We start from the raw sequence: 72089 nt of genomic DNA on the forward strand, positions 1-72089 counted from the left end.
AAACTATGATGTGGGGAACCGGGAGCTGTTAGCTGTCGTAGAAGCTTTGAAGGTGTGGAGGCATTGGCTTGAGGGGGCTAAAAACCCTTTTCTCATCTGGACTGACCACCGCAATCTGGAGTATATCCGGCAGGCAAAGAGATTGAATCCTCGCCAGGCAAGGTGGGCCATGTTTTTCACTCGTTTTGTGTTTACTCTTTCTTACAGACCAGGCTCCCAGAACGTTAAGGCAGACGCATTGTCTCGGCTGTATGACACAGAGGAGCGGTCCATGGATCCCACTCCCATACTCCCAGCTTCGTGTTTGGTGGCGCCAGTAGTGTGGGAGCTGGACGCGGACATTGAGCGGGCGTCACGTGCAGAGCCTTCTCCCCCTGAGTGTCCAGCTGGTCGTCTGTACGTTCCGTCTGCTGTACGCGACCGATTGATATATTGGGCTCACACGTCACCCTCCTCTGGTCATCCTGGGATAGGTCGGACGATGCGCTGTCTTGACGGGAGATACTGGTGGCCCACTTTAGCTAAGGACGTGAGGATTTATGTTTCTTCCTGCTCGGTGTGCGCCCAGTGCAAGGCTCCTAGACACCTGCCCAGAGGTAAGCTACAACCTCTACCCGTTCCTCAACGGCCGTGGTCACACCTGTCGGTGGATTTTTTGACCGATCTTCCACCTTCACAGGGTTACACCACGATCCTGGTCGTTGTGGATCGGTTTTCTAAGTCCTGTCGTCTCCTCCCTTTGCCCGGTCTCCCTACGGCCTTACAAACTGCAGAGGCCCTGTTTACACACGTTTTCCGGCACTATGGGGTGCCTGAGGATATAGTGTCTGATCGGGGTCCCCAGTTCACATCAAGGGTCTGGAAGGCGTTCATGGAGCGTCTGGGGATCTCGGTTAGTCTTACCTCAGGTTTTCACCCCGAGAGTAATGGGCAGGTGGAGAGAGTTAACCAGGATGTGGGTAGGTTTCTGCGGTCTTATTGCCAGGATCGGCCGGGGGAGTGGGCGAAGTTCGTGCCCTGGGCAGAGATGGCTCAGAACTCGCTACGTCACTCCTCCACTAACCTTACTCCCTTTCAATGTGTATTAGGGTATCAGCCGGTTCTGGCTCCTTGGCATCAGAGCCAGACCGAGGCCCCTGCGGTGGACAATTGGTTTCGGCACGCTGAGGAGACCTGGGAGGCAGCCCACGTCCACCTTCAGCGTGCCAAAAGGCGCCAGAAAATTGGCGCAGACCGTCGCCGCAGTGAGGCCCCAGTGTTCGCACCAGGGGACAGGGTCTGGCTCTCGACCCGAAACCTGCCCCTTCGCCTTCTCTGCCGGAAGCTGGGTCCGCGGTTTGTGGGGCCGTTTAAAGTCCTGAGGAGAGTGAACGAGGTATGTTATAGGTTACAACTACCCACTCATTACCGTATTAACCCCTCGTTCCATGTGTCTCTCCTCAGGCCGATGGTGGCTGGCCCGCTCCAGGAGGCTGAAGTGCGTAATGTTCCTCCGCCTCCTCTAGACATCGAGGGGGTTCCGGCGTACTCTGTTCGATCCATTTTGGATTCGAGACGTCGGGCGAGGGGCCTTCAGTACCTCGTGGACTGGGAGGGGTACGGGCCGGAGGAGAGATGCTGGGTTCCGGTGGAGGACGTGTTAGATCCTTCCATGTTATCAGAATTCCACCGTCTCCATCCGGATCGCCCTGCACCTCGCCTTCCGGGTCGTCCCCGAGGCCGGTGTCGACGCGCAGCTGGAGCCGCGCGTCCGGGGGGGGGTACTGTCACGACTGCTGCCGAAGTCGTTGCCTCTCCTTGTTCGGGCGGTGCTCGGCGTTCGACGTCACCGGTCTTCTAGCCATCATTGATCCTTTTTTCATTTTCCATTGGTTTTGTCTTGTCTTCCCATACACCTGTTTTCAATCCCATTCATTACCTGTTGTGTATTTAACCCTCTGTTTCCCCTCATGTCTTTGTCAGAGATTGTTTTATTGTCAGTGTAGTGTGATTGTTGTATAGGTGTGCGTCGGGTCCTTGTACCCATGTTTATGTACATTTAGTGTTATGGAGCATACTCCGTGGACTTTATTAAAAGACTCCATTTTACACTCCATTTGACTCTCCTGCGCCTGACTTCCCTGCCACCTATTACATCTACGCATGACACCTACAGTATCATAACAACTAGTGAGGGTCTACTCTGCCCTACAGTATCATAACTAGGGATGGTCTAGTATACCCTACAGTATCATAACAACTGGTGATTGTCTATCTACCCTACAGTATCATAACAACTCGTGATGGTTTACTCTACCCTACAGTATCATAACAACTAGTGATGGTCTTCTCTACCCTACAGTAGCATAACAACTAGTGATGTTCTAATCTACCCTACAGTATCATAACAACTAGTGATGTTCTAATCTACCCTACAGTACCATAACAACTAGTGATGGTCTTCTCTACCCTACAGTAGCATAACAACTAGTGATGTTCTAATCTACCCTACAGTATCATAACAACTAGTGATGGACTACTCTACCCTACAGTACCACAACAACCAGTGATGGTCTACTCTACCTTACAGTATCATAACAACTAGTGATGGTCTACTCTAACCTACAGTATCATAACTAGGGATGGTCTACTCTACCCTACAGTACCATAACAACCAGTGATGGTCTACTCTACCTTACAGTATCATAACAACCAGTGATGGTCTACTCTACCTTACAGTATCATAACAACTAGTGATGGTCTACTCTACCCTGCAGTATTAAAACAATTAGTTATGGTCTACTCTACCCTACAGTATCATAACAACTATTGATGGTCTACTCTACCCTACAGTATCATAACAACTAGTGATAATCTACTCTGCCCTACATTATCATAACAACTAGTGATGGTCTACTCTACCCTACAGTATCATAACAACTAGTGATAGTCTAGTCTTCCCTACATTGTCATAACAACTAGTCATGGTCTAGTCTACCCTACAGTTTCATAAAAACTAATGATGGTCTACTCTACCCTCCAGTATCATAACAACTAATGATGGTCTAATCTACCCTACAGTATCATAACAACTAGTGAGGGTCTACTCTGCCCTACAGTATCATAACTAGGGATGATCTAGTATACCCTACAGTATCATAACAACTGGTGATTGTCTATCTACCCTACAGTATCATAACAACTCGTGATGGTTTACTCTACCCTACAGTATCATAACAACTAGTGATGGTCTTTTCTACCCTACAGTATCATAACATATAGTGATGGTCTTCTCTACCCGACAGTATCATAACAACTAGTGATGGTCTTCTCTACCCTACAGTATCATAACAACTGGTGATAGTCTACTCTACCCTACAGTATCATAACAACTAGTAATGGTCTTTTCTACACTACAGTATCATAACAACTAGTGATGGTCTTCTCTACCCTACAGTATCATAACAACTAGTGATGGTCTGCTCTACCCTACAGTATCATAAAAACTGGTGATGGTCTACTCTACCCTACAGTATCTTAACAACTACTGATGGTCTTCTCTACCCTACAGTATCATAACAACTAGTGATGATCTACTCTGCCCTACATTATCATAACAACTAGTGATGGTCTACTCTACCCTACAGTAGCATAACAACTAGTGATGTTCTAATCTACCCTACAGTATCATAACAACTAGTGATGGACTACTCTACCATACAGTACCATAACAACCAGTGATGGTCTACTCTACCTTACAGTATCATAACAACTACTGATGGTCTACTCTACCCTACAGTATCATAACAACTAGTGATGATCTACTCTGCCCTACAGTATCATAACAACTAGTGATGGTCTACTCTACTCTACAGTATCATAACAACTAGTGATGGTCTACTCTACCCTACAGTATCATAACCACTAGTGATGGTCTACTCTACCCTACAGTATCATAACAACTAGTGATGGTCTACTCTACCCTACAGTATCATAACAACTAGTGATGGTCTACTTTACCCTATAGTATCATAAGAACTAGTGATGATCTACTCTGCCCTACATTATCATAACAACTATTGATGGTCTACTCTAACCTACAGTATCATAACAACTAGTCATGGACAACTCTACCCTACAGTATTATAACAATTAGTGATGGACTACTCTACCCTACAGTATCATAACAACTAGTGATGATCTACTCTGCCCTACATTATCATAACAACTAGTGGTGGTCTACTCTACCCTACAGAATCATAACAACTAGTGATAGTCTAGTCTTCCCTACATTGTCATAACAACTAGTCATGGTCTAGTCTACCCTACAGTTTCATAACAACTAATGATGGTCTACTCTACCCTCCAGTATCATAACAACTAGTGAGGGTCTACTCTGCCCTACAGTATCATAACAACTAGTGATTGTCTTTTCTACCCTACAGTAGCATAACAACTAGTGATGGTCTTCTCTACCCGACAGTATCATAACAACTGGTGATGGTCTTCTCTACCCTACAGTGTCATAACAACTGGTGATAGTCTACTCTACCCTACAGTATCATAACAACTAGTGATGGTGTTCTCTACCCTACAGTATCATAACAACTACTGATGGTCTGCTCTACCCTACAGTATCATAAAAACTGGTGATGGACTACTCTACCCTACAGTATCTTAACAACTAGTGATGGTCTTCTCTACCCTACAGTATCATAACAACTAGTGATGATCTACTCTACCTACATTATCATAACAACTAGTGATGGTCTACTCGACCCTACAGTATCATAACAACAAGTGATGGTCTTCTCTACCCTACAGTAGCATAACAACTAGTGATGTTCTAATATACCCTACAGTATCATAACAACTAGTGATGGACTACTCTACCCTACAGTATCATAACAACTAGTGATGGTCTTCTCTACCCTACAGTAGCATAACAACTAGTGATGTTCTAATCTACCCTACAGTATCATAACAACTAGTGATGTTCTAATCTACCCTACAGTACCATAACAACTAGTGATGGTCTTCTCTACCCTACAGTAGCATAACAACTAGTGATGTTCTAATCTACCCTACAGTATCATAACAACTAGTGATGGACTACTCTACCCTACAGTACCATAACAACCAGTGATGGTCTACTCTACCTTACAGTATCATAACAACTAGTGATGGTCTACTCTAACCTACAGTATCATAACTAGGGATGGTCTACTCTACCCTACAGTACCATAACAACCAGTGATGGTCTACTCTACCTTAGAGTATCATAACAACCAGTGATGGTCTACTCTACCTTACAGTATCATAACAACTAGTGATGGTCTACTCTACCTTACAGTATCATAACAACCAGTGATGGACTACTCTACCCTGCAGTATTAAAACAATTAGTTATGGTCTACTCTACCCTACAGTATCATAACAACTATTGATGGTCTACTCTACCCTACAGTATCATAACAACTAGTGATAATCTACTCTGCCCTACATTATCATAACAACTAGTGATGGTCTACTCTACCCTACAGTATCATAACAACTAGTGATAGTCTAGTCTTCCCTACATTGTCATAACAACTAGTCATGGTCTAGTCTACCCTACAGTTTCATAACAACTAATGATGGTCTACTCTACCCTCCAGTTTCATAACAACTAATGATGGTCTAATCTACCCTACAGTATCATAACAACTAGTGAGTGTCTACTCTGCCCTACAGTATCATAACTAGGGATGGTCTAGTATACCCTACAGTATCATAACAACTGGTGATTGTCTATCTACCCTACAGTATCATAACAACTCGTGATGGTTTACTCTACCCTACAGTATCATAACAACTAGTGATGGTCTTTTCTACCCTACAGTATCATAACATCTAGTGATGGTCTTCTCTACCCGACAGTATCATAACAACTGGTGATGGTCTTCTCTACCCTACAGTATCATAACAACTGGTGATAGTCTACTCTACCCTACAGTATCATAACAACTAGTGATGGTCTTTTCTACACTACAGTATCATAACAACTAGTGATGGTCTTCTCTACCCTACAGTATCTTAACAACTAGTGATGGTCTTCTCTACCCTACAGTATCATAACAACTAGTGATGATAAACTCTGCCCTACATTATCATAACAACTAGTGATGGTCTACTCTACCCTACAGTATCATAACAACTAGTGATGGTCTTCTCTACCCTACAGTAGCATAACAACTACTGATGGTCTACTCTACCCTACAGTATCATAACAACTAGTGATGATCTACTCTGCCCTACAGTATCATAACAACTAGTGATGGTCTACTCTACTCTACAGTATCATAACAACTAGTGATGGTCTACTCTACCCTACAGTATCATAACAACTAGTGATGGTCTACTCTACCCTACAGTATCATAACAACTAGTGATGGTCTACTTTACCCTATAGTATCATAAGAACTATTGATGATCTACTCTGCCCTACATTATCATAATAACTATTGATGGTCTACTCTACCCTACAGTATCATAACAACTAATCATGGACTACTCTACCCTACAGTATTATAACAATTAGTGATGGACTACTCTACCCTACAGTATCATAACAACTAGTGATGATCTACTCTGCCCTACATTATCATAACAACTAGTGATGGTCTTCTCTACCCTACAGTAGCATAACAACTAGTGATGTTCTAATCTACCCTACATTATCATAACAACTAGTGATGGTCTTCTCTACCCTACAGTATCATAACAACTAGTGATGGTCTTCTCTACCCTACAGTATCATAACAACTAGTGATGGTCGGCTCTACCCTACAGTATCATAACAACTGCTGATTGTCTACTCTACCCTACAATATCATAACCACTAGTGATGGTCTACTCTACCCTACAGTATCATAACAACTAGTGATGGTCTTCTCTACCCTACAGTATCATAACAACTAGTGATGGTCTATTCTACCTTACAGTATCATAACAACTAGTGATGGTCTTATCCTACCCTACAGTATCCTAACAACTAGTGATGGTCTTCTCTACCCTACAGTATCATAACAACTAGTGATGGTCGACTCTACCCTACAGTGTCATAAAAACTAGTGATGGTCTACTCTGTCCTACATTATCATAACAACTAGTGATGGTCTACTCTACCCTACAGTATCATAACAACTAGTCATGGTCTACTCTACCCTACAGCATCATAACAACTGGTGATGGTCTTCTCTACCCTACAGTATCATAACAACTAGGGATGGTCTTTTCTAACCTACAGTATCATAATAACTAGGGATGGTATTCTCTACCCTACAGTATCATAACAACTAGTGATGGTTTACTCTACCCTACAGTATCATAACAACTAGTGATGGTCTGCTCTACCCTACATTATCATAAGAACTAGTGATGGTCTGCTCTACCCTACAGAATCATAACAACTGGTGATGGTCTTTTCTACCCTAAAGTATCATAACAACTAGTGATGGTATTCTCTACCCTACAGTATCATAACAACTAGTGATGGTCTACTCTACCCTACAGTATCATAACAACTAGTGATGGTCTACTCTACCCTACAGTATCATAACAACTAGTGATGGTCTACTCTACCCTACATTATCATAACAACTAGTGATGGTCTGCTCTACCCTACAGTATCATAACAACTAGTGATGGTCTACTCTACCCTACAGTATCATAACAACTAGTGATGGTCTACTCTACCCTACATTATCATAACAACTAGTGATGGTCTGCTCTACCCTACAGTATCATAACAACTGGTGATGGTCTTTTCTACCCTAAAGTATCATAACAACTAGTGATGGTCTTCTCTACCATACAGTATCATAACAACTAGTGATGGTCTACTCTACCCTACAGTATCATAACAACTAGTGATGGTCTACTCTACCCTACAGTATCATAACAACTAGTGATGGTCTACTCTACCCTACATTATCATAACAACTAGTGATGGTCTGCTCTACCCTACAGTATCATAACAACTGGTGATGGTCTACTCTACCCTACAGTATCATAGCAACTAGTGATGGTCTTCTCTACCCTACAGTATCATAACAACTAGTGATGGTCGACTCTACCCTACAGTATCATAACAACTGGTGATGGTCTTCTCTACCCTACAGTATCATAACAACTAGTGATGGTCTTTTCTACCCTACAGTATCATAATAACTAGGGATGGTCTTCTCTACCCTACAGTGTAATAACAACTGGTGATGGTCTTCTCTACCCTACAGTATCATAACAACTAGTGTTGGTCTTGTCTACCATACAGTATCATAACAACTAGTGATGGTCTACTCTACGCTACAGTATCATAACAACTAGTGATGGTCTTCTCTACCCTACAGTATCATAACAACTAGTGATGGTCTTCTCCACCCGACAGTATCATAACAACTAGTGATTGTCTAACCTACCTTACAGTATCATAACAACTAGTGATGGTTTTATCCTACCCTACAGTATCCTAACAACTAGTGATGGTCGGCTCTACCCTACAGTATCATAACAACTGGTGATGGTCTACTCTACCCTACAGTATCATAACAACTAGTGATGGTCTACTCTACCCTCCAGTATCATAACAACTAGTGATGGTCTTCTCCACCCGACAGTATCATAACAACTAGTGATTGTCTAACCTACCTTACAGTATCATAACAACTAGTGATTGTCTTATCCTACCCTACAGTATCCTAACAACTAGTGATGGTCTTCTCTACCCTACAGTATCATAACAACTAGTGATGGTCTTCTCTACCTTACAGTATTATAACAACTAGTGATGGTCTACTCTACCCTACAGTGTCATAACAACTAGTGGTTGTCTTCTCTACCCTACAGTATCATAACAACTGGTGATGGTCTTCTCTACCCTACAGTATCATAACAACTAGTGATGGTCTACTCTACCCTACATTATCATAACAACTAGTGATGGTCTGCTCTACCCTACAGTATCATAACAACTGGTGATGGTCTTTTCTAGGTCTACTCTACCCTACAGAATCATAACAACTAGTCATGGTCTACTCTAACCTACAGCATCATAACAACTGGTGATGGTCTAATCTACCCTACAGTATCATAACAACTAGTGATGGTCTTCTCTACCTTACAGTATCATAACAACTAGTGATGGTCTGCTCTACCCTACAGTATCATAACAACTGGTGATGGTCTACTCTACCCTACAGTATCATAACAACTAGTGATGGTCTTTTCTACCCTACAGTATCATAACAACTAGTGATGGTCTTCTCTACCCTACAGTATCATAACAACTGGTGATGGTCTTCTCTACCCTACAGTATCATAACAACTAGTGTTGGTCTACTCTACCCTACAGTATCATAACAACTAGTGGTGGTCTTTTCTACCCTACAGTATCATAACAACTAGTGATGGTCTACTCTACCCTACAGTATCATAACAACTAGTGATGGTCTTCTCTACCCTTCTGTATCATAACAACTAGTGATTGTCTAACCTACCTTACAGTATCATAACAACTAGTGATGGTCTTATCCTACCCTACAGTATCATAACAACTGCTGATTGTCTACTCTACCCTACAGTATCATAACCACTAGTGATGGTCTACTCTACCCTACAGTATCATAACAACTAGTGATGGTCTACTCTACCCTACAGTATCATAACAACTAGTCATGGTCTACTCTACCCTACAGCATCATAACAACTGGTGATGGTCTTCTCTACCCTACAGTATCATAACAACTAGGGATGGTCTTTTCTACCCTACAGTATCATAATAACTAGGGATGGTCTTCTCTACCCTACAGTATCATAACAACTAGTGATGGACTACTCTACCCTACAGTATCACAACAACTAGTGATGGTCTACTCTACCCTACAGTATATTAACAACTAGTGATGGTCTTCTCTACCCTACAGTATCATAACAACTAGAGATGATCTACTCTACCCTACATTATCATAAGAACTAGTGATGGTCTGCTCTACACTACAGAATCATAACAAATTGGTGATGGTCTTTTCTACCCTAAAGTATCATAACAAGTAGTGATGGTATTCTCTACCCTACAGTATCATAACAACTAGTGATGGTCTTCTCTACCATACAGTATCATAACAACTAGTGATGGTCTACTCTACCCTACAGTATCATAACAACTAGTGATGGTCTACTCTACCCTACAGTATCATAACAACTAGTGACGGTCTACTCTACCCTACATTATCATAACAACTAGTGATGGTCTGCTCTACCCTACAGTATCATAACAACTGGTGATGGTCTACTCTACCCTACAGTATCATAACAACTAGTGATGGTCTACTCTAACCTACAGTATCATAACAACTAGTGATGGTTTACTCTACCCTACAGTATCATAACAACTAGTGATGGTCTGCTCTACCCTACATTATCATAAGAACTAGTGATGGTCTGCTCTACCCTACAGAATCATAACAACTGGTGATGGTCTTTTCTACCCTAAAGTATCATAACAACTAGTGATGGTATTCTCTACCCTACAGTATCATAACAACTAGTGATGGTCTTCTCTACCATACAGTATCATAACAACTAGTGATGGTCTACTCTACCCTACAGTATCATAACAACTAGTGATGGTCTACTCTACCCTACAGTATCATAACAACTAGTGATGGTCTACTCTACCCTACAGTATCATAACAACTAGTGATGGTCTACTCTACGCTACAGTATCATAACAACTAGTGATGGTCTTCTCTACCCTACAGTATCATAACAACTAGTGATGGTCGGCTCTACCCTACAGTATCATAACAACTGGTGATGGTCTACTCTACCCTACAGTATCAGAACAACTAGTGATGGTCTACTCTACCCTCCAGTATCATAACAATTAGTGATGGTCTTCTCCACCCGACAGTATCATAACAACTAGTGATTGTCTAACCTACCTTACAGTATCATAACAACTAGTGATGGTCTTATCCTACCCTACAGTATCCTAACAACTAGTGATGGTCTTCTCTACCCTACAGTATCATAACAACTAGTGATGGTCTTCTCTACCTTACAGTATTATAACAACTAGTGATGGTCTACTCTACCCTACAGTGTCATAACAACTAGTGATTGTCTTCTCTACCCTACAGTATCATAACAACTGGTGATGGTCTTCTCTACCCTACAGTATCATAACAACTAGTGATGGTCTACTCTACCCTACATTATCATAACAACTAGTGATGGTCTGCTCTACCCTACAGTATCATAACAACTGGTGATGGTCTTTTCTAGGTCTACTCTACCCTACAAAATCATAACAACTAGTCATGGTCTACTCTAACCTACAGCATCATAACAACTGGTGATGGTCTAATCTACCCTACAGTATCATAACAACTAGTGATGGTCTTCTCTACCTTACAGTATCATAACAACTAGTGATGGTCTGCTCTACCCTACAGTATCATAACAACTGGTGATGGTCTACTCTACCCTACAGTATCATAACAACTAGTGATGGTCTTTTCTACCCTACAGTATCATAACAACTAGTGATGGTCTTCTCTACCCTACAGTATCATAACAACTGGTGATGGTCTTCTCTACCCTACAGTATCATAACAACTAGTGTTGGTCTACTCTACCCTACAGTATCATAACAACTAGTGGTGGTCTTTTCTACCCTACAGTATCATAACAACTAGTGATGGTCTACTCTACCCTACAGTATCATAACAACTAGTGATGGTCTTCTCTACCCTTCTGTATCATAACAACTAGTGATTGTCTAACCTACCTTACAGTATCATAACAACTAGTGATGGTCTTATCCTACCCTACAGTATCATAACAACTGCTGATTTTCTACTCTACCCTACAGTATCATAACCACTAGTGATGGTCTACTCTACCCTACAGTATCATAACAACTAGTGATGGTCTACTCTACCCTACAGTATCATAACAACTAGTCATGGTCTACTCTACCCTACAGCATCATAACAACTGGTGATGGTCTTCTCTACCCTACAGTATCAGAACAACTAGTGATGGTCTACTCTACCCTCCAGTATCATAACAATTAGTGATGGTCTTCTCCACCCGACAGTATCATAACAACTAGTGATTGTCTAACCTACCTTACAGTATCATAACAACTAGTGATGGTCTTATCCTACCCTACAGTATCCTAACAACTAGTGATGGTCTTCTCTACCCTACAGTATCATAACAACTAGTGATGGTCTTCTCTACCTTACAGTATTATAACAACTAGTGATGGTCTACTCTACCCTACAGTGTCATAACAACTAGTGATTGTCTTCTCTACCCTACAGTATCATAACAACTGGTGATGGTCTTCTCTACCCTACAGTATCATAACAACTAGTGATGGTCTACTCTACCCTACATTATCATAACAACTAGTGATGGTCTGCTCTACCCTACAGTATCATAACAACTGGTGATGGTCTTTTCTAGGTCTACTCTACCCTACAAAATCATAACAACTAGTCATGGTCTACTCTAACCTACAGCATCATAACAACTGGTGATGGTCTAATCTACCCTACAGTATCATAACAACTAGTGATGGTCTTCTCTACCTTACAGTATCATAACAACTAGTGATGGTCTGCTCTACCCTACAGTATCATAACAACTGGTGATGGTCTACTCTACCCTACAGTATCATAACAACTAGTGATGGTCTTTTCTACCCTACAGTATCATAACAACTAGTGATGGTCTTCTCTACCCTACAGTATCATAACAACTGGTGATGGTCTTCTCTACCCTACAGTATCATAACAACTAGTGTTGGTCTACTCTACCCTACAGTATCATAACAACTAGTGGTGGTCTTTTCTACCCTACAGTATCATAACAACTAGTGATGGTCTACTCTACCCTACAGTATCATAACAACTAGTGATGGTCTTCTCTACCCTTCTGTATCATAACAACTAGTGATTGTCTAACCTACCTTACAGTATCATAACAACTAGTGATGGTCTTATCCTACCCTACAGTATCATAACAACTGCTGATTTTCTACTCTACCCTACAGTATCATAACCACTAGTGATGGTCTACTCTACCCTACAGTATCATAACAACTAGTGATGGTCTACTCTACCCTACAGTATCATAACAACTAGTCATGGTCTACTCTACCCTACAGCATCATAACAACTGGTGATGGTCTTCTCTACCCTACAGTATCATAACAACTAGGGATGGTATTTTCTACCCTACAGTATCATAGTAACTAGGGATGGTCTTCTCTACCCTACAGTATCATAACAACTAGTGATGGATTACTCTACCCTGCAGTATCATAACAACTAGTGATGGTCTACTCTACCCTACAGTATCTTAACAACTAGTGATGGTCTTCTCTACCCTACAGTATCATAACAACTAGAGATGATCTACTCTGCCCTACATTATCATAACAACTAGTGATGGTCTACTCTAACCTACAGTATCATAACAACTAGTGATGGTTTACTCTACCCTACAGTATCATAACAACTAGTGATGGTCTGCTCTACCCTACATTATCATAAGAACTAGTGATGGTCTGCTCTACCCTACAGAATCATAACAACTGGTGATGGTCTTTTCTACCCTAAAGTATCATAACAACTAGTGATGGTATTCTCTACCCTACAGTATCATAACAACTAGTGATGGTCTTCTCTACCATACAGTATCATAACAACTAGTGATGGTCTACTCTACCCTACAGTATCATAACAACTAGTGATGGTCTACTCTACCCTACAGTATCATAACAACTAGTGATGGTCTACTCTACCCTACAGTATCATAACAACTAGTGATGGTCTACTCTACGCTACAGTATCATAACAACTAGTGATGGTCTTCTCTACCCTACAGTATCATAACAACTAGTGATGGTCTTCTCTACCCTACAGTATCATAACAACTAGTGATGGTCTACTCTACCCTACAGTATCATAACAACTGGTGATGGTCTACTCTACCCTACAGTATCATAACAACTAGTGATGGTCTTCTCTACCCTACAGTATCATAACAACTAGTGATGGTCTACTCTACCCTACAGTATCATAACAACTGGTGATGGTCTTCTCTACCCTACAGTATCATAACAACTAGTGATGGTCTTTTCTACCCTACAGTATCATAATAACTAGGGATGGTCTTCTCTACCCTACAGTATCATAACAACTAGTGATGGTCTATTCTACCTTACAGTATCATAACAACTAGTGATGGTCTTATCCTACCCTACAGTATCCTAACAACTAGTGATGGTCTTCTCTACCCTACAGTATCATAACAACTAGTGATGGTCGACTCTACCCTACAGTGTCATAAAAACTAGTGATGGTCTACTCTGTCCTACATTATCATAACAACTAGTGATGGTCTACTCTACCCTACAGTATCATAACAACTAGTCATGGTCTACTCTACCCTACAGCATCATAACAACTGGTGATGGTCTTCTCTACCCTACAGTATCATAACAACTAGGGATGGTCTTTTCTAACCTACAGTATCATAATAACTAGGGATGGTCTTCTCTACCCTACAGTATCATAACAACTAGTGATGGTCTACTCTAACCTACAGTATCATAACAACTAGTGATGGTTTACTCTACCCTACAGTATCATAACAACTAGTGATGGTCTGCTCTACCCTACATTATCATAAGAACTAGTGATGGTCTGCTCTACCCTACAGAATCATAACAACTGGTGATGGTCTTTTCTACCCTAAAGTATCATAACAACTAGTGATGGTATTCTCTACCCTACAGTATCATAACAACTAGTGATGGTCTTCTCTACCATACAGTATCATAACAACTAGTGATGGTCTACTCTACCCTACAGTATCATAACAACTAGTGATGGTCTACTCTACCCTACAGTATCATAACAACTAGTGATGGTCTACTCTACCCTACATTATCATAACAACTAGTGATGGTCTGCTCTACCCTACAGTATCATAACAACTGGTGATGGTCTACTCTACCCTACAGTATCATAACAACTAGTGATGGTCTTCTCTACCCTACAGTATCATAACAACTAGTGATGGTCTACTCTACCCTACAGTAGCATAACAACTGGTGATGGTCTTCTCTACCCTACAGTATCATAACAACTAGTGATGGTCTTTTCTACCCTACAGTATCATAATAACTAGGGATGGTCTTCTCTAACCTACAGTATCATAATAACTGGTGATGGTCTTCTCTACCCTACAGTATCATAACAACTAGTGATGGTCTTGTCTACCATACAGTATCATAACAACTAGTGATGGTCTACTCTACGCTACAGTATCATAACAACTAGTGATGGTCTTCTCTACCCTACAGTATCATAACAACTAGTGATGGTCGGCTCTACCCTACAGTATCATAACAACTGGTGATGGTCTACTCTACCCTACAGTATCAGAACAACTAGTGATGGTCTACTCTACCCTCCAGTATCATAACAATTAGTGATGGTCTTCTCCACCCGACAGTATCATAACAACTAGTGATTGTCTAACCTACCTTACAGTATCATAACAACTAGTGATGGTCTTATCCTACCCTACAGTATCCTAACAACTAGTGATGGTCTTCTCTACCCTACAGTATCATAACAACTAGTGATGGTCTTCTCTACCTTACAGTATTATAACAACTAGTGATGGTCTACTCTACCCTACAGTGTCATAACAACTAGTGATTGTCTTCTCTACCCTACAGTATCATAACAACTGGTGATGGTCTTCTCTACCCTACAGTATCATAACAACTAGTGATGGTCTACTCTACCCTACATTATCATAACAACTAGTGATGGTCTGCTCTACCCTACAGTATCATAACAACTGGTGATGGTCTTTTCTAGGTCTACTCTACCCTACAAAATCATAACAACTAGTCATGGTCTACTCTAACCTACAGCATCATAACAACTGGTGATGGTCTAATCTACCCTACAGTATCATAACAACTAGTGATGGTCTTCTCTACCTTACAGTATCATAACAACTAGTGATGGTCTGCTCTACCCTACAGTATCATAACAACTGGTGATGGTCTACTCTACCCTACAGTATCATAACAACTAGTGATGGTCTTTTCTACCCTACAGTATCATAACAACTAGTGATGGTCTTCTCTACCCTACAGTATCATAACAACTGGTGATGGTCTTCTCTACCCTACAGTATCATAACAACTAGTGTTGGTCTACTCTACCCTACAGTATCATAACAACTAGTGGTGGTCTTTTCTACCCTACAGTATCATAACAACTAGTGATGGTCTACTCTACCCTACAGTATCATAACAACTAGTGATGGTCTTCTCTACCCTTCTGTATCATAACAACTAGTGATTGTCTAACCTACCTTACAGTATCATAACAACTAGTGATGGTCTTATCCTACCCTACAGTATCATAACAACTGCTGATTTTCTACTCTACCCTACAGTATCATAACCACTAGTGATGGTCTACTCTACCCTACAGTATCATAACAACTAGTGATGGTCTACTCTACCCTACAGTATCATAACAACTAGTCATGGTCTACTCTACCCTACAGCATCATAACAACTGGTGATGGTCTTCTCTACCCTACAGTATCATAACAACTAGGGATGGTATTTTCTACCCTACAGTATCATAGTAACTAGGGATGGTCTTCTCTACCCTACAGTATCATAACAACTAGTGATGGATTACTCTACCCTGCAGTATCATAACAACTAGTGATGGTCTACTCTACCCTACAGTATCTTAACAACTAGTGATGGTCTTCTCTACCCTACAGTATCATAACAACTAGAGATGATCTACTCTGCCCTACATTATCATAACGACTAGTGATGGTCTACTCTAACCTACAGTATCATAACAACTAGTGATGGTTTACTCTACCCTACAGTATCATAACAACTAGTGATGGTCTGCTCTACCCTACATTATCATAAGAACTAGTGATGGTCTGCTCTACCCTACAGAATCATAACAACTGGTGATGGTCTTTTCTACCCTAAAGTATCATAACAACTAGTGATGGTATTCTCTACCCTACAGTATCATAACAACTAGTGATGGTCTTCTCTACCATACAGTATCATAACAACTAGTGATGGTCTACTCTACCCTACAGTATCATAACAACTAGTGATGGTCTACTCTACCCTACAGTATCATAACAACTAGTGATGGTCTACTCTACCCTACATTATCATAACAACTAGTGATGGTCTGCTCTACCCTACAGTATCATAACAACTGGTGATGGTCTACTCTACCCTACAGTATCATAACAACTAGTGATGGTCTTCTCTACCCTACAGTATCATAACAACTAGTGATGGTCTACTCTACCCTACAGTATCATAACAACTGGTGATGGTCTTCTCTACCCTACAGTATCATAACAACTAGTGATGGTCTTTTCTACCCTACAGTGTCATAATAACTAGGGATGGTCTTCTCTACCCTACAGTATCATAACAACTGGTGATGGTCTTCTCTACCCTACAGTATCATAACAACTAGTGATGGTCTTGTCTACCATACAGTATCATAACAACTAGTGATGGTCTACTCTACGCTACAGTATCATAACAACTAGTGATGGTCTTCTCTACCCTACAGTATCATAACAACTAGTGATGGACGGCTCTACCCTACAGTATCATAACAACTGGTGATGGTCTACTCTACCCTACAGTATCATAACAACTAGTGATGGTCTACTCTACCCTCCAGTATCATAACAACTAGTGATGGTCTTCTCCACCCGACAGTATCATAACAACTAGTGATTGTCTAACCTACCTTACAGTATCATAACAACTAGTGATGGTCTTATCCTACCCTACAATATCCTAACAACTAGTGATGGTCTTCTCTACCCTACAGTATCATAACAACTAGTGATGGTCTTCTTCACCTTACAGTATTATAACAACAAGTGATGGTCTACTCTACCCTACAGTGTCATAACAACTAGTGATTGTCTTCTCTACCCTACAGTATCATAACAACTGGTGATGGTCTTCTCTACCCTACAGTATCATAACAACTAGTGATGGTCTACTCTACCCTACATTATCATAACAACTAGTGATGGTCTGCTCTACCCTACAGTATCATAACAACTGGTGATAGTCTTTTCTAGGTCTACTCTACCCTACAGAATCATAACAACTAGTCATGGTCTACTCTAACCTACAGCATCATAACAACTACTGATGGTCTAATCTACCCTACAGTATTATAACAACTAGTGATGGTCTTCTCTACCTTACAGTATCATAACAACTAGTGATGGTCTGCTCTACCCTACAGTATCATAACAACTGGTGATGGTCTACTCTACCCTACAGTATCATAACAACTAGTGATGGTATTTTCTACCCTACAGTATCATAACAACTAGTGATGGTCTTCTCTACCCTACAGTATCATAACAACTGGTGATGGTCTTCTCTACCCTACAGTATCATAACAACTAGTGTTGGTCTACTCTACCCTACAGTATCATAACAACTAGTGGTGGTATTTTCTACCCTACAGTATCATAACAACTAGTGATGGTCTTCTCTACTCTACAGTATCATAACAACTGGTGATGGTATTCTTTACCCTACAGTATCATAACAACTAGTGATGGTCTACTCTACCCTACAGTATCATAACAACCAGTGATGGTCTTCTCTACCCTTCTGTATCATAACAACTAGTGATTGTCTAACCTACCTTACAGTATCATAACAACTAGTGATGGTCTTATCCTACCCTACAGTATCATAACAACTACTGATGGTCTACTCTACCCTACAGTATCATAACAACTAGTGATGGTCTATTCTACCTTACAGTATCATAACAACTAGTGATGGTCTTATCCTACCCTACAGTATCCTAACAACTAGTGATGGTCTTCTCTACCCTTCTGTATCATAACAACTAGTGATTCTCTACTCTACCCTACAGTATCATAACCACTAGTGATGGTCTACTCTACCCTACAGTATCATAACAACTACTGATGGTCTACTCTACCCTACAGTATCATAACAACTAGTGATGGTCTATTCTACCTTACAGTATCATAACAACTAGTGATGGTCTTATCCTACCCTACAGTATCCTAACAACTAGTTATGGTCTTCTCTACCCTACAGTATCATAACAACTAGTGATGGTCGACTCTACCCTACAGTATCATAACAACTAGTGATGATCTACTCTGCCCTACATTATCATAACAGCTAGTGATGGTCTACTCTACCCTACAGTATCATAACAACTATTCATGGTCTACTCTACCCTACAGCATCATAACAACTATTCATGGTCTACTCTACCTTACAGCATCATAACAACTAGTGATGGTCTTCTCTACCCTACAGTATCATAACAACTAGAGATGATCTACTCTGCCCTACATTATCATAACAACTAGTGATGGTCTCCTCTAACCTACAGTATCATAACAACTAGTGATGGTCTTCTCTACCCTACAGTATCATAACAACTAGTGTTGGTCTACTCTACCCTACATTATCATAACAACTAGTGATGGTCTGCTCTACCTTACAGTATCATAACAACTGGTGATGGTCTTTTCTACCCTAAAGTATCATAACAACTAGTGATGGTATTCTCTACCCTACAGTATCATAACAACTAGTGATGGTCTTCTCTACCATACAGTATCATAACAACTAATGATGGTCTACTCTACCATACAGTATCATAACAACTAGTGATGGTCTACTCTACCCTACAGTATCATAACAACTAGTGATGGTCTACTCTATCCTACAGTATCATACCAACTAGTGATGGTCTACTCTACCCTACATTATCATAACAACTAGTGATGGTCTGCTCTACCCTACAGTATCATAACAACTGGTGATGGTCTACTCTACCCTAAAGTATCATAACAACTAGTGATTGTCTACTCTACCCTACAGTATCATAACCACTAGTGATGGTCTACTCTACCCTACAGTATCATAACAACTAGTGATGGTCTTCTCTACCCTACAGTATCATAACAACTAGTGATGGTCTATTCTACCTTACAGTATCATAACAACTAGTGATGGTCTTATCCTACCCTACAGTATCCTAACAACTAGTGATGGTCTTCTCTACCCTACAGTATCATAACAACTAGTGATGGTCGACTCTACCCTACAGTGTCATAAAAACTAGTGATGGTCTACTCTGTCCTACATTATCATAACAACTAGTGATGATCTTCTCTGCCGTACATTATCATAACAATTAGTGATGGTCTACTCTACCCTACAGTATCATAACAACTAGTCATGGTCTACTCTACCCTACAGCATCATAACAACTGGTGATGGTCTTCTCTACCCTACAGTATCATAACAACTAGTGATGGTCTAATCTACCCTACAGTATTATAACAACTAGTGATGGTCTTCTCTACCTTACAGTATCATAACAACTAGTGATGGTCTGCTCTACCCTACAGCATCATAACAACTAGTCATGGTCTACTCTAACCTACAGCATCATAACAACTAGTGATGGTATTTTCTACCCTACAGTATCATAACAACTAGTGATGGTCTTCTCTACCCTACAGTATCATAACAACTGGTGATGGTCTTCTCTACCCTACAGTATCATAACAACTAGTGTTGGTCTACTCTACCCTACAGTATCATAACAACTAGTGGTGGTATTTTCTACCCTACAGTATCATAACAACTAGTGATGGTCTTCTCTACTCTACAGTATCATAACAACTGGTGATGGTATTCTTTACCCTACAGTATCATAACAACTAGTGATGGTCTACTCTACCCTACAGTATCATAACAACCAGTGATGGTCTTCTCTACCCTTCTGTATCATAACAACTAGTGATTGTCTAACCTACCTTACAGTATCATAACAACTAGTGATGGTCTTATCCTACCCTACAGTATCATAACAACTACTGATGGTCTACTCTACCCTACAGTATCATAACAACTAGTGATGGTCTATTCTACCTTACAGTATCATAACAACTAGTGATGGTCTTATCCTACCCTACAGTATCCTAACAACTAGTGATGGTCTTCTCTACCCTTCTGTATCATAACAACTAGTGATTCTCTACTCTACCCTACAGTATCATAACCACTAGTGATGGTCTACTCTACCCTACAGTATCATAACAACTACTGATGGTCTACTCTACCCTACAGTATCATAACAACTAGTGATGGTCTATTCTACCTTACAGTATCATAACAACTAGTGATGGTCTTATCCTACCCTACAGTATCCTAACAACTAGTGATGGTCTTCTCTACCCTACAGTATCATAACAACTAGTGATGGTCGACTCTACCCTACAGTATCATAACAACTAGTGATGATCTACTCTGCCCTACATTATCATAACAGCTAGTGATGGTCTACTCTACCCTACAGTATCATAACAACTATTCATGGTCTACTCTACCCTACAGCATCATAACAACTATTCATGGTCTACTCTACCTTACAGCATCATAACAACTAGTGATGGTCTTCTCTACCCTACAGTATCATAACAACTAGTGATGGTCTACTCTACCCTACAGTATCATAACAACTAGTGATGGTCTACTCTATCCTACAGTATCATAACAACTAGAGATGATCTACTCTGCCCTACATTATCATAACAACTAGTGATGGTCTCCTCTAACCTACAGTATCATAACAACTAGTGATGGTCTTCTCTACCCTACAGTATCATAACAACTAGTGTTGGTCTACTCTACCCTACATTATCATAACAACTAGTGATGGTCTGCTCTACCTTACAGTATCATAACAACTGGTGATGGTCTTTTCTACCCTAAAGTATCATAACAACTAGTGATGGTATTCTCTACCCTACAGTATCATAACAACTAGTGATGGTCTTCTCTACCATACAGTATCATAACAACTAATGATGGTCTACTCTACCATACAGTATCATAACAACTAGTGATGGTCTACTCTACCCTACAGTATCATAACAACTAGTGATGGTCTACTCTATCCTACAGTATCATACCAACTAGTGATGGTCTACTCTACCCTACATTATCATAACAACTAGTGATGGTCTGCTCTACCCTACAGTATCATAACAACTGGTGATGGTCTACTCTACCCTAAAGTATCATAACAACTAGTGATTGTCTACTCTACCCTACAGTATCATAACCACTAGTGATGGTCTACTCTACCCTACAGTATCATAACAACTAGTGATGGTCTTCTCTACCCTACAGTATCATAACAACTAGTGATGGTCTATTCTACCTTACAGTATCATAACAACTAGTGATGGTCTTATCCTACCCTACAGTATCCTAACAACTAGTGATGGTCTTCTCTACCCTACAGTATCATAACAACTAGTGATGGTCGACTCTACCCTACAGTGTCATAAAAACTAGTGATGGTCTACTCTGTCCTACATTATCATAACAACTAGTGATGATCTTCTCTGCCGTACATTATCATAACAATTAGTGATGGTCTACTCTACCCTACAGTATCATAACAACTAGTCATGGTCTACTCTACCCTACAGCATCATAACAACTGGTGATGGTCTTCTCTACCCTACAGTATCATAACAACTAGTGATGATCTTCTCTGCCCTACATTATCATAACAACTAGTGATGGTCTACTCTACCCTACAGTATCATAACAACTAGTCATGGTCTACTCTACCCTACAGTATCATAACAACTAGTGATGGTCTTCTCTACCCTACAGTATCATAACAACTAGTGATGGTCTTCTCTACCCTACAATATCATAACAACTGGTGATGGTCTTCTCTACACTACAGTATCATAACAACTAGTGATGGTCTACTCTACCCTACAGTATCATAACAACTAGTGGTGGTCTTTTCTACCCTACAGTATCATAACAACTAGTGATGGTCTTCTCTACTCTACAGTATCATAACAACTGGTGATGGTATTCTTTACCCTACAGTATCATAACAACTAGTGATGGTCTACTCTACCCTACAGTATCATAACAACTAGTGATGGTCTTCTCTACCCTTCTGTATCATAACAACTAGTGATTGTCTAACCTACCTTACAGTATAATAACAACTAGTGATGGTCTTATCCTACCCTACAGTATCCTAACAACTTGTGATGGTCTTCTCTACTCTACAGTATCATAACAACTAGTGATGGTCTTCTCTACCCTACAGTATCATAACAACTAGTGATGGTCTAATCTACCCTACAGTATCATAACAACTAGTGATGATCTACTCTGCCCTACATTATCATAACAACTAGTGATGGTCTACTCTACCCTACAGTATCATAACAACTATTCATGGTCTACTCTACCCTACAGCATCATAACAACTATTCATGGTCTACTCTACCTTACAGCATCATAACAACTAGTGATCGTCTTCTCTACCCTACAGTATCTTAATAACAACTATTCATGGTCTACTCTACCCTACAGCATCATAACAACTATTCATGGTCTACTCTACCTTACAGCATCATAACAACTAGTGATGGTCTTCTCTACCCTACAGTATCATAACAACTAGTGATGGTGTACTCTACCCTACATTATCATAACGACTAGTGATGGTCTGCTCTACCCTACAGTATCATAACAACTGGTGATGGTCTTCTCTACCCTACAGTATCATAACAACTAGTGATGGTCTTGTCTACCATACAGTATCATAACAACTAGTGATGGTCTACTCTACGCTACAGTATCATAACAACTAGTGATGGTCTTCTCTACCCTACAGTATCATAACAACTAGTGATGGTCGGCTCTACCCTACAGTATCATAACAACTGGTGATGGTCTACTCTACCCTACAGTATCATAACAACTAGTGATGGTCTACTCTACCCTCCAGTATCATAACAACTAGTGATGGTCTTCTCCACCCGACAGTATCATAACAACTAGTGATTGTCTAACCTACCCTACAGTATCCTAACAACTAGTGATGGTCTTCTCTACCCTACAGTATCATAACAACTAGTGATGGTGTACTCTACCCTACAGTATCATAACAACTAGTGATGGTCTGCTCTACCCTACAGTATCATAACAACTGGTGATGGTCTTCTCTACCCTACAGTATCATAACAACTAGTGATGGTCTTGTCTACCATACAGTATCATAACAACTAGTGATGGTCTACTCTACGCTACAGTATCATAACAACTAGTGATGGTCTTCTCTACCCTACAGTATCATAACAACTAGTGATGGTCGGCTCTACCCTACAGTATCATAACAACTGGTGATGGTCTACTCTACCCTACAGTATCATAACAACTAGTGATGGTCTACTCTACCCTCCAGTATCATAACAACTAGTGATGGTCTTCTCCACCCGACAGTATCATAACAACTAGTGATTGTCTAACCTACCTTACAGTATCATAACAACTAGTGATGGTCTTATCCTACCCTACAGTATCCTAACAACTAGTGATGGTCTTCTCTACCCTACAGTATCATAACAACTAGTGATGGTCTTCTCTACCTTACAGTATTATAACAACTAGTGATGGTCTACTCTACCCTACAGTGTCATAACAACTAGTGATTGTCTTCTCTACCCTACAGTATCATAACAACTGGTGATGGTCTTATCCTACCCTACAGTATCCTAACAACTAGTGATGGTCTTCTCTACCCTACAGTATCATAACAACTGGTGATGGTCTTCTCTACACTACAGTATCATAACAACTAGTGATGGTCTACTCTACCCTATAGTATCATAACAACTAGTGGTGGTCTTTTCTACCCTACAGTATCATAACAACTAGTGATGGTCTTCTCTACTCTACAGTATCATAACAACTGGTGATGGTATTCTTTACCCTACAGTATCATAACAACTAGTGATGGTCTACTCTACCCTACAGTATAATAACAACTAGTGATGGTCTTCTCTACCCTTCTGTATCATAACAACTAGTGATTGTCTAACCTACCTTACAGTATAATAACAACTAGTGATGGTCTTATCCTACCCTACAGTATCCTAACAACTTGTGATGGTCTTCTCTACTCTACAGTATCATAACAACTAGTGATGGTCTTCTCTACCCTACAGTATCATAACAACTAGTGATGGTCTAATCTACCATACAGTATCATAACAACTAGTGATGGTCTACTCTACGCTACAGTATCATAACAACTAGTGATGGTCTTCTCTACCCTACAGTATCATAACAACTAGTGATGGTCGGCTCTACCCTACAGTATCATAACAACTGGTGATGGTCTACTCTACCCTACAGTATCATAACAACTAGTGATGGTCTACTCTACCCTCCAGTATCATAACAACTAGTGATGGTCTTCTCCACCCGACAGTATCATAACAACTAGTGATTGTCTAACCTACCTTACAGTATCATAACAACTAGTGATGGTCTTATCCTACCCTACAGTATCCTAACAACTAGTGATGGTCTTCTCTACCCTACAGTATCATAACAACTAGTGATGGTCTTCTCTACCTTACAGTATTATAACAACTAGTGATGGTCTACTCTACCCTACAGTGTCATAACAACTAGTGATTGTCTTCTCTACCCTACAGTATCATAACAACTGGTGATGGTCTTATCCTACCCTACAGTATCCTAACAACTAGTGATGGTCTTCTCTACCCTACAGTATCATAACAACTGGTGATGGTCTTCTCTACACTACAGTATCATAACAACTAGTGATGGTCTACTCTACCCTATAGTATCATAACAACTAGTGGTGGTCTTTTCTACCCTACAGTATCATAACAACTAGTGATGGTCTTCTCTACTCTACAGTATCATAACAACTGGTGATGGTATTCTTTACCCTACAGTATCATAACAACTAGTGATGGTCTACTCTACCCTACAGTATAATAACAACTAGTGATGGTCTTCTCTACCCTTCTGTATCATAACAACTAGTGATTGTCTAACCTACCTTACAGTATAATAACAACTAGTGATGGTCTTATCCTACCCTACAGTATCCTAACAACTTGTGATGGTCTTCTCTACTCTACAGTATCATAACAACTAGTGATGGTCTTCTCTACCCTACAGTATCATAACAACTAGTGATGGTCTAATCTACCCTACAGTATCATAACATCTAGTGATGATCTACTCTGCCCTACATTATCATAACAAATAGTGATGGTCTACTCTACCCTACAGTATCATAACAACTATTCATGGTCTACTCTACCCTACAGCATCATAACAACTATTCATGGTCTACTCTACCTTACAGCATCATAACAACTAGTGATCGTCTTCTCTACCCTACAGTATCTTAATAACAACTATTCATGGTCTACTCTACCCTACAGCATCATAACAACTATTCATGGTCTACTCTACCTTACAGCATCATAACAACTAGTGATGGTCTTCTCTACCCTACAGTATCATAACAACTAGTGATGGTGTACTCTACCCTACATTATCATAACGACTAGTGATGGTCTGCTCTACCCTACAGTATCATAACAACTGGTGATGGTCTTCTCTACCCTACAGTATCATAACAACTAGTGATGGTCTTGTCTACCATACAGTATCATAACAACTAGTGATGGTCTACTCTACGCTACAGTATCATAACAACTAGTGATGGTCTTCTCTACCCTACAGTATCATAACAACTAGTGATGGTCGGCTCTACCCTACAGTATCATAACAACTGGTGATGGTCTACTCTACCCTACAGTATCATAACAACTAGTGATGGTCTACTCTACCCTCCAGTATCATAACAACTAGTGATGGTCTTCTCCACCCGACAGTTTCAAAACAACTAGTGATTGTCTAACCTACCTTACAGTATCATAACAACTAGTGATGGTCTTATCCTACCCTACAGTATCCTAACAACTAGTGATGGTCTTCTCTACCCTACAGTATCATAACAACTAGTGATGGTGTACTCTACCTTACAGCATAATAACGACTAGTGATGGTCTGCTCTACCCTACAGTATCATAACAACTGGTGATGGTCTTCTCTACCCTACAGTATCATAACAACTAGTGATGGTCTTGTCTACCATACAGTATCATAACAACTAGTGATGGTCTACTCTACGCTACAGTATCATAACAACTAGTGATGGTCTTCTCTACCCTACAGTATCATAACAACTAGTGATGGTCGGCTCTACCCTACAGTATCATAACAACTGGTGATGGTCTACTCTACCCTACAGTATCATAACAACTAGTGATGGTCTACTCTACCCTCCAGTATCATAACAACTAGTGATGGTCTTCTCCACCCGACAGTATCATAACAACTAGTGATTGTCTAACCTACCTTACAGTATCATAACAACTAGTGATGGTCTTATCCTACCCTACAGTATCCTAACAACTAGTGATGGTCTTCTCTACCCTACAGTATCATAACAACTAGTGATGGTCTTCTCTACCTTACAGTATTATAACAACTAGTGATGGTCTACTCTACCCTACAGTGTCATAACAACTAGTGATTGTCTTCTCTACCCTACAGTATCATAACAACTGGTGATGGTCTTCTCTACCCTACAGTATCATAACAACTAGTGATGGTCTACTCTACCCTACATTATCATAAAAACTAGTGATGGTCTGCTCTACCCTACAGTATCATAACAACTGGTGATGGTCTTTTCTAGGTCTACTCTACCCTACAGAATCATAACAACTAGTCATGGTCTACTCTAACCTACAGCATCATAACAACTAGTGATGGTCTAATCTACCCTACAGTATCATAACAACTAGTGATGGTCTTCTCTACCTTACAGTATCATAACAACTAGTGATGGTCTGCTCTACCCTACAGTATCATAACAACTGGTGATGGTCTACTCTACCCTACAGTATCATAACAACTAGTGATGGTCTTTTCTACCCTACAGTATCATAACAACTAGTGATGGTCTTCTCTACCCTACAGTATCATAACAACTAGTGATGGTCTACTCTACCCTACAGTATCATAACAACTAGTGGGGGTCTTTTCTACCCTACAGTATCATAACAACTAGTGATGGTCTTCTCTACCTTACAGTATTATAACAACTAGTGATGGTCTACTCTACCCTACAGTGTCATAACAACTAGTGATTGTCTTCTCTACCCTACAGTATCATAACAACTAGTGATGGTCTTCTCTACCCTACAGTATCATAACAACTAGTGATGGTCTACTCTACCCTACATTATCATAACAACTAGTGATGGTCTGCTCTACCCTACAGTATCATAACAACTGGTGATGGTCTTTTCTAGGTCTACTCTACCCTACAGAATCATAACAACTAGTCATGGTCTACTCTAACCTACAGCATCATAACAACTAGTGATGGTCTAATCTACCCTACAGTATCATAACAACTAGTGATGGTCTTCTCTACCTTACAGTATCATAACAACTAGTGATGGTCTGCTCTACCCTACAGTATCATAACAACTGGTGATGGTCTACTCTACCCTACAGTATCATAACAACTAGTGATGGTCTTTTCTACCCTACAGTATCATAACAACTAGTGATGGTCTTCTCTACCCTACAGTATCATAACAACTGGTGATGGTCTTCTCTACCCTACAGTATCATAACAACTAGTGATGGTCTACTCTACCCTACAGTATCATAACAACTAGTGGGGGTCTTTTCTACCCTACAGTGTCATAACAACTAGTGATTGTCTTCTCTACCCTACAGTATCATAACAACTAGTGATGGTCTTCTCTACCCTACAGTATCATAACAACTAGTGATGGTCTACTCTACCCTACATTATCATAACAACTAGTGATGGTCTGCTCTACCCTACAGTATCATAACAACTGGTGATGGTCTACTCTACCCTACAGTATCATAACAACTAGTGATGGTCTTTTCTACCCTACAGTATCATAACAACTAGTGATGGTCTTCTCTACCCTACAGTATCATAACAACTGGTGATGGTCTTCTCTACCCTACAGTATCATAACAACTAGTGATGGTCTACTCTACCCTACAGTATCATAACAACTAGTGGTGGTCTTTTCTACCCTACAGTATCATAACAACTAGTGATGGTCTTCTCTACTCTACACTATGATAACAACTGGTGATGGTATTCTTTACCCTACAGTATCATAACAACTAGTGATTGTCTAACCTACCTTACAGTATCATAACAACTAGTGATGGTCTTATCCTACCCTACAGTATCATAACAACTATTCATGGTCTACTCTACCCTACAGCATCATAACAACTATTCATGGTCTACTCTACCTTACAGCATCATAACAACTAGTGATCGTCTTCTCTACCCTACAGTATCTTAATAACAACTATTCATGGTCTACTCTACCCTACAGCATCATAACAACTATTCATGGTCTACTCTACCTTACAGCATCATAAAAACTAGTGATGGTCTTCTCTACCCTACAGTATCATAACAACTAGTGATGGTGTACTCTACCCTACATTATCATAACGACTAGTGATGGTCTGCTCTACCCTACAGTATCATAACAACTGGTGATGGTCTTCTCTACCCTACAGTATCATAACAACTAGTGATGGTCTTGTCTACCATACAGTATCATAACAACTAGTGATGGTCTACTCTACGCTACAGTATCATAACAACTAGTGATGGTCTTCTCTACCCTACAGTATCATAACAACTAGTGATGGTCGGCTCTACCCTACAGTATCATAACAACTGGTGATGGTCTACTCTACCCTACAGTATCATAACAACTAGTGATGGTCTACTCTACCCTCCAGTATCATAACAACTAGTGATGGTCTTCTCCACCCGACAGTATCATAACAACTAGTGATTGTCTAACCTACCTTACAGTATCATAACAACTAGTGATGGTCTTATCCTACCCTACAGTATCCTAACAACTAGTGATGGTCTTCTCTACCCTACAGTATCATAACAACTAGTGATGGTGTACTCTACCTTACAGCATAATAACGACTAGTGATGGTCTGCTCTACCCTACAGTATCATAACAACTGGTGATGGTCTTCTCTACCCTACAGTATCATAACAACTAGTGATGGTCTTGTCTACCATACAGTATCATAACAACTAGTGATGGTCTACTCTACGCTACAGTATCATAACAACTAGTGATGGTCTTCTCTACCCTACAGTATCATAACAACTAGTGATGGTCGGCTCTACCCTACAGTATCATAACAACTGGTGATGGTCTACTCTACCCTACAGTATCATAACAACTAGTGATGGTCTACTCTACCCTCCAGTATCATAACAACTAGTGATGGTCTTCTCCACCCGACAGTATCATAACAACTAGTGATTGTCTAACCTACCTTACAGTATCATAACAACTAGTGATGGTCTTATCCTACCCTACAGTATCCTAACAACTAGTGATGGTCTTCTCTACCCTACAGTATCATAACAACTAGTGATGGTCTTCTCTACCTTACAGTATTATAACAACTAGTGATGGTCTACTCTACCCTACAGTGTCATAACAACTAGTGATTGTCTTCTCTACCCTACAGTATCATAACAACTGGTGATGGTCTTCTCTACCCTCCAGTATCATAACAACTAGTGATGGTCTTCTCCACCCGACAGTATCATAACAACTAGTGATTGTCTAACCTACCTTACAGTATCATAACAACTAGTGATGGTCTTATCCTACCCTACAGTATCCTAACAACTAGTGATGGTCTTCTCTACCCTACAGTATCATAACAACTAGTGATGGTGTACTCTACCTTACAGCATAATAACGACTAGTGATGGTCTGCTCTACCCTACAGTATCATAACAACTGGTGATGGTCTTCTCTACCCTACAGTATCATAACAACTAGTGATGGTCTTGTCTACCATACAGTATCATAACAACTAGTGATGGTCTACTCTACGCTACAGTATCATAACAACTAGTGATGGTCTTCTCTACCCTACAGTATCATAACAACTAGTGATGGTCGGCTCTACCCTACAGTATCATAACAACTGGTGATGGTCTACTCTACCCTACAGTATCATAACAACTAGTGATGGTCTACTCTACCCTCCAGTATCATAACAACTAGTGATGGTCTTCTCCACCCGACAGTATCATAACAACTAGTGATTGTCTAACCTACCTTACAGTATCATAACAACTAGTGATGGTCTTATCCTACCCTACAGTATCCTAACAACTAGTGATGGTCTTCTCTACCCTACAGTATCATAACAACTAGTGATGGTCTTCTCTACCTTACAGTATTATAACAACTAGTGATGGTCTACTCTACCCTACAGTGTCATAACAACTAGTGATTGTCTTCTCTACCCTACAGTATCATAACAACTGGTGATGGTCTTCTCTACCCTACAGTATCATAACAACTAGTGATGGTCTACTCTACCCTACATTATCATAAAAACTAGTGATGGTCTGCTCTACCCTACAGTATCATAACAACTGGTGATGGTCTTTTCTAGGTCTACTCTACCCTACAGAATCATAACAACTAGTCATGGTCTACTCTAACCTACAGCATCATAACAACTAGTGATGGTCTAATCTACCCTACAGTATCATAACAACTAGTGATGGTCTTCTCTACCTTACAGTATCATAACAACTAGTGATGGTCTGCTCTACCCTACAGTATCATAACAACTGGTGATGGTCTACTCTACCCTACAGTATCATAACAACTAGTGATGGTCTTTTCTACCCTACAGTATCATAACAACTAGTGATGGTCTTCTCTACCCTACAGTATCATAACAACTAGTGATGGTCTACTCTACCCTACAGTATCATAACAACTAGTGGGGGTCTTTTCTACCCTACAGTATCATAACAACTAGTGATGGTCTTCTCTACCTTACAGTATTATAACAACTAGTGATGGTCTACTCTACCCTACAGTGTCATAACAACTAGTGATTGTCTTCTCTACCCTACAGTATCATAACAACTAGTGATGGTCTTCTCTACCCTACAGTATCATAACAACTAGTGATGGTCTACTCTACCCTACATTATCATAACAACTAGTGATGGTCTGCTCTACCCTACAGTATCATAACAACTGGTGATGGTCTTTTCTAGGTCTACTCTACCCTACAGAATCATAACAACTAGTCATGGTCTACTCTAACCTACAGCATCATAACAACTAGTGATGGTCTAATCTACCCTACAGTATCATAACAACTAGTGATGGTCTTCTCTACCTTACAGTATCATAACAACTAGTGATGGTCTGCTCTACCCTACAGTATCATAACAACTGGTGATAGTCTACTCTACCCTACAGTATCATAACAACTAGTGATGGTCTTTTCTACCCTACAGTATCCTAACAACTAGTGATGGTCTTCTCTACCCTACAGTATCATAACAACTGGTGATGGTCTTCTCTACCCTACAGTATCATAACAACTAGTGATGGTCTACTCTACCCTACAGTATCATAACAACTAGTGGGGGTCTTTTCTACCCTACAGTGTCATAACAACTAGTGATTGTCTTCTCTACCCTACAGTATCATAACAACTAGTGATGGTCTTCTCTACCCTACAGTATCATAACAACTAGTGATGGTCTACTCTACCCTACATTATCATAACAACTAGTGATGGTCTGCTCTACCCTACAGTATCATAACAACTGGTGATGGTCTACTCTACCCTACAGTATCATAACAACTAGTGATGGTCTTTTCTACCCTACAGTATCATAACAACTAGTGATGGTCTTCTCTACCCTACAGTATCATAACAACTGGTGATGGTCTTCTCTACCCTACAGTATCATAACAACTAGTGATGGTCTACTCTACCCTACAGTATCATAACAACTAGTGGTGGTCTTTTCTACCCTACAGTATCATAACAACTAGTGATGGTCTTCTCTACTCTACACTATGATAACAACTGGTGATGGTATTCTTTACCCTACAGTATCATAACAACTAGTGATTGTCTAACCTACCTTACAGTATCATAACAACTAGTGATGGTCTTATCCTACCCTACAGTATCATAACAACTGCTGATTGTCTACTCTACCCTACAGTATCATAACCACTAGTGATGGTCTACTCTACCCTACAGTATCATAACAACTAGTGATGGTCTTCTCTACACTACAGTATCATAACAACTAGTGATGGTCTATTCTACCTTACAGTATCATAACAACTAGTGATGGTCTTATCCTACCCTACAGTATCCTAACAACTAGTGATGGTCTTCTCTACCCTACAGTATCATAACAACTAGTGATGGTTGACTCTACCCTACAGTATCATAACAACTAGAGATGATCTACTCTGCCCTACATTATCATAACAACTAGTGATGGTCTACTCTAACCTACAGTATCATAACAACTAGTGTTGGTTTACTCTACCCTACAGTATCATAACAACTAGTGATGGTCTACTCTACCCTACATTATCATAACAACTAGTGATGGTCTGCTCTACCCTACAGTATCATAACAACTGGTGATGGTCTTTTCTACCCTAAAGTATCATAACAACTAGTGATGGTATTCTCTACCATACAGTATCATAACAACTAGTGATGGTCTACTCTACCCTACAGTATCATAACAACTAGTGATGGTCTACTCTACCCTACAGTATCATAACAACTAGTGATGGTCTACTCTACCCTACATTATCATAACAACTAGTGATGGTCTGCTCTACCCTACAGTATCATAACAACTAGTGATGGTCTACTCTACCCTACAGTATCATAACAACTAGTGATGGTCTACTCTACCCTACATTATCATAACAACTAGTGATGGTCTACTCTACCCTACATTATCATAACAACTAGTGATGGTATTCTCTACCCTACAGTATCATAACAACTAGTGATGGTCTTCTCTACCATACAGTATCATAACAACTAGTGATGGTCTACTCTACCCTACAGTATCATAACAACTAGTGATGGTCTACTCTACCCTACAGTATCATAACAACTAGTGATGGTCTACTCTACCCTACATTATCATAACAACTAGTGATGGTCTACTCTACCCTACATTATCATAACAACTAGTGATGGTATTCTCTACCCTACAGTATCATAACAACTAGTGATGGTCTTCTCTACCATACAGTATCATAACAACTAATGATGGTCTACTCTACCCTACAGTATCATAACAACTAGTGATGGTCTACTCTACCCTACATTATCATAACAACTAGTGATGGTCTGCTCTACCCTACAGTATCATAACAACTGGTGATGGTCTACTCTACCCTAAAGTATCATAACAACTAGTGATGGTCTTCTCTACCATACAGTATCATAACAACTAGTGATGGTCTACTCTACCCTACAGTATCATAACAACTAGTGATGGTCTACTCTACCCTACAGTATCATAACAACTAGTGATGGTCTACTCTACCCTACATTATCATAACAACTAGTGATGGTCTGCTCTACCCTACAGTATCATAACAACTGGTGATGGTCTACTCTACCCTAAAGTATCATAACAACTAGTGATGGTCTACTCTACCCTACAGTATCATAACAACTAGTGATGGTCTTCTCTACCCTACAGTATCATAACAACTAGTGATGGTCTATTCTACCTTACAGTATCATAACAACTAGTGATGGTCTTATCCTACCCTACAGTATCCTAACAACTAGTGATGGTCTTCTCTACCCTACAGTATCCTAACAACTAGTGATGGTCGACTCTACCCTACAGTGTCATAAAAACTATTGATGGTCTACTCTGTCCTACATTATCATAACAACTAGTGATGATCTTCTCTGCCCTACATTATCATAACAACTAGTGATGGTCTACTCTAACCTACAGTATCATAACAACTAGTGATGGTTTACTCTACCCTACAGTATCATAACAACTGGTGATGGTCTGCTCTACCCTACATTATCATAACAACTAGTGATGGTCTGCTCTACCCTACAGTATCATAACAACTGGTGATGGTCTTTTCTACCCTAAAGTATCATAACAACTAGTGATGGTATTCTCTACCCTACAGTATCATAACAACTAGTGATGGTCTTCTCTACCATACAGTATCATAACAACTAGTGATGGTCTACTCTACCCTACAGTATCATAACAACTAGTGATGGTCTACTCTACCCTACAGTATCATAACAACTAGTGATGGTCTAATCTACCCTACAGTATCATAACAACTAGTGATGGTCTTCTCTACCTTACAGTATCATAACAACTAGTGATGGTCTGCTCTACCCTACAGTATCATAACAACTGGTGATGGTCTACTCTACCCTACAGTATCATAACAACTAGTGATGGTCTTTTCTACCCTACAGTATCATAACAACTAGTGATGGTCTTCTCTACCCTACAGTATCATAACAACTGGTGATGGTCTTCTCTACCCTACAGTATCATAACAACTACTGATGGTCTTCTCTACTCTACAGTATCATAACAACTGGTGATGGTATTCTTTACCCTACAGTATCATAACAACTAGTGATTGTCTACTCTACCCTACAGTATCATAACAACTAGTGATGGTCTTCTCTACCCTTCTGTATCATAACAACTAGTGATTGTCTAACCTACCTTACAGTATCATAACAACTAGTGATGGTCTTATCCTACCCTACAGTATCATAACAACTGCTGATTGTCTACTCTACCCTACAGTATCATAACCACTAGTGATGGTCTACTCTACCCTACAGTATCATAACAACTAGTGATGGTCTTCTCTACACTACAGTATCATAACAACTAGTGATGGTCTATTCTACCTTACAGTATCATAACAACTAGTGATGGTCTTATCCTACCCTACAGTATCCTAACAACTAGTGATGGTCTTCTCTACCCTACAGTATCATAACAACTAGTGATGGTCGACTCTACCCTACAGTATCATAACAACTAGAGATGATCTACTCTGCCCTACATTATCATAACAACTAGTGATGGTCTACTCTAACCTACAGTATCTTAACAACTATTGATGGTTTACTCTACCCTACAGTATCATAACAACTAGTGATGGTCTACTCTACCCTACATTATCATAACAACTAGTGATGGTCTGCTCTACCCTACAGTATCATAACAACTGGTGATGGTCTTTTCTACCCTAAAGTATCATAACAACTAGTGATGGTATTCTCTACCCTACAGTATCATAACAACTAGTGATGGTCTTCTCTACCATACAGTATCATAACAACTAGTGATGGTCTACTCTACCATACAGTATCATAACAACTAGTGATGGTCTTCTCTACTCTACAGTATCATAACAACTGGTGATGGTATTCTTTACCCTACAGTATCATAACAACTAGTGATTGTCTACTCTACCCTACAGTATCATAACAACTAGTGATGGTCTTCTCTACCCTTCTGTATCATAACAACTAGTGATTGTCTAACCTACCTTACAGTATCATAACAACTAGTGATGGTCTTATCCTACCCTACAGTATCATAACAACTGCTGATTGTCTACTCTACCCTACAGTATCATAACCACTAGTGATGGTCTACTCTACCCTACAGTATCATAACAACTAGTGATGGTCTTCTCTACACTACAGTATCATAACAACTAGTGATGGTCTATTCTACCTTACAGTATCATAACAACTAGTGATGGTCTTATCCTACCCTACAGTATCCTAACAACTAGTGATGGTCTTCTCTACCCTACAGTATCATAACAACTAGTGATGGTCGACTCTACCCTACAGTATCATAACAACTAGAGATGATCTACTCTGCCCTACATTATCATAACAACTAGTGATGGTCTACTCTAACCTACAGTATCTTAACAACTATTGATGGTTTACTCTACCCTACAGTATCATAACAACTAGTGATGGTCTACTCTACCCTACATTATCATAACAACTAGTGATGGTCTGCTCTACCCTACAGTATCATAACAACTGGTGATGGTCTTTTCTACCCTAAAGTATCATAACAACTAGTGATGGTATTCTCTACCCTACAGTATCATAACAACTAGTGATGGTCTTCTCTACCATACAGTATCATAACAACTAATGATGGTCTACTCTACCATACAGTATCATAACAACTAGTGATGGTCTTCTCTACTCTACAGTATCATAACAACTGGTGATGGTATTCTTTACCCTACAGTATCATAACAACTAGTGATTGTCTACTCTACCCTACAGTATCATAACAACTAGTGATGGTCTTCTCTACCCTTCTGTATCATAACAACTAGTGATTGTCTAACCTACCTTACAGTATCATAACAACTAGTGATGGTCTTATCCTACCCTACAGTATCATAACAACTGCTGATTGTCTACTCTACCCTACAGTATCATAACCACTAGTGATGGTCTACTCTACCCTACAGTATCATAACAACTAGTGATGGTTTTCTCTACACTACAGTATCATAACAACTAGTGATGGTCTATTCTACCTTACAGTATCATAACAACTAGTGATGGTCTTATCCTACCCTACAGTATCCTAACAACTAGTGATGGTCTTCTCTACCCTACAGTATCATAACAACTAGTGATGGTCGAATCTACCCTACAGTATCATAACAACTAGAGATGATCTACTCTGCCCTACATTATCATAACAACTAGTGATGGTCTACTCTAACCTACAGTATCATAACAACTAGTGATGGTTTACTCTACCCTACAGTATCATAACAACTAGTGATGGTCTACTCTACCCTACATTATCATAACAACTAGTGATGGTCTGCTCTACCCTACAGTATCATAACAACTGGTGATGGTCTACTCTACCCTAAAGTATCATAACAACTAGTGATGGTCTTCTCTACCCTACAGTATCATAACAACTAGTGATGGTCGGCTCTACCCTACAGTATCATAACAACTGCTGATTGTCTACTCTACCCTACAGTATCATAACCACTAGTGATGGTCTACTCTACCCTACAGTATCATAACAACTAGTGATGGTCTTCTCTACCCTACAGTATCATAACAACTAGTGATGGTCTATTCTACCTTACAGTATCATAACAACTAGTGATGGTCTTATCCTACCCTACAGTATCCTAACAACTAGTGATGGTCTTCTCTACCCTACAGTATCCTAACAACTAGTGATGGTCTACTCTACCCTACAGTGTCATAAAAACTATTGATGGTCTACTCTGTCCTACATTATCATAACAACTAGTGATGATCTTCTCTGCCCTACATTATCATAACAACTAGTGATGGTCTTATCCTACCCTACAGTATCCTAACAACTAGTGATGGTCTTCTCTACCCTACAGTATCATAACAACTAGTGATGGTCGAATCTACCCTACAGTATCATAACAACTAGAGATGATCTACTCTGCCCTACATTATCATAACAACTAGTGATGGTCTACTCTAACCTACAGTATCATAACAACTAGTGATGGTTTACTCTACCCTACAGTATCATAACAACTAGTGATGGTCTACTCTACCCTACATTATCATAACAACTAGTGATGGTCTGCTCTACCCTACAGTATCATAACAACTGGTGATGGTCTACTCTACCCTAAAGTATCATAACAACTAGTGATGGTCTTCTCTACCCTACAGTATCATAACAACTAGTGATGGTCGGCTCTACCCTACAGTATCATAACAACTGCTGATTGTCTACTCTACCCTACAGTATCATAACCACTAGTGATGGTCTACTCTACCCTACAGTATCATAACAACTAGTGATGGTCTTCTCTACCCTACAGTATCATAACAACTAGTGATGGTCTATTCTACCTTACAGTATCATAACAACTAGTGATGGTCTTATCCTACCCTACAGTATCCTAACAACTAGTGATGGTCTTCTCTACCCTACAGTATCCTAACAACTAGTGATGGTCTACTCTACCCTACAGTGTCATAAAAACTATTGATGGTCTACTCTGTCCTACATTATCATAACAACTAGTGATGATCTTCTCTGCCCTACATTATCATAACAACTAGTGATGGTCTACTCTAACCTACAGTATCATAACAACTAGTGATGGTTTACTCTACCCTACAGTATCATAACAACTGGTGATGGTCTGCTCTACCCTACATTATCATAACAACTAGTGATGGTCTGCTCTACCCTACAGTATCATAACAACTGGTGATGGTCTTTTCTACCCTAAAGTATCTTAACAACTAGAGATGGTATTCTCTACCCTACAGTATCATAACAACTAGTGATGGTCTTCTCTACCATACAGTATCATAACAACTAGTGATGGTCTACTCTACCCTACAGTATCATAACAACTAGTGATGGTCTACTCTACCCTACAGTATCATAACAACTAGTGATGGTCTACTCTACCCTACATTATCATAACAACTAGTGATGGTCTGCTCTACCCTACAGTATCATAACAACTGGTGATGGTCTACTCTACCCTACAGTATCATAACAACTAGTGATGGTCTTCTCTACCCTACAGTATCATAACAACTAGTGATGTTCTACTCTACCCTACATTATCATAACAACTAGTGATGGTCTGCTCTACCCTACAGTATCATAACAACTGGTGATGGTCTACTCTACCCTACAGTATCATAACAACTAGTGATGGTCTTCTCTACTCTACAGTATCATAACAACTGGTGATGGTCTGCTCTACCCTACATTATCATAACAACTAGTGATGGTCTGCTCTACCCTACAGTATCATAACAACTGGTGATGGTCTTTTCTACCCTAAAGTATCATAACAACTAGTGATGGTATTCTCTACCCTACAGTATCATAACAACTAGTGATGGTCTTCTCTACCATACAGTATCATAACAACTAGTGATGGTCTACTCTACCCTACAGTATCATAACAACTAGTGATGGTCTACTCTACCCTACAGTATCATAACAACTAGTTGTGGTCTTTTCTACCCTACAGTATCATAACAACTAGTGATGGTCTTCTCTACTCTACAGTATCATAACAACTGGTGATGGTATTCTTTACCCTACAGTATCATAACAACTAGTGATGGTCTACTCTACCCTACAGTATCATAACAACTAGTGATGGTCTTCACTACCCTTCTGTATCATAACAACTAGTGATTGTCTAACCTACCTTACAGTATCATAACAACTAGTGATGGTCTGATCCTACCCTACAGTATCCTAACAACTAGTTATGGTCTTCTCTACTCTACAGTATCATAACAACTAGTGATGGTCTTCTCTACCCTACAGTATCATAACAACTAGTGATGGTCTAATCTACCCTACAGTATCATAACAACTAGTGATGATCTACTCTGCCCTACATTATCATAACAACTAGTGATGGTCTAATCTACCCTACAGTGTCATAACAACTATTCATGGTCTACTCTACCTTACAGCATCATAACAACTAGTGATGGTCTTCTCTACCCTACAGTATCATAACAACTAGTGATGGTCTACTCTACCCTACAGTATCATAACAACTAGTGATGGTCTACTCTACCCTACAGTATCATAACAACTAGTTGTGGTCTTTTCTACCCTACAGTATCATAACAACTAGTGATGGTCTTCTCTACTCTACAGTATCATAACAACTGGTGATGGTATTCTTTACCCTACAGTATCATAACAACTAGTGATGGTCTACTCTACCCTACAGTATCATAACAACTAGTGATGGTCTTCTCTACCCTTCTGTATCATAACAACTAGTGATTGTCTAACCTACCTTACAGTATCATAACAACTAGTGATGGTCTTATCCTACCCTACAGTATCCTAACAACTAGTTATGGTCTTCTCTACTCTACAGTATCATAACAACTAGTGATGGTCTTCTCTACCCTACAGTATCATAACAACTAGTGATGGTCTAATCTACCCTACAGTATCATAACAACTAGTGATGATCTACTCTGCCCTACATTATCATAACAACTAGTGATGGTCTAATCTACCCTACAGTGTCATAAAAACTATTGATGGTCTACTCTGTCCTACATTATCATAACAACTAGTGATGGTCTACTCTACCCTACAGTATCATAACAACTAGTCATGGTCTACTCTACCCTACAGTATCATAACAACTAGTGATGGTCTACTCTACCCTTCTGTATCATAACAACTAGTGATTGTCTAACCTACCTTACAGTATCATAACAACTAGTGATGGTCTTATCCTACCCTACAGTATCCTAACAAATAGTTATGGTCTTCTCTACTCTACAGTATCATAACAACTAGTGATGGTCTTCTCTACCCTACAGTATCATAACAACTAGTGATGGTCTAATCTACCCTACAGTATCATAACAACTAGTGATGATCTACTCTGCCCTACATTATCATAACAACTAGTGATGGTCTAATCTACCCTACAGTGTCATAACAACTAGTGATGATCTACTCTGCCCTACATTATCATAACAACTAGTGATGGTCTAATCTACCCTACAGTGTCATAACAACTATTCATGGTCTACTCTACCTTACAGCATCATAACAACTAGAGATGATCTACTCTGCCCTACATTATCATAACAACTAGTGATGGTCTACTCTAACCTACAGTATCATAACAACTAGTGATGGTCTACTCTACCCTACAGTATCATAACAACTAGTGATGGTCTACTCTACCCTACATTATCATAACAACTAGTGATGGTCTGCTCTACCCTACAGTATCATAACAACTGGTGATGGTCTACTCTACCCTACAGTATCATAACAACTAGTGATGGTCTTCTCTACCCTACAGTATCATAACAACTAGTGATGGTCGGCTCTACCCTACAGTATCATAACAACTGCTGATTGTCTACTCTACCCTACAGTATCATAACCACTAGTGATGGTCTACTCTACCCTACAGTATCAGAACAACTAGTGATGGTCTTCTCTACCCTACAGTATCATTTCAACTAGTGATGGTCTATTCTACCTTACAGTATCATAACAACTAGTGATGGTCTTATCCTACCCTACAGTATCCTAACAACTAGTGATGGTCTTCTCTACCCTACAGTATCATAACAACTAGTGATGGTCGACTCTACCCTACAGTGTCATAACAACTAGTGATGGTCTTCTCTACCCTTCTGTATCATAACAACTAGTGATTGTCTAACCTACCTTACAGTATCATAACAACTAGTGATGGTCTTATCCTACCCTACAGTATCCTAACAACTAGTTATGGTCTTCTCTACTCTACAGTATCATAACAACTAGTGATGGTCTTCTCTACCCTACAGTATCATAACAACTAGTGATGGTCTAATCTACCCTACAGTATCATAACAACTAGTGATGATCTACTCTGCCCTACATTATCATAACAACTAGTGATGGTCTACTCTACCCTACAGTATCATAACAACTAGTCATGGTCTACTCTACCCTACAGTATCATAACAACTAGTGATGGTCTTCTCTACCCTTCTGTATCATAACAACTAGTGATTGTCTAACCTACCTTACAGTATCATAACAACTAGTGATGGTCTTATCCTACCCTACAGTATCCTAACAACTAGTTATGGTCTTCTCTACTCTACAGTATCATAACAACTAGTGATGGTCTTCTCTACCCTACAGTATCATAACAACTAGTGATGGTCTAATCTACCCTACAGTATCATAACAACTAGTGATGATCTACTCTGCCCTACATTATCATAACAACTAGTGATGGTCTAATCTACCCTACAGTGTCATAACAACTATTCATGGTCTACTCTACCTTACAGCATCATAACAACTAGTGATGGTCTTCTCTACCCTACAGTATCATAACAACTAGAGATGATCTACTCTGCCCTACATTATCATAACAACTAGTGATGGTCTAATCTAACCTACAGTATCATAACAACTAGTGATGGTCTACTCTACCATACAGTATCATAACAACTAGTGATGGTCTACTCTACCCTACATTATCATAACAACTAGTGATGGTCTGCTCTACCCTACAGTATCATAACAACTGGTGATGGTCTACTCTACCCTACAGTATCATAACAACTAGTGATGGTCTTCTCTACCCTACAGTATCATAACAACTAGTGATGGTCGGCTCTACCCTACAGTATCATAACAACTACTGATTGTCTACTCTACCCTACAGTATCATAACCACTAGTGATGGTCTACTCTACCCTACAGTATCAGAACAACTAGTGATGGTCTTCTCTACCCTACAGTATCATTTCAACTAGTGATGGTCTATTCTACCTTACAGTATCATAACAACTAGTGATGGTCTTATCCTACCCTACAGTATCCTAACAACTAGTGATGGTCTTCTCTACCCTACAGTATCATAACAACTAGTGATGGTCGACTCTACCCTACAGTTTCATAAAAACTATTGATGGTCTACTCTGTCCTACATTATCATAACAACTAGTGATGGTCTACTCTACCCTACAGTATCATAACAACTAGTCATGGTCTACTCTACCCTACAGCATCATAACAACTGGTGATGGTCTTCTCTACCCTACAGTATCATAACAACTAGGGATGGTCTTTTCTACCCTACAGTATCATAATAACTAGGGATGGTCTTCTCTACCCTACAGTATCATAACAACTAGTGATGGTCTACTCTACCCTACAGTATCTTAACAACTAGTGATGGTCTTCTCTACCCTACAGTATCATAACAACTAGAGATGATCTACTCTGCCCTACAGTATCATAACAACTAGTTATGGTCTACTCTAACCTACAGTATCATAACAACTAGTGAAGGTTTACTCTACCCTACAGTATCATAACAACTGGTGATGGTCTGCTCTACCCTACATTATCATAACAACTAGTGATGGTCTGCTCTACCCTACAGTATCATAACAACTGGTGATGGTCTTTTCTACCCTAAAGTATCATAACAACTAGTGATGGTATTCTCTACCCTACAGTATCATAACAACTAGTGATGGTCTTCTCTACCATACAGTATCATAACAACTAGTGATGGTCTACTCTACCCTACAGTATCATAACAACTAGTAATGGTCTACTCTACCCTACAGTATCATAACAACTAGTGATGGTCTACTCTACCCTACATTATCATAACAACTAGTGATGGTCTGCTCTACCCTACAGTATCTTAACAACTGGTGATGGTCTACTCTACCCTACAGTATCATAACAACTAGTGATGGTCTTCTCTACCCTACAGTATCATAACAACTATTGATGGGCTACTCTGTCCTACATTATCATAACAACTAGTGATGATCTTCTCTGCCCTACATTATCATAACAACTAGTGATGGTCTACTCTACCCTACAGTATCATAACAACTAGTCATGGTCTACTCTACCCTACAGTATCATAATAACTAGGGATGGTCTTCTCTACCCTACAGTATCATAACAACTGGTGATGGTCTTCTCTACCCTACAGTATCATAACAACTAGTGATGGTCTTCTCTACCATACAGTATCATAACAACTAGTGATGGTCTACTATACGCTACAGTATCATAACAACTAGTGATGGTCTTCTCTACCCTACAGTATCATAACAACTTGTGATGGTCAGCTATACCCTACAGTATCATAACAACTGGTGATGGTCTACTCTACCCTACAGTATCATAACAACTAGTGATGGTCTACTCTACCCTACAGTATCATAACAACTAGTGATGGTCTACTCTACCCTACAGTATCATAACAACTAGTGATGGTCTTCTCTACCCTTCTGTATCATAACAACTAGTGATTGTCTAACCTACCTTACAGTATCATAACAACTAGTGATGGTCTTATCCTACCCTACAGTATCCTAACAACTAGTTATGGTCTTCTCTACTCTACAGTATCATAACAACTAGTGATGGTCTTCTCTACCCTACAGTATCATAACAACTAGTGATGGTCTAATCTGCCCTACAGTATCATAACAACTAGTGATGATCTACTCTGCCCTACATTATCATAACAACTAGTGATGGTCTAATCTACCCTACAGTGTCATAACAACTATTCATGGTCTACTCTACCTTACAGCATCATAACAACTAGTGATGGTCTTCTCTACCCTACAGTATCATAACAACTAGAGATGATCTACTCTGCCCTACATTAACATAACAACTAGTGATGGTCTACTCTAACCTACAGTATCATAACAACTAGTGATGGTCTTCTCTACCCTACAGTATCATAACAACTTGTGATGGTCGGCTCTACCCTACAGTATCATAACAACTGGTGATGGTCTACTCTACCCTACAGTATCATAACAACTAGTGATGGTCTACTCTACCCTACAGTATCATAACAACTAGAGATGATCTACTCTGCCCTACATTAACATAACAACTAGTGATGGTCTACTCTAACCTACAGTATCATAACAACTAGTGATGGTCTTCTCTACCCTACAGTATCATAACAACTTGTGATGGTCGGCTCTACCCTACAGTATCATAACAACTGGTGATGGTCTACTCTACCCTACAGTATCATAACAACTAGTGATGGTCTACTCTACCCTACAGTATCATAACAACTAGTGATGGTCTACTCTACCCTACAGTATCATAACAACTAGTGATGGTCTTCTCTACCCTTCTGTATCATAACAACTAGTGATTGTCTAACCTACCTTACAGTATCATAACAACTAGTGATGGTCTTATCCTACCCTACAGTATCCTAACAACTAGTTATGGTCTTCTCTACTCTACAGTATCATAACAACTAGTGATGGTCTTCTCTACCCTACAGTATCATAACAACTAGTGATGGTCTAATCTACCCTACAGTATCATAACAACTAGTGATGATCTACTCTGCCCTACATTATCATAACAACTAGTGATGGTCTAATCTACCCTACAGTGTCATAACAACTATTCATGGTCTACTCTACCTTACAGCATCATAACAACTAGTGATGGTCTTCTCTACCCTACAGTATCATAACAACTAGAGATGATCTACTCTGCCCTACATTAACATAACAACTAGTGATGGTCTACTCTAACCTACAGTATCATAACAACTAGTGATGGTCTACTCTACCCTACAGTATCATAACAACTAGTGATGGTCTACTCTACCCTACATTATCATAACAACTAGTGATGGTCTGCTCTACCCTACAGTATCATAACAACTGGTGATGGTCTACTCTACCCTACAGTATCATAACAACTAGTGATGGTCTTCTCTACCTTACAGTATCATAACAACTAGTGATGGTCGGCTCTACCCTACAGTATCATAACAACTGCTGATTGTCTACTCTACCCTACAGTATCATAACCACTAGTGATGGTCTACTCTACCCTACAGTATCAGAACAACTAGTCATGGTCTTCTCTACCCTACAGTATCATAACAACTAGTGATGGTCGACTCTACCCTACAGTGTCATAAAAACTATTGATGGTCTACTCTGTCCTACATTATCATAACAACTAGTGATGGTCTACTCTACCCTACAGTATCATAACAACTAGTCATGGTCTACTCTACCCTACAGCATCATAACAACTGGTGATGGTCTTCTCTACCCTACAGTATCATAACAACTAGGGATGGTCTTTTCTACCCTACAGTATCATAATAACTAGGGATGGTCTTCTCTACCCTACAGTATCATAACAACTAGTGATGGTCTACTCTACCCTACAGTATCTTAACAACTAGTGATGGTCTTCTCTACCCTACAGTATCATAACAACTAGAGATGATCTACTCTGCCCTACAGTATCATAACAACTAGTTTTGGTCTACTCTAACCTACAGTATCATAACAACTAGTGAAGGTTTACTCTACCCTACAGTATCATAACAACTGGTGATGGTCTGCTCTACCCTACATTATCATAACAACTAGTGATGGTCTGCTCTACCCTACAGTATCATAACAACTGGTGATGGTCTTTTCTACCCTAAAGTATCATAACAACTAGTGATGGTATTCTCTACCCTACAGTATCATAACAACTAGTGATGGTCTTCTCTACCATACAGTATCATAACAACTAGTGATGGTCTACTCTACCCTACAGTATCATAACAACTAGTGATGGTCTACTCTACCCTACAGTATCATAACAACTAGTGATGGTCTACTCTACCCTACATTATCATAACAACTAGTGATGGTCTGCTCTACCCTACAGTATCTTAACAACTGGTGATGGTCTACTCTACCCTACAGTATCATAACAACTAGTGATGGTCTTCTCTACCCTACAGTATCATAACAACTATTGATGGGCTACTCTGTCCTACATTATCATAACAACTAGTGATGATCTTCTCTGCCCTACATTATCATAACAACTAGTGATGGTCTACTCTACCCTACAGTATCATAACAACTAGTCATGGTCTACTCTACCCTACAGTATCATAATAACTAGGGATGGTCTTCTCTACCCTACAGTATCATAACAACTGGTGATGGTCTTCTCTACCCTACAGTATCATAACAACTAGTGATGGTCTTCTCTACCATACAGTATCATAACAACTAGTGATGGTCTACTCTACGCTACAGTATCATAACAACTAGTGATGGTCTTCTCTACCCTACAGTATCATAACAACTAGTGATGGTCGGCTCTACCCTACAGTATCATAACAACTGGTGATGGTCTACTCTACCCTACATTATCATAACAACTAGTGATGGTCTGCTCTACCCTACAGTATCTTAACAACTGGTGATGGTCTACTCTACCCTACAGTATCATAACAACTAGTGATGGTCTTCTCTACCCTACAGTATCATAACAACTATTGATGGGCTACTCTGTCCTACATTATCATAACAACTAGTGATGATCTTCTCTGCCCTACATTATCATAACAACTAGTGATGGTCTACTCTACCCTACAGTATCATAACAACTAGTCATGGTCTACTCTACCCTACAGTATCATAATAACTAGGGATGGTCTTCTCTACCCTACAGTATCATAACAACTGGTGATGGTCTTCTCTACCCTACAGTATCATAACAACTAGTGATGGTCTTCTCTACCATACAGTATCATAACAACTAGTGATGGTCTACTCTACGCTACAGTATCATAACAACTAGTGATGGTCTTCTCTACCCTACAGTATCATAACAACTAGTGATGGTCGGCTCTACCCTACAGTATCATAACAACTGGTGATGGTCTACTCTACCCTACAGTATCATAACAACTAGTGATGGTCTACTCTACCCTACAGTATCATAACAACTAGTGATGGTCTACTCTACCCTACAGTATCATAACAACTAGTGATGGTCTTCTCTACCCTTCTGTATCATAACAACTAGTGATTGTCTAACCTACCTTACAGTATCATAACAACTAGTGATGGTCTTATCCTACCCTACAGTATCCTAACAACTAGTTATGGTCTTCTCTACTCTACAGTATCATAACAACTAGTGATGGTCTTCTCTACCCTACAGTATCATAACAACTAGTGATGGTCTAATCTACCCTACAGTATCATAACAACTAGTGATGATCTACTCTGCCCTACATTATCATAACAACTAGTGATGGTCTAATCTACCCTACAGTGTCATAACAACTATTCATGGTCTACTCTACCTTACAGCATCATAACAACTAGTGATGGTCTTCTCTACCCTACATTATCATAACAACTAGTGATGATCTACTCTGCCCTACAGTATCATAACAACTGGTGATGGTCTACTCTACCCTACAGTATCATAACAACTAGTGATGGTCTTCTCTACCCTACAGTATCATAACAACTAGTGATGGTCGGCTCTACCCTACAGTATCATAACAACTGCTGATTGTCTACTCTACCCTACAGTATCATAACCACTAGTGATGGTCTACTCTACCCTACAGTATCAGAACAACTAGTGATGGTCTTCTCTACCCTACAGTATCATTTTAACTAGTGATGGTCTATTCTACCTTACAGTATCATAACAACTAGTGATGGTCTTATCCTACCCTACAGTATCCTAACAACTAGTGATGGTCTTCTCTACCCTACAGTATCATAACAACTAGTGATGGTCGACTCTACCCTACAGTGTCATAAAAACTATTGATGGTCTACTCTGTCCTACATTATCATAACAACTAGTGATGGTCTACTCTACCCTACAGTATCATAACAACTATTCATGGTCTACTCTACCCTACAGTATCATAACAACTAGTGATGGTCTATTCTACCTTACAGTATCATAACAACTAGTGATGATCTTATCCTACCCTACAGTATCCTAACAACTAGTGATTTCCTTCTCTACCCTACAGTATCATAACAACTAGTGATGGTCGACTCTACCCTACAGTGTCATAAAAACTAGTGATGGTCTACTCTACCCTACAGTGTCATAAAAACTAGTGATGGTCTACTCTGTCCTACATTATCATAACAACTAGTGATGATCTTCTCTGCCCTACATTATCATAACAACTAGTGATGGTCTACTCTACCCTACAGTATCATAACAACTAGTCATGGTCTGCTCTACCCTACAGCATCATAACAACTGGTGATGGTCTTCTCTACCCTATAGTATCATAACAACTAGTGATGGTCTTTTCTACCCTACAGTATCATAATAACTAGGGATGGTCTTCTCTACCCTACAGTATCATAACAACTAGTGATGGTCGGCTCTACCCTACAGTATCATAACAACTGCTGATTGTCTACTCTACCCTACAGTATCATAACCACTAGTGATGGTCTACTCTACCCTACAGTATCAGAACAACTAGTCATGGTCTTCTCTACCCTACAGTATCATAACAACTAGTGATGGTCGACTCTACCCTACAGTGTCATAAAAACTATTGATGGTCTACTCTGTCCTACATTATCATAACAACTAGTGATGGTCTACTCTACCCTACAGTATCATAACAACTAGTCATGGTCTACTCTACCCTACAGCATCATAACAACTGGTGATGGTCTTCTCTACCCTACAGTATCATAACAACTAGGGATGGTCTTTTCTACCCTACAGTATCATAATAACTAGGGATGGTCTTCCCTACCCTACAGTATCATAACAACTAGTGATGGTCTACTCTACCCTACAGTATCTTAACAACTAGTGATGGTCTACTCTACCCTACAGTATCATAACAACTAGTCATGGTCTACTCTACCCTACAGTATCATAATAACTAGGGATGGTCTTCTCTACCCTACAGTATCATAACAACTGGTGATGGTCTTCTCTACCCTACAGTATCATAACAACTAGTGATGGTCTTCTCTACCATACAGTATCATAACAACTAGTGATGGTCTACTCTACGCTACAGTATCATAACAACTAGTGATGGTCTTCTCTACCCTACAGTATCATAACAACTAGTGATGGTCGGCTCTACCCTACAGTATCATAACAACTGGTGATGGTCTACTCTACCCTACAGTATCATAACAACTAGTGATGGTCTACTCTACCCTACAGTATCATAACAACTAGTGATGGTCTACTCTACCCTACAGTATCATAACAACTAGTGATGGTCTTCTCTACCCTTCTGTATCATAACAACTAGTGATTGTCTAACCTACCTTACAGTATCATAACAACTAGTGATGGTCTTATCCTACCCTACAGTATCCTAACAACTAGTTATGGTCTTCTCTACTCTACAGTATCATAACAACTAGTGATGGTCTTCTCTACCCTACAGTATCATAACAACTAGTGATGGTCTAATCTACCCTACAGTATCATAACAACTAGTGATGATCTACTCTGCCCTACATTATCATAACAACTAGTGATGGTCTAATCTACCCTACAGTGTCATAACAACTATTCATGGTCTACTCTACCTTACAGCATCATAACAACTAGTGATGGTCTTCTCTACCCTACATTATCATAACAACTAGTGATGATCTACTCTGCCCTACAGTATCATAACAACTGGTGATGGTCTACTCTACCCTACAGTATCATAACAACTAGTGATGGTCTTCTCTACCCTACAGTATCATAACAACTAGTGATGGTCGGCTCTACCCTACAGTATCATAACAACTGCTGATTGTCTACTCTACCCTACAGTATCATAACCACTAGTGATGGTCTACTCTACCCTACAGTATCAGAACAACTAGTGATGGTCTTCTCTACCCTACAGTATCATTTTAACTAGTGATGGTCTATTCTACCTTACAGTATCATAACAACTAGTGATGGTCTTATCCTACCCTACAGTATCCTAACAACTAGTGATGGTCTTCTCTACCCTACAGTATCATAACAACTAGTGATGGTCGACTCTACCCTACAGTGTCATAAAAACTATTGATGGTCTACTCTGTCCTACATTATCATAACAACTAGTGATGGTCTACTCTACCCTACAGTATCATAACAACTATTCATGGTCTACTCTACCCTACAGTATCATAACAACTAGTGATGGTCTATTCTACCTTACAGTATCATAACAACTAGTGATGATCTTATCCTACCCTACAGTATCCTAACAACTAGTGATTTTCTTCTCTACCCTACAGTATCATAACAACTAGTGATGGTCGACTCTACCCTACAGTGTCATAAAAACTAGTGATGGTCTACTCTACCCTACAGTGTCATAAAAACTAGTGATGGTCTACTCTGTCCTACATTATCATAACAACTAGTCATGATCTTCTCTGCCCTACATTATCATAACAACTAGTGATGGTCTACTCTACCCTACAGTATCATAACAACTAGTCATGGTCTGCTCTACCCTACAGCATCATAACAACTGGTGATGGTCTTCTCTACCCTATAGTATCATAACAACTAGTGATGGTCTTTTCTACCCTACAGTATCATAATAACTAGGGATGGTCTTCTCTACCCTACAGTATCATAACAACTAGTGATGGTCGGCTCTACCCTACAGTATCATAACAACTGCTGATTGTCTACTCTACCCTACAGTATCATAACCACTAGTGATGGTCTACTCTACCCTACAGTATCAGAACAACTAGTCATGGTCTTCTCTACCCTACAGTATCATAACAACTAGTGATGGTCGACTCTACCCTACAGTGTCATAAAAACTATTGATGGTCTACTCTGTCCTACATTATCATAACAACTAGTGATGGTCTACTCTACCCTACAGTATCATAACAACTAGTCATGGTCTACTCTACCCTACAGCATCATAACAACTGGTGATGGTCTTCTCTACCCTACAGTATCATAACAACTAGGGATGGTCTTTTCTACCCTACAGTATCATAATAACTAGGGATGGTCTTCCCTACCCTACAGTATCATAACAACTAGTGATGGTCTACTCTACCCTACAGTATCTTAACAACTAGTGATGGTCTTCTCTACCCTACAGTATCATAACAACTAGAGATGATCTACTCTGCCCTACAGTATCATAACAACTAGTTATGGTCTACTCTAACCTACAGTATCATAACAACTAGTGAAGGTTTACTCTACCCTACAGTATCATAACAACTGGTGATGGTCTGCTCTACCCTACATTATCATAACATCTAGTGATGGTCTGCTCTACCCTACAGTATCATAACAACTGGTGATGGTCTTTTCTACCCTAAAGTATCATAACAACTAGTGATGGTATTCTCTACCCTACAGTATCATAACAACTAGTGATGGTCTTCTCTACCATACAGTATCATAACAACTAGTGATGGTCTACTCTACCCTACAGTATCATAACAACTAGTGATGGTCTACTCTACCCTACAGTATCATAACAACTAGTGATGGTCTACTCTACCCTACATTATCATAACAACTAGTGATGGTCTGCTCTACCCTACAGTATCTTAACAACTGGTGATGGTCTACTCTACCCTACAGTATCATAACAACTAGTGATGGTCTTCTCTACCCTACAGTATCATAACAACTATTGATGGGCTACTCTGTCCTACATTATCATAACAACTAGTGATGATCTTCTCTGCCCTACATTATCATAACAACTAGTGATGGTCTACTCTACCCTACAGTATCATAACAACTAGTCATGGTCTACTCTACCCTACAGTATCATAATAACTAGGGATGGTCTTCTCTACCCTACAGTATCATAACAACTGGTTATGGTCTTCTCTACCCTACAGTATCATAACAACTAGTGATGGTCTTCTCTACCATACAGTATCATAACAACTAGTGATGGTCTACTCTACGCTACAGTATCATAACAACTAGTGATGGTCTTCTCTACCCTACAGTATCATAACAACTAGTGATGGTCGGCTCTACCCTACAGTATCATAACAACTGGTGATGGTCTACTCTACCCTACAGTATCATAACAACTAGTGATGGTCTACTCTACCCTACAGTATCATAACAACTAGTGATGGTCTACTCTACCCTACAGTATCATAACAACTAGTGATGGTCTTCTCTACCCTTCTGTATCATAACAACTAGTGATTGTCTAACCTACCTTACAGTATCATAACAACTAGTGATGGTCTTATCCTACCCTACAGTATCCTAACAACTAGTTATGGTCTTCTCTACTCTACAGTATCATAACAACTAGTGATGGTCTTCTCTACCCTACAGTATCATAACAACTAGTGATGGTCTAATCTACCCTACAGTATCATAACAACTAGTGATGATCTACTCTGCCCTACATTATCATAACAACTAGTGATGGTCTAATCTACCCTACAGTGTCATAACAACTATTCATGGTCTACTCTACCTTACAGCATCATAACAACTAGTGATGGTCTTCTCTACCCTACAGTATCATAACAACTAGAGATGATCTACTCTGCCCTACATTAACATAACAACTAGTGATGGTCTACTCTAACCTACAGTATCATAACAACTAGTGATGGTCTACTCTACCCTACAGTATCATAACAACTAGTGATGGTCTACTCTACCCTACATTATCATAACAACTAGTGATGGTCTGCTCTACCCTACAGTATCATAACAACTGGTGATGGTCTACTCTACCCTACAGTATCATAACAACTAGTGATGGTCTTCTCTACCCTACAGTATCATAACAACTAGTGATGGTCGGCTCTACCCTACAGTATCATAACAACTGCTGATTGTCTACTCTACCCTACAGTATCATAACCACTAGTGATGGTCTACTCTACCCTACAGTATCAGAACAACTAGTGATGGTCTTCTCTACCCTACAGTATCATTTTAACTAGTGATGGTCTATTCTACCTTACAGTATCATAACAACTAGTGATGGTCTTATCCTACCCTACAGTATCCTAACAACTAGTGATGGTCTTCTCTACCCTACAGTATCATAACAACTAGTGATGGTCGACTCTACCCTACAGTGTCATAAAAACTATTGATGGTCTACTCTGTCCTACATTATCATAACAACTAGTGATGGTCTACTCTACCTTACAGTATCATAACAACTAGTCATGGTCTACTCTACCCTACAGTATCATAACAACTAGTGATGGTCTATTCTACCTTACAGTATCATAACAACTAGTGATGATCTTATCCTACCCTACAGTATCCTAACAACTAGTGATTTTCTTCTCTACCCTACAGTATCATAACAACTAGTGATGGTCGACTCTACCCTACAGTGTCATAAAAACTAGTGATGGTCTACTCTACCCTACAGCATCATAACAACTGGTGATGGTCTTCTCTACCCTATAGTATCATAACAACTAGTGATGGTCTTTTCTACCCTACAGTATCATAATAACTAGGGATGGTCTTCTCTACCCTACAGTATCATAACAACTGGTGATGGTCTTCTCTACCCTACAGTATCATAACAACTAGTGATGGTCTTCTCTACCATACAGTATCATAACAACTAGTGATGGTCTACTCTACCCTACAGTATCATAACAACTAGTGATGGTCTTCTCTACCCTACAGTATCATAACAACTAGTGATGGTCGGCTCTACCCTACAGTATCATAACAACTGCTGATTGTCTACTCTACCCTACAGTATCATAACAACTAGTGATGGTCTACTCTACCCTACAGTATCATAACAACTAGTGATGGTCTTATCCTACCCTACAGTATCCTAACAACTAGTGATGGTCTTTTCTACCCTACAGTATCATAATAACTAGGGATGGTCTTCTCTACCCTACAGTATCATGACAACTGGTGATGGTCTTCTCTACCCTACAGTATCATAACAACTAGTGATGGTCTTCTCTACCATACAGTATCATAACAACTAGTGATGGTCTACTCTACCCTACAGTATCATAACAACTGGTGATGGTCTTCTCTACCCTATAGTATCATAACAACTAGTGATGGTCTTTTCTACCCTACAGTATCATAATAACTAGGGATGGTCTTCTCTACCCTACAGTATCATAACAACTGGTGATGGTCTTCTCTACCCTACAGTATCATAACAACTAGTGATGGTCTTCTCTACCATACAGTATCATAACAACTAGTGATGGTCTACTCTACCCTACAGTATCATAACAACTAGTGATGGTCTTCTCTACCTTACAGTATCATAACAACTAGTGATGGTCGGCTCTACCCTACAGTATCATAACAACTGCTGATTGTCTACTCTACCCTACAGTATCATAACAACTAGTGATGGTCTACTCTACCCTACAGTATCATAACAACTAGTGATGGTCTTATCCTACCCTACAGTATCCTAACAACTAGTGATGGTATTTTCTACCCTACAGTATCATAATAACTAGGGATGGTCTTCTCTACCCTACAGTATCATAACAACTGGTGATGGTCTTCTCTACCCTACAGTATCATAACAACTAGTGATGGTCTTCTCTACCATACAGTATCATAACAACTAGTGATGGTCTACTCTACCCTACAGTATCATAACAACTAGTGATGGTCTTCTCTACCCTACAGTATCATAACAACTAGTGATGGTCGTCTCTACCCTACAGTATCATAACAACTGCTGATTGTCTACTCTACCCTACAGTATCATAACAACTAGTGATGGTCTACTCTACCCTACAGTATCATAACAACTAGTGATGGTCTTATCCTACCCTACAGTATCCTAACAACTAGTGATGGTCTTCTCTACTCTACAGTATCATAACAACTAGTGATGGTCTTCTCTACCCTACAGTATCATAACAACTAGTGATGGTCTAATCTACCCTACAGTATCATAACAACTAGTGATGATCTACTCTGCCATACATTATCATAACAACTAGTGATGGTCTTTTCTACCCTACAGTATCATAATAACTAGGGATGGTCTTCTCTACCCTACAGTATCATAACAACTGGTGATGGTCTTCTCTACCCTACAGTATCATAACAACTAGTGATGGTCTTCTCTACCATACAGTATCATAACAACTAGTGATGGTCTACTCTACCCTACAGTATCATAACAACTAGTGATGGTCTTCTCTACCCTACAGTATCATAACAACTAGTGATGGTCGTCTCTACCCTACAGTATCATAACAACTGCTGATTGTCTACTCTACCCTACAGTATCATAACAACTAGTGATGGTCTACTCTACCCTACAGTATCATAACAACTAGTGATGGTCTTATCCTACCCTACAGTATCCTAACAACTAGTGATGGTCTTCTCTACTCTACAGTATCATAACAACTAGTGATGGTCTTCTCTACCCTACAGTATCATAACAACTAGTGATGGTCTAATCTACCCTACAGTATCATAACAACTAGTGATGATCTACTCTGCCATACATTATCATAACAACTAGTGATGGTCTACTCTACCCTACAGTATCATAACAGCTATTCATGGTCAACTCTACCCTACAGCATCATAACAACAATGATGGTCTACTCTACCCTACAGTATCATAACATCTAGTGATGGACTACTCTACCCTACAGTATCATAACAACTAGTGATGGTCTACTCTACCCTACAGTATCTTAACAACTAGTGATGGTCTTCTCTACCCTACAGTATCATAACAACTGGAGATGATCTACTCTGCCCTACATTATCATAACAACTAGTGATGGTCTTCTCTACCCTAAAGTATCATAACAACTAGTGATGGTCGGCTCTACCCTACAGTATCATAACAACTGCTGATTGTCTCCTCTACCCTACAGTATCATAACCACTAGTGATGGTCTTCTCTACCCTACAGTATCATAACAACTAGTGATGGTCTATTCTACCTTACAGTATCATAACAACTAGTGATGATCTTATCCTACCCTACAGTATCCTAACAACTAGTGATTTTCTAACCTACCTTACAGTATCATAACAACTAGTGATGGTCTTCTCTACCATACAGTATCATAACAACTAGTGATGGTCTACTCTACCCTACAGTATCATAACAACTAGTGATGGTCTTCTCTACCTTACAGTATCATAACAACTAGTGATGGTCGGCTCTACCCTACAGTATCATAACAACTGCTGATTGTCTACTCTACCCTACAGTATCATAACAACTAGTGATGGTCTACTCTACCCTACAGTATCATAACAACTAGTGATGGTCTTATCCTACCCTACAGTATCCTAACAACTAGTGATGGTCTTTTCTACCCTACAGTATCATAATAACTAGGGATGGTCTTCTCTACCCTACAGTATCATAACAACTGGTGATGGTCTTCTCTACCCTACAGTATCATAACAACTAGTGATGGTCTTCTCTACCATACAGTATCATAACAACTAGTGATGGTCTACTCTACCCTACAGTATCATAACAACTAGTGATGGTCTATTCTACCTTACAGTATCATAACAACTAGTGATGATCTTATCCTACCCTACAGTATCCTAACAACTAGTGATTTTCTTCTCTACCCTACAGTATCATAACAACTAGTGATGGTCGACTCTACCCTACAGTGTCATAAAAACTAGTGATGGTCTACTCTACCCTACAGTGTCATAAAAACTAGTGATGGTCTACTCTGTCCTACATTATCATAACAACTAGTGATGATCTTCTCTGCCCTACATTATCATAACAACTAGTGATGGTCTACTCTACCCTACAGTATCATAACAACTAGTCATGGTCTGCTCTACCCTACAGCATCATAACAACTGTTGATGGTCTTCTCTACCCTATAGTATCATAACAACTAGTGATGGTCTTTTCTACCCTACAGTATCATAATAACTAGGGATGGTCTTCTCTACCCTACAGTATCATAACAACTGGTGATGGTCTTCTCTACCCTACAGTATCATAATAACTAGTGATGGTCTACTCTACCCTACAGTATCATAACCACTATTGATGGTCTACTCTACCCTACAGTATCATAACAACTAGTGATGGTCTTCTCTACCCTACAGTATCATAACAACTGGTTATGGTCTTTTCTACCCTAAAGTATCATAACAACTAGTGATGGTATTCTCTACCCTACAGTATCATAACAACTAGTGATGGTCTTCTCTACCCTACAGTATCATAACAACTAGTGATGGTCGGCTCTACCCTACAGTATCATAACAACTGCTGATTGTCTACTCTACCCTACAGTATCATAACCACTAGTGATGGTCTACTCTACCCTACAGTATCATAACAACTAGTGATGGTCTGCTCTACCCTACAGTATCATAACAACTGGTTATGGTCTTTTCTACCCTAAAGTATCATAACAACTAGTGATGGTATTCTCTACCTTACAGTATCATAACAACTAGTGATGGTCTTCTCTACCATACAGTATCATAACAACTGGTGATGTTCTTCTCTACCCTACAGTATCATAATAACTAGGGATGGTCTTCTCTACCCTACAGTATCATAACAACTGGTGATGGTCTTCTCTACCCTACAGTATCATAACAACTAGTGATGGTCTTCTCTACCATACAGTATCATAACAACTAGTGATGGTCTACTCTACCCTACAGTATCATAACAACTAGTGATGGTCTTCTCTACCCTACAGTATCATAACAACTAGTGATGGTCGGCTCTACCCTACAGTATCATAACAACTGCTGATTGTCTACTCTACCCTACAGTATCATAACAACTAGTGATGGTCTACTCTACCCTACAGTATCATAACAACTAGTAATGGTCTTATCCTACCCTACAGTATCCTAACAACTAGTGATGGTCTACTCTACCCTACAGTATCATAACAACTAGTGATGGTCTTATCCTACCCTACAGTATCCTAACAACTAGTGATGGTCTTTTCTACCCTACAGTATCATAATAACTAGGGATGGTCTTCTCTACCCTACAGTATCATAACAACTGGTGATGGTCTTCTCTACCCTACAGTATCATAACAACTAGTGATGGTCTTCTCTACCATACAGTATCATAACAACTAGTGATGGTCTACTCTACCCTACAGTATCATAACAACTAGTGATGGTCTTCTCTACCCTACAGTATCATAACAACTAGTGATGGTCGGCTCTACCCTACAGTATCATAACAACTGCTGATTGTCTACTCTACCCTACAGTATCATAACAACTAGTGATGGTCTACTCTACCCTACAGTATCATAACAACTAGTGATGGTCTTATCCTACCCTACAGTATCCTAACAACTAGTGATGGTCTTCTCTACTCTACAGTATCATAACAACTAGTGATGGTCTTCTCTACCCTACAGTATCATAACAACTAGTGATGGTCTAATCTACCCTACAGTATCATAACAAATAGTGATGATCTACTCTGCCATACATTATCATAACAACTAGTGATGGTCTACTCTACCCTACAGTATCATAACAGCTATTCATGGTCAACTCTACCCTACAGCATCATAACAACAATGATGGTCTACTCTACCCTACAGTATCATAACATCTAGTGATGGACTACTCTACCCTACAGTATCATAACAACTAGTGATGGTCTACTCTACCCTACAGTATCTTAACAACTAGTGATGGTCTTCTCTACCCTACAGTATCATAACAACTGGAGATGATCTACTCTGCCCTACATTATCATAACAACTAGTGATGGTCTTCTCTACCCTAAAGTATCATAACAACTAGTGATGGTCGGCTCTACCCTACAGTATCATAACAACTGCTGATTGTCTCCTCTACCCTACAGTATCATAACCACTAGTGATGGTCTTCTCTACCCTACAGTATCATAACAACTAGTGATGGTCTATTCTACCTTACAGTATCATAACAACTAGTGATGATCTTATCCTACCCTACAGTATCCTAACAACTAGTGATTTTCTTCTCTACCCTACAGTATCATAACAACTAGTGATGGTCGACTCTACCCTACAGTGTCATAAAAACTAGTGATGGTCTACTCTACCCTACAGTGTCATAAAAACTAGTGATGGTCTACTCTGTCCTACATTATCATAACAACTAGTGATGATCTTCTCTGCCCTACATTATCATAACAACTAGTGATGGTCTACTCTACCCTACAGTATCATAACAACTAGTCATGGTCTGCTCTACCCTACAGCATCATAACAACTGTTGATGGTCTTCTCTACCCTATAGTATCATAACAACTAGTGATGGTCTTTTCTACCCTACAGTATCATAATAACTAGGGATGGTCTTCTCTACCCTACAGTATCATAACAACTGGTGATGGTCTTCTCTACCCTACAGTATCATAACAACTAGTGATGGTCTACTCTACCCTACAGTATCATAACAACTAGTGATGGACTACTCTACCCTACAGTATCATAACAACTAGTTATGGTCTACTCTACCCTACAGTATCTTAACAACTAGTGATGGTCTTCTCTACCCTACAGTATCATAACAACTAGAGATGATCTACTCTGCGCTACATTATCATAACAACTAGTGATGGTCTACTCTAACCTACAGTATCATAAACACTAGTGATGGTCTACTCTACCCTACATTATCATAACAACTAGTGATGGTCTGCTCTACCCTACAGTATCATAACAACTGGTGATGGTCTACTCTACCCTACAGTATCATAACAACTAGTGATGGTCTTCTCTACCCTACAGTATCAGAACAACTAGTGATGGTCGGCTCTACCCTACAGTATCATAACAACTGCTGATTGTCTACTCTACCCTACAGTATCATAACAACTAGTGATGGTCTTCTCTACCCTACAGTATCATAACAACTGGTTATGGTCTTTTCTACCCTAAAGTATCATAACAACTAGTGATGGTATTCTCTACCCTACAGTATCATAACAACTAGTGATGGTCTTCTCTACCCTACAGTATCATAACAACTAGTGATGGTCGGCTCTACCCTACAGTATCATAACAACTGCTGATTGTCTACTCTACCCTACAGTATCATAACCACTAGTGATGGTCTACTCTACCCTACAGTATCATAACAACTAGTGATGGTCTGCTCTACCCTACAGTATCATAACAACTGGTTATGGTCTTTTCTACCCTAAAGTATCATAACAACTAGTGATGGTATTCTCTACCTTACAGTATCATAACAACTAGTGATGGTCTTCTCTACCATACAGTATCATAACAACTGGTGATGTTCTTCTCTACCCTACAGTATCATAATAACTAGGGATGGTCTTCTCTACCCTACAGTATCATAACAACTGGTGATGGTCTTCTCTACCCTACAGTATCATAACAACTAGTGATGGTCTTCTCTACCATACAGTATCATAACAACTAGTGATGGTCTACTCTACCCTACAGTATCATAACAACTAGTGATGGTCTTCTCTACCCTACAGTATCATAACAACTAGTGATGGTCGGCTCTACCCTACAGTATCATAACAACTGCTGATTGTCTACTCTACCCTACAGTATCATAACAACTAGTGATGGTCTACTCTACCCTACAGTATCATAACAACTAGTGATGGTCTTATCCTACCCTACAGTATCCTAACAACTAGTGATGGTCTTCTCTACTCTACAGTATCATAACAACTAGTGATGGTCTTCTCTACCCTACAGTATCATAACAACTAGTGATGGTCTAATCTACCCTACAGTATCATAACAACTAGTGATGATCTACTCTGCCATACATTATCATAACAACTAGTGATGGTCTACTCTATACTACAGTATCATAACAGCTATTCATGGTCAACTCTACCCTACAGCATCATAACAACAATGATGGTCTACTCTACCCTACAGTATCATAACATCTAGTGATGGAATACTCTACCCTACAGTATCATAACAACTAGTGATGGTCTACTCTACCCTACAGTATCTTAACAACTAGTGATGGTCTTCTCTACCCTACAGTATCATAACAACTGGAGATGATCTACTCTGCCCTACATTATCATAACAACTAGTGATGGTCTTCTCTACCCTAAAGTATCATAACAACTAGTGATGGTCGGCTCTACCCTACAGTATCATAACAACTGCTGATTGTCTCCTCTACCCTACAGTATCATAACCACTAGTGATGGTCTTCTCTACCCTACAGTATCATAACAACTAGTGATGGTCTATTCTACCTTACAGTATCATAACAACTAGTGATGATCTTATCCTACCCTACAGTATCCTAACAACTAGTGATTTTCTTCTCTACCCTACAGTATCATAACAACTAGTGATGGTCGACTCTACCCTACAGTGTCATAAAAACTAGTGATGGTCTACTCTACCCTACAGTGTCATAAAAACTAGTGATGGTCTACTCTGTCCTACATTATCATAACAACTAGTGATGATCTTCTCTGCCCTACATTATCATAACAACTAGTGATGGTCTACTCTACCCTACAGTATCATAACAACTAGTCATGGTCTGCTCTACCCTACAGCATCATAACAACTGTTGATGGTCTTCTCTACCCTATAGTATCATAACAACTAGTGATGGTCTTTTCTACCCTACAGTATCATAATAACTAGGGATGGTCTTCTCTACCCTACAGTATCATAACAACTGGTGATGGTCTTCTCTACCCTACAGTATCATAACAACTAGTGATGGTCTACTCTACCCTACAGTATCATAACAACTAGTGATGGACTACTCTACCCTACAGTATCATAACAACTAGTTATGGTCTACTCTACCCTACAGTATCTTAACAACTAGTGATGGTCTTCTCTACCCTACAGTATCATAACAACTAGAGATGATCTACTCTGCGCTACATTATCATAACAACTAGTGATGGTCTACTCTAACCTACAGTATCATAAACACTAGTGATGGTCTACTCTACCCTACATTATCATAACAACTAGTGATGGTCTGCTCTACCCTACAGTATCATAACAACTGGTGATGGTCTACTCTACCCTACAGTATCATAACAACTAGTGATGGTCTTCTCTACCCTACAGTATCAGAACAACTAGTGATGGTCGGCTCTACCCTACAGTATCATAACAACTGCTGATTGTCTACTCTACCCTACAGTATCATAACCACTATTGATGGTCTACTCTACCCTACAGTATCATAACAACTAGTGATGGTCTTCTCTACCCTACAGTATCATAACAACTGGTTATGGTCTTTTCTACCCTAAAGTATCATAACAACTAGTGATGGTATTCTCTACCCTACAGTATCATAACAACTAGTGATGGTCTTCTCTACCCTACAGTATCATAACAACTAGTGATGGTCGGCTCTACCCTACAGTATCATAACAACTGCTGATTGTCTACTCTACCCTACAGTATCATAACCACTAGTGATGGTCTACTCTACCCTACAGTATCATAACAACTAGTGATGGTCTGCTCTACCCTACAGTATCATAACAACTGGTTATGGTCTTTTCTACCCTAAAGTATCATAACAACTAGTGATGGTATTCTCTACCTTACAGTATCATAACAACAAGTGATGGTCTTCTCTACCATACAGTATCATAACAACTAGTGATGGTCTACTCTACCCTACAGTATCATAACAACTAGTGATGGTCTACTCTACCCTACAGTATCATAACAACTAGTGATGGTCTACTCTACCCTATATTATCATAACAACTAGTGATGGTCTTCTCTACCCTACAGTAGCATAACAACTAGTGATGTTCTAATCTACCCTACAGTATCATAACAACTAGTGATGGACTACTCTACCCTACAGTATCATAACAACTAGTGATGGTCTTCTCTACCCTACAGTAGCATAACAACTAGTGATGTTCTAATCTACCCTACAGTATCATAACAACTAGTGATGTTCTAATCTACCCTACAGTATCATAACAACTAGTGATGGTCTTCTCTACCATACAGTATCATAACAACTAGTGATGGTCTACTCTACCCTACAGTATCATAACAACTAGTGATGGTCTTCTCTACCCTACAGTATCATAACAACTAGTGATGGTCGGCTCTACCCTACAGTATCATAACAACTGCTGATTGTCTACTCTACCCTACAGTATCATAACAACTAGTGATGGTCTACTCTACCCTACAGTATCATAACAACTAGTAATGGTCTTATCCTACCCTACAGTATCCTAACAACTAGTGATGGTCTACTCTACCCTACAGTATCATAACAACTAGTGATGGTCTTATCCTACCCTACAGTATCCTAACAACTAGTGATGGTCTTTTCTACCCTACAGTATCATAATAACTAGGGATGGTCTTCTCTACCCTACAGTATCATAACAACTGGTGATGGTCTTCTCTACCCTACAGTATCATAACAACTAGTGATGGTCTTCTCTACCATACAGTATCATAACAACTAGTGATGGTCTACTCTACCCTACAGTATCATAACAACTAGTGATGGTCTTCTCTACCCTACAGTATCATAACAACTAGTGATGGTCGGCTCTACCCTACAGTATCATAACAACTGCTGATTGTCTACTCTACCCTACAGTATCATAACAACTAGTGATGGTCTACTCTACCCTACAGTATCATAACAACTAGTGATGGTCTTATCCTACCCTACAGTATCCTAACAACTAGTGATGGTCTTCTCTACTCTACAGTATCATAACAACTAGTGATGGTCTTCTCTACCCTACAGTATCATAACAACTAGTGATGGTCTAATCTACCCTACAGTATCATAACAAATAGTGATGATCTACTCTGCCATACATTATCATAACAACTAGTGATGGTCTACTCTACCCTACAGTATCATAACAGCTATTCATGGTCAACTCTACCCTACAGCATCATAACAACAATGATGGTCTACTCTACCCTACAGTATCATAACATCTAGTGATGGACTACTCTACCCTACAGTATCATAACAACTAGTGATGGTCTACTCTACCCTACAGTATCTTAACAACTAGTGATGGTCTTCTCTACCCTACAGTATCATAACAACTGGAGATGATCTACTCTGCCCTACATTATCATAACAACTAGTGATGGTCTTCTCTACCCTAAAGTATCATAACAACTAGTGATGGTCGGCTCTACCCTACAGTATCATAACAACTGCTGATTGTCTCCTCTACCCTACAGTATCATAACCACTAGTGATGGTCTTCTCTACCCTACAGTATCATAACAACTAGTGATGGTCTATTCTACCTTACAGTATCATAACAACTAGTGATGATCTTATCCTACCCTACAGTATCCTAACAACTAGTGATTTTCTTCTCTACCCTACAGTATCATAACAACTAGTGATGGTCGACTCTACCCTACAGTGTCATAAAAACTAGTGATGGTCTACTCTACCCTACAGTGTCATAAAAACTAGTGATGGTCTACTCTGTCCTACATTATCATAACAACTAGTGATGATCTTCTCTGCCCTACATTATCATAACAACTAGTGATGGTCTACTCTACCCTACAGTATCATAACAACTAGTCATGGTCTGCTCTACCCTACAGCATCATAACAACTGTTGATGGTCTTCTCTACCCTATAGTATCATAACAACTAGTGATGGTCTTTTCTACCCTACAGTATCATAATAACTAGGGATGGTCTTCTCTACCCTACAGTATCATAACAACTGGTGATGGTCTTCTCTACCCTACAGTATCATAACAACTAGTGATGGTCTACTCTACCCTACAGTATCATAACAACTAGTGATGGACTACTCTACCCTACAGTATCATAACAACTAGTTATGGTCTACTCTACCCTACAGTATCTTAACAACTAGTGATGGTCTTCTCTACCCTACAGTATCATAACAACTAGAGATTATCTACTCTGCGCTACATTATCATAACAACTAGTGATGGTCTACTCTAACCTACAGTATCATAAACACTAGTGATGGTCTACTCTACCCTACATTATCATAACAACTAGTGATGGTCTGCTCTACCCTACAGTATCATAACAACTGGTGATGGTCTACTCTACCCTACAGTATCATAACAACTAGTGATGGTCTTCTCTACCCTACAGTATCAGAACAACTAGTGATGGTCGGCTCTACCCTACAGTATCATAACAACTGCTGATTGTCTACTCTACCCTACAGTATCATAACAACTAGTGATGGTCTTCTCTACCCTACAGTATCATAACAACTGGTTATGGTCTTTTCTACCCTAAAGTATCATAACAACTAGTGATGGTATTCTCTACCCTACAGTATCATAACAACTAGTGATGGTCTTCTCTACCCTACAGTATCATAACAACTAGTGATGGTCGGCTCTACCCTACAGTATCATAACAACTGCTGATTGTCTACTCTACCCTACAGTATCATAACCACTAGTGATGGTCTACTCTACCCTACAGTATCATAACAACTAGTGATGGTCTGCTCTACCCTACAGTATCATAACAACTGGTTATGGTCTTTTCTACCCTAAAGTATCATAACAACTAGTGATGGTATTCTCTACCTTACAGTATCATAACAACTAGTGATGGTCTTCTCTACCATACAGTATCATAACAACTGGTGATGTTCTTCTCTACCCTACAGTATCATAATAACTAGGGATGGTCTTCTCTACCCTACAGTATCATAACAACTGGTGATGGTCTTCTCTACCCTACAGTATCATAACAACTAGTGATGGTCTTCTCTACCATACAGTATCATAACAACTAGTGATGGTCTACTCTACCCTACAGTATCATAACAACTAGTGATGGTCTTCTCTACCCTACAGTATCATAACAACTAGTGATGGTCGGCTCTACCCTACAGTATCATAACAACTGCTGATTGTCTACTCTACCCTACAGTATCATAACAACTAGTGATGGTCTACTCTACCCTACAGTATCATAACAACTAGTGATGGTCTTATCCTACCCTACAGTATCCTAACAACTAGTGATGGTCTTCTCTACTCTACAGTATCATAACAACTAGTGATGGTCTTCTCTACCCTACAGTATCATAACAACTAGTGATGGTCTAATCTACCCTACAGTATCATAACAACTAGTGATGATCTACTCTGCCATACATTATCATAACAACTAGTGATGGTCTACTCTATACTACAGTATCATAACAGCTATTCATGGTCAACTCTACCCTACAGCATCATAACAACAATGATGGTCTACTCTACCCTACAGTATCATAACATCTAGTGATGGAATACTCTACCCTACAGTATCATAACAACTAGTGATGGTCTACTCTACCCTACAGTATCTTAACAACTAGTGATGGTCTTCTCTACCCTACAGTATCATAACAACTGGAGATGATCTACTCTGCCCTACATTATCATAACAACTAGTGATGGTCTTCTCTACCCTAAAGTATCATAACAACTAGTGATGGTCGGCTCTACCCTACAGTATCATAACAACTGCTGATTGTCTCCTCTACCCTACAGTATCATAACCACTAGTGATGGTCTTCTCTACCCTACAGTATCATAACAACTAGTGATGGTCTATTCTACCTTACAGTATCATAACAACTAGTGATGATCTTATCCTACCCTACAGTATCCTAACAACTAGTGATTTTCTTCTCTACCCTACAGTATCATAACAACTAGTGATGGTCGACTCTACCCTACAGTGTCATAAAAACTAGTGATGGTCTACTCTACCCTACAGTGTCATAAAAACTAGTGATGGTCTACTCTGTCCTACATTATCATAACAACTAGTGATGATCTTCTCTGCCCTACATTATCATAACAACTAGTGATGGTCTACTCTACCCTACAGTATCATAACAACTAGTCATGGTCTGCTCTACCCTACAGCATCATAACAACTGTTGATGGTCTTCTCTACCCTATAGTATCATAACAACTAGTGATGGTCTTTTCTACCCTACAGTATCATAATAACTAGGGATGGTCTTCTCTACCCTACAGTATCATAACAACTGGTGATGGTCTTCTCTACCCTACAGTATCATAACAACTAGTGATGGTCTACTCTACCCTACAGTATCATAACAACTAGTGATGGACTACTCTACCCTACAGTATCATAACAACTAGTTATGGTCTACTCTACCCTACAGTATCTTAACAACTAGTGATGGTCTTCTCTACCCTACAGTATCATAACAACTAGAGATGATCTACTCTGCGCTACATTATCATAACAACTAGTGATGGTCTACTCTAACCTACAGTATCATAAACACTAGTGATGGTCTACTCTACCCTACATTATCATAACAACTAGTGATGGTCTGCTCTACCCTACAGTATCATAACAACTGGTGATGGTCTACTCTACCCTACAGTATCATAACAACTAGTGATGGTCTTCTCTACCCTACAGTATCAGAACAACTAGTGATGGTCGGCTCTACCCTACAGTATCATAACAACTGCTGATTGTCTACTCTACCCTACAGTATCATAACCACTATTGATGGTCTACTCTACCCTACAGTATCATAACAACTAGTGATGGTCTTCTCTACCCTACAGTATCATAACAACTGGTTATGGTCTTTTCTACCCTAAAGTATCATAACAACTAGTGATGGTATTCTCTACCCTACAGTATCATAACAACTAGTGATGGTCTTCTCTACCCTACAGTATCATAACAACTAGTGATGGTCGGCTCTACCCTACAGTATCATAACAACTGCTGATTGTCTACTCTACCCTACAGTATCATAACCACTAGTGATGGTCTACTCTACCCTACAGTATCATAACAACTAGTGATGGTCTGCTCTACCCTACAGTATCATAACAACTGGTTATGGTCTTTTCTACCCTAAAGTATCATAACAACTAGTGATGGTATTCTCTACCTTACAGTATCATAACAACTAGTGATGGTCTTCTCTACCATACAGTATCATAACAACTAGTGATGGTCTACTCTACCCTACAGTATCATAACAACTAGTGATGGTCTACTCTACCCTACAGTATCATAACAACTAGTGATGGTCTACTCTACCCTATATTATCATAACAACTAGTGATGGTCTGCTGTACCCTACAGTATCATAACAACTGGTGATGGTCTACTCTACCCTACAGTATCATAACAACTAGTGATGGTCATCTCTACCCTACAGTATCATAACCACTAGTGATGGTCTACTCTACCCTACAGTATCATAACAACTAGTTATGGTCTTATCTACCCTACAGTATCATAACAACTAGTGATGGTCTATTCTACCTTACAGTATCATAACAACTGGTGATGGTCTTATCCTACCCTACAGTATCCTAACAACTAGTGATGGTCTTCTCTACCCTACAGTATCATAACAACTAGTGATGGTCGACTCTACCCTACAGTGTCATAAAAACTAATGATGGTCTACTCTGTCCTACATTATCATAACAACTAGTGATGATCTTCTCTGCCCTACATTATCATAACAACTAGTGATGGTCTACTCTACCCTACAGTATCATAACAACTAGTCATGGTCTACTCTACCCTACAGCATCATAACAACTGGTGATGGTCTTCTCTACCCTACAGTATCATAACAAATAGTGATGGTCTTTTCTACCCTACAGTATCATACTAACTAGGGATGGTCTTCTCTACCCTACAGTATCATAACAACTGGTGATGTTCTTCTCTACCCTACAGTATCATAACAACTAGCGATGGTCTTCTCTACCATACAGTATCGTAACAACTAGTGATGGTCTACTCTACCCTACAGTATCATAACAACTAGTGATGGTCTTCTCTACCCTACAGTATCATAACAACTAGTGATGGTCGGATCTACCCTACAGTATCATAACAACTGCTGATTGTCTACTCTACCCTACAGTATCATAACCACTAGTGATGGTCTACTCTACCCTACAGTATCATAACAACTAGTGATGGTCTTCTCGACCCTACAGTATCATAACAACTAGTGATGGTCTATTCTACCTTACCGTTTCATAACAAATAGTGATGGTCTTATCCTACCCTACAGTATCCTAACAACTAGTGATGGTCTTCTCTACCCTACAGTATCATAACAACTAGTGATGGTCGACTCTACTATACAGTATCATAACAACTAGTGATGGTCTGCTCTACCCTACAGTATCATAACAACTACTGATGGTCTACTCTACCCAACAGTATCATAACAACTAGTGGTGGTCTTTTCTACTCTACAGTATCATAACAACTAGTGATGGTCTTCTCTACTCTACAGTATCATAACAACTGGTGATGGTATTCTTTACCCTACAGTATCATAACAACTAGTGATGGTCTACTCTACCCTACAGTATCATAACAACTAGTGATTGTCTTCTCTACCCTACAGTATCATAACAACTAGTGATTGTCTAACCTACCCTACAGTATCAGAACAACTAGTGATGGTCTGCTCTACCCTACAGTATCATAACAACTGCTGATGGTCTACTCTACCCTACAGTATCATAACAACTAGTGATGGTCTACTCTACCCTACAGTATCATAACAACTGCTGATGGTCTACTCTACCCTACAGTATCATAACAACTAGTGATGGTCTACTCTACCCTACAGTATCCTAACAACTAGTGATGGTCTTCTCTACCCTACAGTATCATAACAACTAGTGATGGTCGACTCTACCCTACAGTGTCAAAAAAACTAGTGATGGTCTACTCTGTCCTACATTATCATAACAACTAGTGATGGTCTACTCTACCCTACAGGATCATAACAACTAGTGATGGTCTACTCTACCCCACAGTATCATCACAACTAGTGATGGTCTTCTCTACCCTACAGTATCAAAACAACTAGTGATGGTCTTCTCTACCCTACAGGCTTAAGTGTATTTTTGTTTAGCCTAACTTTTTGTTGAAGGTGCTACGCTGTGTCCTGAATAATAAAAATATCATTGTGTGTTTGTGCAATAGCCTAGGCTATTCTAGCTCCCGAAAACTCTAGTTGGCGTTTTGCATACTCCCTACTGTTTTCAGCAGTCAGCTTCGCCCACTACTGGCTCATCTGAACTACAATTCCAAATCTCTATTGTAACATTTACGAACGTCAATAATCATCGCTTGCACTACGGCTTTCGAAACCCTTATCTTTCATCAGATAGAATGAATCTTTAAAATTAAAAAATTAAAAAAACCTACTGTGGCAGTTTTGCACAGGTCCATACATCAGACGAAACGACACTTGACTTCCGCTACACTTCCTTACCCTTCCGCTTACACACAGGTGTTTGGAGCACAGTTGTTCGCCTCTGTCTTCCGTCTTTTTCCCGTAAACTGGAATATGAAGATACGGCCATGTGGGAACACTAACCCTAACCCTGTGAAAGAGTGTATCAATATCAACTTTTGTTTTTTTAAAATGACTTCTCGCTGATAGTCAACTGGGTGGGAATTCCTATGGGTTGTAGCCTCAACGGCGCTGCCCAAGCTGTCACAGACACTATTATGGCACAGACATAAAGAAGAGTCATCTATCTGGTTAACACTTTTACATTTACAATATGTATCACGCCACCTTCCTCAGCGGAGTCCTGACCAGGGGTATCAAACTCCAATGTGAACAGAATGTACCTGTTC

Source organism: Oncorhynchus mykiss, chromosome 25, assembly GCF_057628025.1.
Source record: "Oncorhynchus mykiss isolate SJ-2025 chromosome 25, ASM5762802v1, whole genome shotgun sequence".
Classification (NCBI taxonomy): domain Eukaryota; kingdom Metazoa; phylum Chordata; class Actinopteri; order Salmoniformes; family Salmonidae; genus Oncorhynchus; species Oncorhynchus mykiss.